The sequence below is a fragment of the Clytia hemisphaerica genome, unplaced genomic scaffold (genome assembly GCF_902728285.1).
Source record: "Clytia hemisphaerica strain Z4C2 unplaced genomic scaffold, Clytia hemisphaerica genome assembly, whole genome shotgun sequence".
NCBI classification, from domain to species: Eukaryota; Metazoa; Cnidaria; class Hydrozoa; order Leptothecata; family Clytiidae; genus Clytia; species Clytia hemisphaerica.
In genome coordinates, this window is record NW_027103850.1 from 349,693 (window position 1) to 421,781 (window position 72,089).

Sequence of the window (72,089 nt, forward strand, 5' to 3'; positions counted from 1 at the left end):
TATGATCTCGAAATAGTCATCCAATGCAACATGAAAACGGTAGACTATCTGGATGTAACGCTTGATTTAAACAGCGGCTGCTACCGACCGTACCACAAACCAAACAACGAGCTGAGTTACGTACATGTACACTCAAATCATCCACCAGTCATCCTCAAACAGATTCCACTGTCTATCCAGAACAGGCTATCAAATTTATCTTCAAACGAAGATATATTCAACGCAACCGTCCCGTATTACGAAGACGCCCTGAAACGATCCGGGCACAACCATAAATTCGAGTACACGCCTAAACAAAACAACAATCGTCGACGTAAAAACAGAAAAAGAAACATCATATGGTTCAATCCACCGTTCAATAACAACGTTGCAACAGATATCGGTCGACAATTCCTGAATCTTGTCAAAAAGCACTTCCCCAGAGGTCACAAATTCAACAGAATCTTTAACAAGAACAGTATAATAAAGGTCAGCTACAGTTGTATGCCAAATATGAAATCGATAATCAACATGCATAACAAAAAAGTTTTGTCTACCAACGAAAACACAAACGAAAACCAGACCTGTAACTGTACACAGAGACAGCTATGTCCCATGCAGCAGAACTGCCTGGTAAAAAGTATCGTTTACGAAGCAACAGTCACCAGCGATTTACTAAACTACGGAGAGAGGAAATACATTGGACTTTGTGAAAGTACGTTTAAAAAAAGATTCACCAACCACAAGTCAAACTTTAACCTACAGTGTGCTCCGCAAAAAAGTATACTCAAAAAGTAAAGCGTAGCTCTGAAAAAAACTATCTATATATTAAGCTTAATTTTTAAACCAGTTAAAAGCATAACCATCAAGCTTTTTGTGGTCAAAAATTCATTGCAAAAGAATTTTCGATTCAAGAGATATCAAGTCATAAGTAAGCAAAGGTGTAGATTTAAAACATCGGAGATCAAGTAAATTTTTTCATAATTACTTCAGTAAAAAATAACGTTAATTTCAAATTGGAAGAATGATAAAAAAAATCTAAATTTTTAATGCAAAGAAAAGAAATCATTCTTCTTTCCACTGCTGAAAGAATTCCTTCGGAAAAGACTTTTGTTAATGAGATAATTAATTTCCAAGCTGCATAGGTCAATCTTTCAAAATGCAGAGTTTCATCAAATTGACAAAAAAAACAGACCTGTCAATCAAAAATTAATTAACTCTGGTAGTAAAAATGATGCATCTCGACTTTTTTTAAACTCCAACAGGGTGCAGTAAAAAGCGTCATATCTCACTAAAGAAGAATTGTTCGAAATGAAATTTGTACAGTAGAAAGCTGAATAGCTGCGCTTTCAGTAGTTTTAAAAATCATTCAAAACAGATCATCATTTATTTCAAAAGTTGACTTTATTTATTTGAGTATACTTTTTTGCGGAACACACTGTAGAAAGATACCGCAACAACACAGCTTTATCCGCTGAAGTATGGCGTATCAAAGACCTAAACGGCGAACCAACCGTATCCTGGCGAACCATTCGCAAATCCAAAGCATTCACTCCAGATACCAAACGATGCAGTTTGTGTCTTGCCGAGAAATTCGAGATCGCGAACTATCCTGGCAAGAACTTACTGAATAAGAGATCAGAAATTATTGCCAAATGTAGACACAGACGAAAATTTCAGCTTGATATCTTTGAACCACCTGATGACGTTCAAATGTGACGTCATAAATATTTTTTGAAGACAACATATTATATTTTATTTTCTAACGTTATCTCATTTCACTGAAGATTGGTGCCTGTGCACCATGAAACTCTGAGTTTGAAACAAAGATATTGTGTCAACTCTTTATTATATGTGAGTTATTTATATACTTTCGTTTCTCAGAAAATAAAATGAAACTTTTGTCTAAAAGAAAGAAATTGATAAAAAGTAGTCTTTTACTGGAAATCAACTACTGGCAAGCTATGGCTGGATCGTAAGACATTTTTGCAAAAATATCAATTTAAAAAAAAAATTGTCGGTTAATTTCTTTTGTCAGATCACGGCAGATGTAAAGTAAAAACAAAACTTACAAGGAGAAGAGATGTATATTGGGACAAATCCAAGTGGCACAACCTTTCCATTAAGCATTTTTCTTTTTTCTTTCGTTGGGAGTTTTAAAAACTTTCTTGCCAGCTCGTTGTCCCATGGGTCGTCTAAAATTGTAGAGAATAACATTAAAGATTTGGTGTTTTTCTTTTCGTCGTTTTTTGGTAGAATTTGTTTGTAGTTTAGAGAAGAAAATTAAAATTGTGACGTAGCATCGTTTTGACGTCACACAAAGTTGTAATCACGGCATTGTTTGCGGAAAACCCACAGATAGTATGTATAAAACACTAAAGTAAAGCTAGCTATATGCTGAATGGACCTACCTGAAGGCTAATTTAACAAGAACAGGGCCAGCGAATCGGTTTTGAAAGTGAGGGGGCTAAATGATAGTGACTAAGGAGGCCCCATCATGGTTGGGGCCGACGGGCATGAACATATTTGAGGTTATGGTACTGTACTCTATATTAGATTAGAAATGGTCTATATTTAATTTTCATGAAGTTATTGTTATGAAAAAATCAACGAGGTTAGGCTGATAAATCACCGACGAATACAAAATGAAAATGAAAATTAAATAAAGCGGCCTTTTACATGTTCAAAACTCATAAGTAACAAGCTAGATGCTGAATGGATCTACCTGATGATGAAAGTTAGATAGCAATAGAGAGAAAAATGAAAACAGTCAGTCAGAAAATATAGCGTTTAGGCCGGAAAAAATTTTTCTCAGAAATCCGAATCAGCCACATTTTGAGCATTGCTACCACACATTTTTCTGCAATCAGAAAAAACAAAGGATGAAAATTCGAGAAAATGTCAAAAAACTGGTTTTTCGGGCATATTTCCGGCATTTTCAGCCGGAAAAAAATGTTTTTCGAAAATCGGGCTTCGTCACATTTTAGGTATTGTCATCTTGCATCAGTGAGCAAAATTTCATAAAAAAATATAAAGTACAGCACGAGAAATTCAAGAAATACTGTCTTTCCGGCGAAAATAGGTTGTTCCGGCGATTTTTTAACAGTTCCGGCTTCAAAAATCAATATTTTTGAAAATTGAAACATGCTTGATGGTGGGCATTGCTATTAGTAATGTTTCTGAATGAAAAAACAACCAATTATAAGGAAATAGTATAATGTAAATCCAGAAAAACGTCGATTTCCGGAATATTTCCGGCATTTTCGGCCGGAAAAAAAGTTTTCTTAAAATTCGGGCTAGACCATGTTTTGGACATTTTTAATACGCACCTTTGAGCAAAAAATCGGAAAAAACTAATGATAAAATCTCGAGAAAATGCCAAAAAAAAAAAAGTTTTTCCGTATATTTGCGGCGTTTTCGGCCGGAACCAAAAATCAAATGATTCCTATGATTCAATCCTGAGAAAAGTTGTTAACGAACGGACGAACGGACGGACAGAGGTTAATTTATAGGACCTCCATCCCTGGTCGAATCAAAATAATGTATCATAATCTCTAGTAGACCATAGGCCGGTGCTAGCAATTTGTTCAAGTAAGACCATGTTCTTGTCTCCTGGTTTCGCGGCATTTTAGTTGTTTGTTAGTTTTTGATCGAGCAAATTAGCAGCTAGCGAGCACCTCAATAAAAAACCGGGATTTTTCATCTCGTTTCTTAAGGCCGGTCTCCACTTGTACGCGCTGCGATTGCACCTTTTGGCTTTAATCCTTTTTGTTTGGAAAAAAGATTACGTCATAAAACCTTTTTAACCGTTACGTCAGATCGCGCCAATGAAGTTGCTTCATTTTTCATTTGACCAATAGCATAGAGGCTTTGCTCTAAAAAGTGCGATCGAAGAGCGCGAATGTGGAGACTGGCCTTCCACTTTGATAATTTTTGAAAAATTGAACCCTTTCAAGTGCTTTGACGCAAATTCAATATTTTCGCTACTGCAGGCAGGAGCTTCGAAAGTTTAAAGTGATGTAAAAAAATCGAATGTTTGGAGCCCGAAAACCTGGGCTCAAAATATTCGAAAAAGTGGAATAGACGTTGCTGCGTAAGAAAAAGTGGCGACGTCTAGTATAAGCTAATTAACAGCACCTTTTTAAAATGGAAGACTATAAAGTGAAAAAATGTTTCCTTTGCCTGCGTTTTTACTTGAAAAGATTGATACAAATATTGCATTACAAAAAAATGACGTCAAAGTCGGTCTATACCAATGAAGTATAAACCCGAAGGGCTAGAAGCGAATCTCCTTGGTAGGATTTAAAGCCAACAAATCCTACCAGAGTTGCACGGCCCACCTAATTTTTGCACAAATGCCAGATTGAAACTAAAATTTACCGATAAACTTCGTAAAAAAATATATATCACTCGAAAGCAAAGTAATCGCTAGATTCGATCCGTCGTCAAGAATATGGCGCATATTTAAAGGCTTCACTTTTTCTTGCCTGTGAACGGTTAAAGATTCTCTTTTAGCCCTTTGGGCTTATACACTTCATTAATCATGTCATAATTCCTATGACGTCACTTTGATCTGCACAATCATAAATCGATTGCGCCATTTTGTTTATATTGATATAGAGGCCCTCTAACTCGGATAATAATAGTAAGAACTTAATAATAAGGCAAAAATAAAAAGATGTAGTGTTTCAGGAATGCGGGTGAAGGAAAAAAGCTCTCATGTGGCCGGCCGGAGTGGTGGTAGTTTTTTGCTATTTTTTATAACTTTAGATCATTGAAATAGAACTTTAAAGATAACCTTTATGTACAAAAAGTATGAAGCAAGCCCTGAATACTAAGGTATCAACTTTTAACAAAGTCGGTCAGAAAATTACATTTTTTCAACCGGCCGGTTTTCCAGAAACACTACATTTTTTTATTTTCGCCTAAATGAGAAATTTTTCAGAATCACTTACAAGATGAACATCGAGCTTGGTTGTCTTCTAGATTAACTTGTGTGCTTTGACTTGTTTTATCTGAGAAAGAAATGGTTAAATTGTCAAAGTATTTGAAGCTTTTTCAGAAGAAATGAAAAGAGACAAACGGCATTATCAAAAAAAATCACCTCCTAGCGATGTTGCCGCGCATCCCTCTTACAGAGGTAAACATGTCCCAAGTGGCATATTTCAAGCAAGCCATACAAAACAGCCAAAATATTGATGCCAAAAGAACCTCAGCAACGAATGAATTGCCATCAAATTAAGTGAAATACCAGGTGCGATCAATTTTAGCGCGGTTGTTTTGGCAGAGATCCCGAAAATGTGTATTGGTTCTGTTAAAAGGTTTGGTTGATTCGTAAATAGCAATGATGCAGAGTCCAAAGGGTTGACGCAAGTTTTTTGTGGTCTAAGTCGAAACCTAAATTTATTTCAACAGTAACTGTTCGCAAAAGCACCCTATGCCACAAGGGATTAGTAAATATAAATTAGAAAAATATCTCACTGTTATGTGTCAAACACGATGAAGAAATACAAGTGCACCGATCGGCATTATTCCCTGTAACGAAAATTATGGCTATTGAAGGTAAACAATAGAAATAGACAGAGACATATAGAGTATAATAAAATCTTACAGTATTTTTAGTGGGATTATTTTGTTGTTTCGTTCCTTATGTAACCCTTAAAAAGAATTTTGAAACTACAAAAAAATCAAAAAGATTCTGGCTACAAGCTTGGACAAAGTATTTGACACGCACGCACGCACGCACGCACGCACAACATTTTTCAACTACCATTAAAACTTAGCACTTTTTATAAAGGAAGGTGATGCAACATATTATTAACGTCTTTATAAAGTTCATAACGTTATTTTTGCAATTAAATTCTTTTAAAATTACTCTTAAGGGATTTGATTAAAAAGCAATTTAAAAAGGCAAATCTTTGTTAAAAGTGTTAAAGAACCTAAAACATGCCCTTAAAACAGGAAACACTTGTTTTTTATGTCGATGCTATTACGTTATTTCTATTCTTTAAACTACCGTGTTACTTCGAATGATGCTATTACGTTATTTCTATTCTTTAAACTACAGTGTTACTTCAAATAAACGACCCTTCTTTTAAACGCCCCCTCGAATAAACGCCCTTCCTAAAATCGAAAAAATTGAAAAACGCCCCAGACCACTAACTCTGCCACAAAGCCAAAAAAAGACGCAGAGAATTTTCATAATGGTCTGGACAAGTAGCTTGACAAAGCTTCTTTGCATAGAGAAAAAGCAAGCAAGTGAACCGTTCAAACAGTTCAAGCGAAACAATAAATTTTTAGTCTGAAATAATTCTAGTAGCATTTTAGTATAAAGTTTAAATTAGTAGTCTAGTTCTAGACTACTCAAATCTCAACCAACCAAGCTGGTCTTTTAATTGACGAAATTGATCACTCAATCACTTTTCTCAACCGAAGCTGCACTTGTATTGCAACCTTCCTCAGTAATGAAGAACTCAAGCAGCGTAAATCACACATTGAGGAGCAATCCAAAGAGCTGAAGGAAATATCATCAAAACTTCGTGAACTACTCGGCCTTCGTCCAGATATGGAGAAATACAACAGTTTGAAGACAAAGTATGAAGCATTTATCAAATCGAGAGCAGCATACCACATCAAGATTAATGATGAAGTCAAGCTTAGAGAACTTGACAAGCTTGAATCCTTCAAGAAGAGCCGACTCAACATCATACTGCCACAACTCAACGGGCATGATTCCAAGATTGACATTTATACTTTCATTGATGAGTTCCATAAACTTCACTCTGATTCCGTACCCAGGTCGCTTCAGTCAGAGTTTCTTGAAGTAACAATTACCCCGATAAACAAGCCTTAGTTGTTGTTAAAAGTCTTGACAACATCAAATACATATGGGATCGCCTGAAAAAAATCTTCGGTGATAAGGAGGTATTTTTACAACACAAACTTTACGAACTCATGGATTTCTCCAAATACTGAAAGACTCAATAAAAATCATAAACTCCCTGATTTTTTTTATTCGAAAGTGGCTTGGTCTACCAAAAGTAATCAACAGTTCGGCTCTGTATCGGAAAGAGGGGTCGTTCTGAATGCCTTTGACTGCAATCACTGAAGTTTATAAAACTGGAAAAGTTAGAACAGCCTTTGTGCTCAGAGAATCCAGAGATCCAGAGATTAAAACCGATCCCCCAACTGTAAGAACAGTCAGGAAGTGGAAGGCAGATGACGAGGTGGATATATTCTCCTCGCTTAAGCATCGGAATATAGTCGGAGCAGTGCAATGTGGCCGAGCAGGGCTTGGAAACAACCCCTTTAAACCCTTTAGTACCAGGAATAAAAGGGAGCGCCGCGAAGCTGCAAGCAAGGTGGTTAAACAAAGGGAAGCAGAAAGCAGGGAAACCCACCTAGTCCATTGCGCACAACAGGGCCAAATGTTGAAATGGCAAGAACTTGTCGTAGAGAGAAATAGGATGTCAGGAAATATTGCAATTGAGTACATCCCGTCTTAGCTTCCTCCTCCGATCTACCTATGACGTGTTACCATCCCCGAGGAATCTTGTAAGAGATGGGAGAGTTGGAACCCTTAAACACATCCTCTCAAATTGCTCCCTTACACTCGAACGCTATACCTGGAGACATAATGAGGTCCTGAAGATCATATTTGAGGTCTTTTCCAGGCAGTTGGGCATATCAAGGAGAGAGACCACGGAAACCGGCAATCAAGTCGACTATCGCATTCATCAGGTCAAACCAGAAGGACTCCATAAAGAAACCACAGAAAATGATGGATGACGCAACTTGGAGAGGAAAATGGCAGATTGCTGCAGACTTACCAGGACGTGAACACTTCTTCCCTATTCCAACAGCATTAAGGGGGGCCGGTGTGCATGAAGGCTGAATCCAATATGTGGAGCAGATTTGCTGGTTACAACTACTAAAAGGTATGCTGTTCTTCTTCAAAACACAATATCGAAAATGAACTTTTTTATGTTAACACTTTCTCTCAAATTATCAGCAACCTGGGAGATGAGATGACTGCACCTTTCGTGCCAATTTCTAGAAACTGGGAAAAGGAAATGGAAACAAATGATTGATTTCCGTGTGATTATTTGCGTGCCTTGCGTTCCCGGGGGGGGGGGTACTAGGGTTGCGAGCTGACGGCCGCCCGACTTTCGAGCTTTGGACCCTTACCGGGACTAAAAAGGAGAAAACAAAGGAAAATTTTGGGAATTTTACGACCCTTAGCGGGACAAATTTGACCAAATTTGACCGAATTTGACCAAATTTCGATCTTTCAGGGGGTAAAAAGTTGAAGTTTTCCTATTTTTCCGACCCTTAGTGGGACTGAAATTTGATTTTCTGATTTTTCCGACCCTTAGCAGGACTTTGGAGGTCCAAAAAAGGTACCCTTAAGGGCGGCACATACCGTACACTCCATTTGCCTAAGTACCCCCCGGGCTTGCGTGCCCTCGTGGGTCTCGTGAGTTAAGTGGCTCGTGCCCTCGTGGGTTACGTGGGTCACGTGCCTACGTGGGTCTCGTGCCTTCGTGGGTCCAAAAGAAATTTACGTGAGTATCTCGTGGGTCCAAAAAATTACGTGGGTCCAAAAGAAATTTACGTGGGTATTTTGTGGGTCCAGAAAAATATTACGTTGGTCCAAAAAAAAAATTACGTGGGTATTTCGTGGGTGCAAAAAAAATTACGTGGGTATCTCGTGGGTCCAAAAAAAAAATACGTGGGTATCTCGTGGGTCCAAAAAATTGACGAGGGTAGCCGAAAAAACATAAAAATACTCTGACTGCTTTTAATAAACACCCTAAGCTTTCGATTTTTTTAGTTGATTATTTTTCTTTTGCGAGATAAGCCATTAAAAAATCGGCGGGATGGTCAGATGCTGGGTAGGACTCGTCTTCTTTAATGGGATAAAATTTTGGAGGGATTGAATTTCCCCCACAAAAAATTGCTGACAATCCTACTAAATTTGCATACTCTCGATAGCGTAATTGTATTATGGGAAACTTTCTTTCTTTTCAAGAGAGATTTCCCATTTATTTGTCTTGACTAATTTTCAAAATATTCAAAATATTGTGATTCGCGAAATTAAATTCAGACAAATTATTAGGAAGCCCCAAAATCGCAAGATCTAATCCTAGCAAACTTCTAAAATTTTGTGTTTACGTGGAGTACTGTAAAACCGAGGAAAACAATCTGCGGTACAATCCTACTAAATTAAATTATCGAAAGAAAAAAGCCTCTGGATCAAGATAATAAAAAAAACAAATTTAGATCAAGCGCTATCGGTTAAAATGTTCTTTAGGTTTTTGTAAGCTTAAAACAAGTTTAAGCTTCTTCTTCGTAAAAATTTAATGTCGAATTTTAAGGAGTCACGTAAATTTTTTGGACCATGAACATATAAACGACTGGACATCTATCTTTTATTGTCTCTTTGAAGCGAGCTTCGTTGCCGCCTGTATTTCAAAATTGGTATGAAAAGTCCGACAATATTCCGTCATGATTTTATTTCATTGAATTATTTAGGTAAAAGGATCGATACTTCAACATTACTCCTAATGCACAAAGAAATTATTTTCAAATTTTTTCACAAGTTTGCAATATATTTTATCAACATTTTTCAACTCTGAAATGTAGAATTTCAACTGCGTGTATACTTTTGAATCCCTTTTGTCACTCAAATAACTTTTTTTTATGACTTGAAAAAATAGCTTGCCAAAGTTGAGAGCCTGTGTAATAAGAATATCGAAATTAGAATGTGACACTCTCTAAAATTATTAGACACTTTTAAGTCAAAATTTTGAAATATTATGTATCCACTCAATGGGGAAGTTTTCAACGACATCAAGACAGCTTTCATTACAAATGGAGTTAATGCATCAGCACTTCCAACGGTTCCAGATAACAGTGGTCAGTGGTGATGTCGACTTCATCATTGGTATCAAATATCTACGTCATTTTCCAAAGCCCATTTTCCAGATGCTATCAGGTCTCACCATCTATGAGTCATCATTCGAAATCAACGATAGTTCCTTTGGTTTGATTGGAGAACCACATAACCAATTTCGTCACGAATCAACTCAAAAGCTACTCCTTTGGATACCACGTCAATCCTTATGTTCGTCTACTAGGATACAACGTCCAAGACGATCCAACAAATCCAATGCACTTCTTCAACGCTGTTGAGGAAGCCGGAAGCTCAATCACTTATCGATGACCAAATGCAGAGATTGTTCAACCTGCAATGAATCACCCAACGACATATGTAGCATCAAAGAGGACGCAAAGCAAGAGATCACCAACAACTCTGTCACAGTCAACATCAAGGAAAGAAGCTCAACAGCAACTCTTCCTCCCATCGCCAGCACAGATCGTCTTCAACCAAATCGTAGCATCGCTCTTCAAGTCTTCAATCAACAACTCAAAGGTCTGGAGAAAAACCCTGATGACAAAGCTGACATCATCAAGTCTGAAGAGAAATTCCAATTATAAGGGTATGTTGATTTTGTAAAAACCTTTCTCAAGCAGACCAAGATTTTCTTCATCAATCTAATATCGAGAACTTCATCCCATGGAGAGCAGTTTGGAAAGAAAACTCTGTCAACACCTTGTCGTGTTGTTTTTGATGCTTCGATGCAAACCAAGAAGTTTTTCCCTACATGACATTATCGCTAATGGGAAAAATAACTTGAACAAGCTTTTCAACGTCTTCCTTCGGTGGAGGAGGAACAGATTCAGATTCCACACAGACGTGCAAAACTCAGTCAAGCTCGACAAATCAAACTGGGTTCTGCAACGATATCTCTGGAACGAAACAATTGATTCTACCAAACCACCAGAACAAAAAGTTATCAAAACTTTAATCTACGGTGTCAAATCATCAGGCGAGCAGGTAGAACAATGCTTACGGGAAACAGCTAATCAATTCAAAAGCACTCTGACATCTAAAGAATCGTATCAGAGGACATTTATGTGGATGATTGCTCATCAGGTGATCAGACCCTTCCCAAGGTCATCAACACTGTAGATCGACTCGAAACTGTTGTAAGCAACGGTGGCTTTACACTCAAAGGTTTCACATTCTCTTGCCAAGATCTAATCGAAAAGCTTTCTAAGGAAAGTCATTCCGTATCAGTTGCTGGACTCAAGTGGTATCCAAAAGAAGACACCCTATCAATTGATGTTAAGGATCTGAATTTTGCAAATAGGTATCGTGGTCGAAAACCAACTTCAATCTCCGACATCCCAGCCAATCTAACACGTCGACAATGCCCATTCAAACTATACGACATCTCAGGCATGAATATGCAAATTTGACTGGGATGATACCTTACCTGACAACCTCCGCAACATGTGGGTATCAAACTTCGAAATGATGAAAGACCATCGAATATAAACGCGCTATTGTACCAGAAGAGGCGGTTAACATCGAACCTCAACATCGAACCCTTGACTTTGGCGATGTCAGTGAATATTTGGCAAATCTCATTTTAACCCCCCGCAACGACCAGATGAAACAATGCCAAACGAATTGCGCAATGATCATGATAATCTCCCTCGTTTTATTCAAGAACTTCGTCAAATATCAGCAAACACAGATATTGAAGACAGCCCACCCACTATTGAAGAAATCCAAAAACAAATCGCCAGCTTAAAAAACAATAAGGCTAATAATGACATAGATCCTGAACTTCTAAAACTATGCGATGATCCCGTCTTATCACAAATAATCCACCATATTACAACAAACCTATGGATGAATAATGATATCCCAGAAGCATGGAGCAACTCGCGCCTTAAAACTCTTTGGAAAAATAAAGGTTCCAAACAAGACCCTTCAAAATATAGAGGGATCAGCATAGGGTCAACAATATGCAAACTTGTGACTAACATTATCTTAAATCGCCTGCAACCGTGGTATGAAGCTCAACTTAGTGATGAGCAAAACGGTTTCAGGAAAGATAGAGGGACGACGGACGGCATTTTTGAACTGAAACGTGTACAGCAAATCACTAACCGAAAGAAGCAGCCCCTCTTCCTACTGTTTGTAGATTTATCTGCAGCATTTGATCACATTCCGAGACATTGGTTATTCGAATCAATCAAAATGCGATTTCCCGATAACAATCTACCACCACTGTTCACCATACTCGAACAACTCTACAAACAGACAACTCTCACTTTCCAGGAATCAAATACCTTTCAAACTACAACAGGAGTCCGCCAAGGAGGCCCAGAGAGCCCGTTCCTCTTTAATCTCTACATCGATTTTGTCATGCGTGTCTTTATGAGTGAAGCCAATGCAGAAAGTATCAACTTCTATAAACATTCATACCGTTTGAATCCAAGAAGTATCTCTAGAGCAAATAGAATATCTATGAGAGAGAACAATTTACGCAATTGGGGGACATCAACATTACCGTGGTGCGGATACGCGGACGATCTCATCCTTTTTCTCATCAGTCAACTAGATTTGCAAAGCTCTATCAACTTTCTAGATCAAACGTTTACTCGATTTGGACTATCAATAAACGCTTTGAAAACCGAATCTATGATACTTAACTGTACCGAACAGGATTACCCAAATCCATCATCAAATTGAGGAACATTGATATCAAAAACGTCAAAACGTTCAAATATCTCGGAGCTTTCATTCACTTTGAGGAACCGAATACCGGTGACATCGAGATTAATTACCGTATTCAACAGGCGACTAACAAATTCGCAGAAATGACCAACCTTCTTCAAAATTTCAATGTCCATTTGAAAACTCGTATCATCTTCTTAAATAGTTATGTACGTAGTCGCTTAATCTACTCATGCCAAAATTGGAATTTATATTCAAGCCAACTTGAGCGAGTAAACGTCACATATCGTCGATTCCTACGTCGAATGATTAGAGGTGGTTTTCGTTTCGTAAATGAGTCTAACAACGATTTCCGTTATCAGGTAACCAACAAAAGACTCCATGAAATATGTGGTACATCAGATTTGTCCAATTTCATTGGAAAACAGCAGCTGGAATATGCTAAACATGTTATTCGTATGACCCACGAGCGTTCCATTAAACTGTTGATGTTCAACGATGATAAGTATACGAAACGTGGAAGACCATTTAAAACTTTGCTAGATCAAGTAACTGATCAAAACTCCCTCACAACAGATGGTCTCTATGTTGAGAAAATGATTTTCTAATATATTTTTTGTAATTGTTCTTGCTGATATGATGATCGGTGAGAAGTATCTTGCAATCCAGATCAGCTGATCTGGATTTCTCGATGCTTCCCACCCCTATAGTACTAGTCATAGTGTTTTGGTAAAATTTATATATATACCGGTGAGCGGTCACGGTGTACGGGGCTTCGAACCGGGTTATAGTCCGATTTTTTTAAATTCTCATTCTTTCCCCACTCTTTCCATCTTATTCTTTGAACTGTAAAATGTGTGTGAGAGCCACAGGGTTGGATAGTGGCAATCCAATCCCAGTTCCTTCTCTTCTAGTATGCTTTCTTCAACGTTGTGGCAGAAACGTGTCAAAGGTGTGGCAACTTTGTCTAGTAGAAAGTATACTTCTTTTCTCATTGTAATTTTAGTTTCTTCGGATGGTTCCGTGGTTTTTACGTTTTAGTTTATTTTATATTATTGCGCGCGTTTTATACTTTCAATAAACACATCTTTTTACTATCTTTTATCTGTGGTGGTGTTTAATTAACACTGCTTGGCCTACCTACACAACCCTATTTCCATCATATAGGAGGATATTTTCGTAAAAGGCCGAAATCCTGTGTAGGTCGAAAACTGAGGAACAGATAATGTGTTTTCTTGAAATATATTTTTTGACTCATATTGAGTTACTTCATTCCATCTTAACTCATATTGAGTTACTTTCTTCCTTAAAGTCATTTTAGATCACTAGTTTTACATTGAAAGATTTCTATGTCATCATATTTTCCTTTTCTACTCCAACCTGATTGATTTTCTGTGAATGTTCATTCTAGATTTTTGTTGTATTTGTATTGTCTTTTTGTTTTGTGGGTTTTTGTCTTTATTGTTTCCATTTTGAGTAGTTGAAGGTTTTATACTTCTAGACTATATATATATATCAGCAATTTACGTCCGTTTCAAGCTCAAAGATAAAACATACTCATTATAACTCATCTTCGCAAGATCGCAGGTTTTAGAGAAAACAACCCAACCAAGAATCTGATGAAGCATAGCGCAACCTCCCTGACATTTCTTTTGAGGGGGTTACACCCAAAAAAGTGCAAATGGAAACTGGAGCTAAAATACAGCTAAATATTTGGGGGACCTGATATGTTTGGGGGGAGCTGGAATTTCAATAGTAAATCTGGGGGTTGACTATTTCTTCTATCATTTTTCTTTATATCACCACATTTTCATCCAAAAACTTTTCATTTTATACAGTCTATTGATTCTGTTTGTTTTCACGCAACTTATTGCTGAATCTTCATGATGCACTGAGACTTAGAACATTTTGTAAAACTTTTCAATACTTTACAAGATCCAACTCAGTGCTCAAGAACGTCAATTGGCTTATAAAGAATGCAAACCAGAAGCAAAATCATTCTCATCATCTTCAATCATCATATCAGATGAAGTCGCTAAACGATACAAGCTTTGATCTCGTTGATCCAAACTCCAGAAAATTTTCTTCTATTGTACGTATCTTGGTCATCAATAGAAAATTCATCAAAATTTACCTCAATATCTCATCACTTTGCCCGAAACGTCTTCAAACACAGATTCAACAAGAAAATGACTCATAGGAAGCAAGGGATTACCTCTTCAGAAAGGCAACATTGGAAGTCAACACCTCTGTACCTACGAACAAGGTAAAGAAAATCTCGGAAGTGAAAGATGGAATCTTGTACTATACAGGACGAATTCTTCTAACAGATAATGTCACGATTCTTGGTAAAGAAACAAATGTCATGAAGGACATAGGAACACTTCATTTTCATGTACCAAACATTGACCGACATTCACCGCTAGCATATGCCATTGTAAACGATATACATTGGAATCATCACCGGAGTCAACACCACCGGAGTCAACACCACTTGGAGATATATCCTTTAAGTAGCATACATCATTGAAGGAAGATATCTCGTGAAACAGATTCGATCTTTATGTGCGAAATGTTTATACTTGATGAAACAACAACTTGATGTGTCTATGGGGCCCACGCTGGCTGGACCATTTTCATCCTACTCAAATCATCACAAACGAACAACAGTCAAAATCTGGCTAATCGTTTTCTGTTACGCAACCAGAACTGTCGTGAAGATCAAGCTGATGGAAGATTACACAACAACATCCTTTGTGCAAGCATTCACACGTTTGGCATGAGAAGTTGGCTACCCAAAGAAATTACTTGTTGATAAAGGGAGTCAACTTCTCAAGGGATGTAAATCAATGCAACTCAACTTCCAAGACATCAAGGCCAAGATTCAGACAAAATCATCTATTGAGTTCAACCATTACCCAGTTGGTGGGCACAACTTCCATAGTTAAGTCAAAAGATTAGAAAATGATTATGTTTCATCTTTAAACTTGAAAATCGTTGGAGAATCTATCCACCTTGAAAGACTCTCCATGGTGCAATGGGAAACCCTCGCGGCATCTATCTCCAACTCAATAAACAATCTACCTTTGGCAATAAAAAACAATGGTGATTTTGAATTTGCAGACCTTGTCACTCCGAACAGACTCATTCTCGGGAGGAACAATGACCGCTGCCCAACCGAACCTTTGTTAATATCAGATGATTCCGATAAATCATCCAACCAATGCAAAGATCTTCAACGCTTAGTTTGAGTGTTGGTCAACCTTGCATGTACCATCATTGATGCACCAACCTAAATGGTTTAACACCGATCGTGATCTACAACCAGGTGACGTTGTTTTGTTCACCAAACAGGATTCCACTGTTAACACTCCTGTTGTTTCTATATTATCTTACGTTTATATTTTATAGATTAGTACATCAACACTTTGGGGTGGGTTTTACACTATCACTTGATTCATATCAATTCTTTCATCCACCATCGTTCAACTTATCAATATGGTCGTTTCAAATCGGTAAATCTTGGTCGTGATAATACCGTTCGTGATGTTGTGGTTGAATAGTGCTGAGAATACAAGATGAGAAGACTTTGATTCTGATATTGGGAGTTGATGAGATTTGTCAAAGGATTTAATCAAATTGAAATGATTTCCAAATTTCGCAATTAAAATGACTCTTCAAATCCTAAATGTGATTTGATGTTTTAAATAGTAAAATTCATTTTTGGAATGAACGTTTAAGGGGTGTACTCAACATTCAAAAAACTTTGAAAAGTGGATTTTATATGATTGTCTATTCTGTATTTATCTGATATCTCTTTTAATAATGCACATTTAATGACCAATTTTTACATATTTTTAGAACTAAATAATTACTAATGATGATATAAAATATCGAAACATGTTTTGAAATAAAAATTGATATGCTTTGGTCAAGTTCCCGACTATGCTATAATATTGACTTTGTTAAAATTCAAAAATGAAATAAAAATTATTAAAATAATGTATTTTCAAGAAAAATTTATTCAGGACATTTATTCCAATTAGTCTACTTTCAATCATAAAATTTCAAGTAGTATTTTCAATATTCATATGGTTTTTCTGTTTTCAGTGTTCACCATTTTGGATTCTACTTTGTTTATTAGGTTAATTTATTCAAAATATGTATTTTTCCAATTTTTTGTTTTGGTCAGTAATTTCTACATTTTTCTTATATATAAACTTTTACCTATGACCTAGAATTTATCATTCTGTAAATTATACATTTTCTAGAATTTGCTATTTAAGAAATTACTTTCATTTTCACATCAGAACAACAAAAGATTTCATGGAGTGAACATTCCAAATTTAAGACTTAGTCACAACTTTTAAATTACAAATTTTTAGGAAAATGAAAGAAATGTATCGAAAATATAGCTAAGCCCCAAAAATTTATCCAAGAAGCGCGGAATTAAGATAAAAAATGTAAGTAAACGATGAACTTATTGATTGGAGTTGATGGATAGCTATAGTCAAAGGGGTAAAGACTTATGAAATCTTACAAATTAGATTTAGCTTATCTTGGTTTGACTGGCTTTCCAGATTTGATTGGGTAGCATTGTTTTCTGAAATAAATAAAATTGATAATATGAATAATTTTACTCTCCCTTAGACAAAAATGTATATATGTTAGACACAAACCGCAGTGTCATAGATGAGTAAAATATATCGCATAAAGGTCAACCAGTATTTTGGAGACCCTAGGGTCGGCATTGATAAAACCAAAAATTCTCAAAATACGAGTAACAGCAAAAAATCTTGGAACTCCTTTCCTTCCATCTTGATTTAATAGTTTATGACAAAAAATCAACATCATATATAAAAATTTTCGCTGAATCACCAAAAACGACAAATTCAATTTTTTTTGTAAAATATACAGTAAGAGAACAAGCAACATGCTGAATGGACCCTGATGATGAAAGCTAGATAGCAATAAGGAGAAAAATGAAAACAATCAGTCAGACAATATAGCGTTTTGCGAAAATGCATAACACATTAAATTTTATCATTGATTGTTGAGTAGGGAAAATAGAAATAGAAAGTTCCGGTTGCAAAAATCAGTTTTATTGACAATTGAATCATGCTTAATGGTGGGCATTGTTATCAATAATGTGTGAAAAAAAAACAAAGAAATAAGGAAAAAGTCAAATGAAAATCTGCAAAAACGGCGATTACCGGCATATTTCCGGCATTTTCAGCCGAAAAAGAATTTTTCTCAAAAAAAGAAACTCGGTCATGTTTTGAGTATTGCGAATACGCATCTTTCTGCAAAAAATCAGTAAAAAAATTCGAGAACATATCAAAAAAACAGTTTTTCCGGCATATTTCCGGCATTTTCGGCTGGAAAAAAATGTTTTTCGAAAATTGGGCTCCGTCACATTTTAGGTATTATCATTTTGCATCAGTGTGCAAAATTTTATAAAAAAATATAAAGTACAGCTCGAGAAATTCAAGAAATACTGTCTTTCCAGCGAAAATAGGTTGTTCCGGCAATTTTTGAATAGTTCCAGCTTCAAAAATCAAATTTTTTTTTTAAATTGAAACATGCTTGATGATGGGCATTGCTATTAAAATGTTTTTGAATGAAAAACAACCAATTATAAGAAAAAAATCCAATGAAAAAAAGTTTTTCCGGCGTTTTTAAATTTTTTTTTCGAAAATCGGGCTCCGTCACATTTTGGGCATTGCCATTTTGCATCTTTGTGCCAAAAATCAGAAAAAACTAATGAGCCAATCTCGAGAAAAGCTGGTAACAGACGGACGGACGGACGGACGGACGGACGGACGGACGGACGGACGGACGAACGGACGGACGGACGAACGGACGGACGGACGAACGGACATGGGTTAATTTATAGAACCTCCGAGGTAGGTCCAAAAATAATCTTAAAGCTTAATATTTTCAATTTCAGTTAAGCTGTTCTTCTAAAATCTTCACAGCATATTTCATACATTTTCAAAAGTGATTGGCTTCAGAAACTTAATTAAGAAGTCGTTAAATCAAAATTGTCATTTTGTAATTTTTCATTGCTCATCTTCAATTTCAAAAACTTTTGGAACACTTTTTCTCAAAATTCATAGTGCTCTAAATTACCGTTTTCCTGTTTTAACGGTAAATAATGTTAGAATTGAAACACTGGTTGAAAAATGGCAAGCAAAATAAATAAAGTCAATAATTGATGAAATATGTCATACCTACTACTTTCACATCCCAGTCGTCAAACCATTCGTCCATGATTTGTTTATTTAGAATAAAGATGCAATTCCAAACACAAATCCAAATAAAATTCCTAAACACAGGAATGTATACCAAATTATGACAGAAATATTTTTGACTGTAAAAGAAAAATGGTAGCAAAAAATATAATTCATACAACTAGCAACTATCTAATGCAAGCTTCTCCAAGTGACTTTGGAAAGGCCATCTCTGGGCAATATTCTATTATATTATTCAATATTCAGCCATCCTATTGTGTTTGATGGCGTTTGAATATTGCTTGAATATTGTTTGATTAAAAGGTTCGATTGATTGCCAATTACCTTCATTAAATTGAACTTTGATAATCATTATGTGCAATAAGTTTGATTGCAATTAAATTGGCCTCCACCAATAATACATGCTATTCATTTTATTTTTAAACACAATCACGCAATTTTGTTGTCATTCTCAGTCCTTTGAATAGTTGTTTAGGAGAATGTGATGGTCTATTGAATAACAAATTACTCCACACTACTTTCCCTAAGCCAATACAAACAGGATCAATTATCTTGTCCGTAGGTAACTGCTATGTTGTAAAAGATGATGTTATCATTAAAAAAATTTCTACTGGACTAATTAGTTATTCAAAAGACAATCGTGTTCTCCCAAAGGACCTTGGAGTGTAGTCTTCTGAAATTGAGATTATATATTGTTCAGATTTTGTTTTCACGCACCTCTTTAGATCTGATCTACCGGGTGCACCAAAAAAAAGTATACAGGTTTGTCGAGGTATTGTGAGCTTCAGGACTTATTTTTTTTAGTTCATTCTTTTTTTATCGTATAGAGGATGCTCTAACCCTAATTTTGAGCTATCATACATTAGATTTGAGAAAGTAGTTCGAAAATTAATTTTTTTAATGTCGAAATTTCAAAAAATCATCAAAAACAGCAATCACGCTATAAATAAGACAAAATGACTGAAAGCTATCATCTGTAAATTGATTGAACATATTCTATACAGTAAAATGATGACTCAAATATCAGATCACAATGTTCTATCTGAGCTCCAACATGGATTTCGAGAAAAGAGATCTTGCGAAACGCAACTTCTCCTCACTACCAATGACTTTGCTAAGGAGCTAAACCAGGCTGGCCAAATGGACTCAATTCTCCTCGATTTCAGTAAAGCGTTCGACAAGGTAGACCACAATAAACTCTTTTTCATGGATTGAGTTATTCCTTAGCGCTCTATCCGAAAAAATCTTAGTCAACGGCAAATCATCTTCGTCAGCACCAGTGAAATCGAGCGTACCTCAAGGAACAGTTTTAGGTCCCTTATTATTTCTGGTGTACATAAATGATTTGCCCCTCTGTGTGGAATCCAAAGTTTGTCTCTTTGCAGATGATGCTTATCTTTACCGGCCAATAGCATCACGGTCTGACCCTTATATTGTCCAGAGTGACTTGGACAGACTCCAAACGTAGGAACAGTTATGGAGCATGGAATTCCACCCCAACAAATGCAAGCTCCTAGGGATAACAAACAAGAACAAACCTATAATATCAGATTATACCATCCATAACAAAAAGCTTGAATCAGTTGATAGTGCAAAATACCTTGGAGCCATTCTCAACAAAAAACTGAATAATAAAAATGTTTGTTGCAAGAGAGGTTCACAAATCCCCAACTTTCTACAAAGAATCCTAAGAGGCTGTTCCAGAGCTATCAAGGCAAAGGCGTACAAGACGTACGTAAACCGATTCTAAATTACACTTCCACCATATTAAACCCTGTTGGTGAGGGTAATCAAAACTCATTTTTACCTTTCACTGGTAATCTTTGGAATGATTTAAAATCAGAGCTTACAAATTTTGTCATCTTTCAAATTAAAAGTTGAAAATTCTGGCTAAATCAACGTAATTTTAATTTATATTCATTTTTGCATAAAATCAAACATTTTATTTATTTTCAAATCAATCACAAACACAATATTTATATTCATATACCATTTTATTCAAATACTTTAATCTATTTAATTATTCCCAGCATCATGTTCTTTGTGCCTTTTAAGCCTACAAAGATTTTGTATCAGATGGTTTGAAATGAAAAAAAGATAATAGTTTTTCTATGTTGAAAAATAACTATTCAACAATGTTCAACTCAAAATTATAGTCCTTGGCTGATACTTCATATATTATTCAGAAAATGAAGTCAAAATCGCTACCTTTTGCCCATGTCGGCATATGCCGACATCTGGCAAATAGGTCGAACCTTCTTTATTTCCCGTGGCAAATAGGTCGAACCTTAAAAAATACGAACGGCAGTTAAAGGGTTAAAACATCAGCCACATGTATTTAGACATCCAGCCAACAGCCATTTTGTTTCTAAATGAATCTATGTTTTCATTTTCATTTGTTGTCCTTTTTTTTGCAGAGTCAGCTTTTTCCACAAATTATGCGCGCGCATCGAAATTATCAAAATGCGCGCGAAAGTACTGCGAAAGTACTGCGAAAGCTGGCCAATCAGCTCGAATCTGCATTGCAGGGAAAAATGTCCCTGTAGGCGAGTTACCTGCGTCAAGCATTAAACAAGCAGCAAAAATCTTATAAACTAGCCTGTGAACAAAGTTTAACGCTTGGATTCCCAGGTTAGGATTAGGACTAAAACAAACCAATTGCATCTAAACCCTGATATACAAAAACATAGGGTGGTCAAGCTGAGTGATGGACATGTATTAAATGTACGTTGTCCTGCGTCTAATCGGATAGCCTCTCCTCAGAAGTCAACCCCCCCCTCCGCGCGGTGTCCACCTGGTTAACACGAATCGAGGGCTCTGGCGACAGGGCGAGTATTCGGCGTGATCAGGTGATCATGTATTTCACGTTGTCTCTCTGTGAGTTGGTATCTCTGTAAAAATACTCAGTTCCTGTAACTGTGAGCAGGTTGGTGACAGGAAGGGCATCCGGCCTTAAAAAAACTGCCTCAATTCTTTCTCAAAAATCCTTCCTATCTTTTGTAACTCAAGGTGTTTTCCGTGCCAATGAGTGAATGGCTATACAAAGTTAGTCGCGAACGGTTATGTATTCAGTGGCGAGCAGCCTTATCTAGTGTGCCGGGCAACTCTAGATGGACTTCATTGACCCGTGCATATTCCACATAGCCCTGGCAGCCAATTATGAAAACTAAATTATTTAAAAATATTCGTATTGGTTCCCTGAATGTTGGAACCATGAGAGGTAGAGCTGGTGAAATTGTCGAGACTGTGTCACGCCGTAGGGTTTCAGTCTGCGCTATTCAAGAATCAAGATGGAAAGGCCAATCAGCTAGAATGATAAGCGGTAAAAACTGCAAATATAAGTTCCTTTGGTGTGGTGATGAAACTGGTTTTGGTGGTGTGGGTCTTCTCGTGGAGGAGGACCTTGTTGAGAATGTGATATCTGTCGAACGCATAAACAGCAGAATCATGTACATTCGCATCATGATCGAAAAATCCATTATCCGTATCTTTAGTGTTTATGTGCCTCAAACTGGTCTACCTGAGTTACAAAAAGAAAAGTTTTACAACAATCTTCTTACTCAGACAGCCCTAACACCGGAAGAGGAATTTCTTCTAATTTGCGGTGATCTTAATGGTCATGTAGGTAAAGAAACAGCAGGTTTCGACAATGTTCACGGTGGAAATGGTTTTGGTGACAGAAATGCTGACGGTATCAGACTTCTTGACTTCTGTTTAGCTGCTAATCTTGCTATCACTAACACATTCTTTTCTAAATCAGACAATAAATTGGTCACCTACCAGTCTGGTGCCACAAAGTCACAAATCGACTTCATCTTAATTCCGAGAAATCACCTAAAAACAGTCCGCAATATAACTGTAATTAATGGTGAAGAATGCACTCCACAACATAAGTTGATTGTTGGTGACATTATTCTGAATGCAGGCAAGGTGACTCTCAAAGCCTTTCCCAGACGCAGACGCGTATGGAAACTAAAAGAGCCTGCTATATGTGAGGATTTCTGTGCAAGTGTTAATGCGAAATTGCAAAATGTTGTTGCTTCTAATGATATTGATGAATCCTGGAAGAATTTGAAAAACTCTATTCTTGAATCCTTTGATACTTCCTGCGGTTGGTCAAAACCACATCAAAGACGCAGGGAAACTTGGTGGTGGAATGAAAGGGTTGATACTGCTGTTAAGGAAAAAAGAAGACTTTGGAAGATCTAGTCAGAAAGAGCCATATCTGGCTGCTAAACGCAGGGCAAAATCTGAAGTTTACTAGGCTAAAAAAGATGCTTCAGTTGAAAGGTTTCGTAATTTGAATGAGAAAGATAAGCTTAACCATGTCTTCCAGCTTGCTAGAAAAATGAAGTAGAATCAAGACATTGTTGGTTAAAAGTGTATTCGTAACAAAGAAGGGGATATTGTATATGATGATGCTTCAAAGTTAGAGGCCTGGAAACAACATTATGATGGTCTCCTGAACTCTGAATTTGCCTGGGATGAATCTGCTCTTCCAAACGCAGATCCCATCATGGGTCCCTCAATTGAGATAACTGAGGCAATGGTACTCAAAGCCATTAATCGGATGAAATCTGGCAAATCCGCTGGGTCAAGTGGCATAGTTTCTGAGATGCTTAAGGTCTCGCGCGATAGTGTTGTCCCGAAACTCACAACCCTTATAAATTTGATTATTCGCGAAGGTAAGGTACCTGATGAATGGAACGACTCGTACATCATTAGTTTGTATAAGGGAAAAGGTGATTCCCTTGATTGTGGTAATTATCGCGGTCTCAAGTTGTTAGAAGTACTGCAGAAGGTACTGGAGCGCATCTTGGAAAGTCAGGTCATAAGGACATATTTTTTGCCTTTGTTGACCTTGAAAAAGCCTTCGACAGTATACCACGGAAAGTGCTGTGGTGGGCCATGCGAACTCTTGGTGTTTCTGAATGGATTGTAAAAACGGTTCGGGCTATGTACAATTCTCCAAGATCTCGTGTTCGCATTAATGGTAAATTCAGCGATGAGTTTGACGTAAACGTTGGTGTGCATCAAGGCTCAGTCCTGAGTCCTTTGCTATTTATAATTGTCATGGAAGCTCTCTCTCGGTCATTTCGTACCGGTTGTCCTTGGGAATTACTATACGCAGATGATTTGGTTATTATTGCAGAATCTAAAGAGGAGCTTTTGTTCAAGCTAACCCAGTGGAAACAGGCCATTGAGTCAAAGGGTTTACGTGTGAACACTCGGAAGACCAAAGTAATGCATGTAAACATGGTCTGAGGGAAAGGCAAAAGACAAGTAAATGGCCTTGTGGTGTCTGCTACAAAGGAGTAGGGAGCAACTCTATTTTATGCCGCCAATGTAAAAACTACATTCATAAACGATGCTCGGGCATAAAAGGGCGTTAAAGGGAAGATTTTACCTATGTTTGTCCTGCTTGTCTAAATCCTGTTGTTGTACCTCCCTCCCCTGTGTTTTCTATAGACGGTTCAGATCTTGAGGTAGTACCCACATTATGTTACCTAGGTGATATGATTGGGGACAATGGAGGCTGTTTTGATGCAATTACCTCAAGGGTCAAGTCTGCGTGGAATAAATTTAGACAGTTGTTACCAATTTTGACTAATAAGAGCATCCCATTGCAATGTCGTGGCCGTGTCTTTACTTCGGCCGTAAGGGGTGTTTTGCTTCATGGAAGCCCGACCTGGGCAGTCACGGTTGATGACTGTAGCAGGCTTGTTCGAAATGACAACGCGATGGTTCGTTGGATCTGTTCAACTCGTCTGACTGATAGGATTACGATGACCCAGCTTAGAGAAAGACTTGGTATTCCATGTATTGAAGACTTAGTTTTCCAAGGTAGACTTCGTTGGTTCGGTCATGTGCAGCGTATGCACGACGACTGTTGGCAAAAAAAGATGCTCACTCATGTAGTGCAAGGGAAATATGTTGGCAGACCAAAAAAGAGATGGTCGGACAATATCAATGCGGACATGAAGTGCCAGTAGCGGCCTGGCTTAATTTTCTTGGTGGTGCAAACTATGAAATTGGCGCCCCTGGTATTTATTGTCGTTATTTGCGCCCTATACCATTAAGTGAAACTATTAAACTGAAGAGCAGTGACTGGTTGAAAGTAACGCCCGGAATCTCTGAGTTAACAAACTTTTATTTATATGAAGGTGGTGTAAGTGGTAATGATAATTTGATATCTATTTCCTGGTCTTACTTTACTCTCCATTAAAGATCAATGGCTGAAAAGGGCCCCAAAAATTCGAAAGTTGGCAAGAATAAGGGTTCTTTGTAAATCTGGCGCCGCAGGCAAAAAAAATTGGTGTAAGAAAGGTCAAACAGCTTATAAGATATTCTAAAAAGGAGAAAGTTAGTCCGCATAAGACCACAAAAACCACAGCGAGCGTTTTCGATCAATCTCTCATTTTGGGGGTGAGCATCCTCTTTAACCCCTGGCGGATATACACAACACTTCTCTTGCTTTGACTTTTCGCAATTCAATGTTGATAGTAGTTTTGAAAAAATTCGTAAAATAAAACGAAGCGCCGCAGGGAAAAAAAATTTACATTACACTTCATAAAAGGCGCTAAAAACGTGTCATAGGGCGCAAAATCGCCCAACCAAACATCAAAAAGAATTTTAGCGCCCCTTGAAAAGCTTTTTTGGCGCCCCTTCCAGGTCTTTCTGGGTGGTGCACTGCACACCCTGCACCCCCTGCCAGGCCGCCACTGATTGAAGTCCCTCAATGTCAACATCGACCTGACAAACGATCGCATTGCATGGCGTACGGTCATCAAGAGAGGAAGGCGTCCAACCCCAGGAACAATGGACGATAAACCGTGCAGTAAGTAAGTAAGTAAGTATATCAGACACTATATAATTTGTATGTATGGATAATGGGTCTCTTATAACCTTTTAATACTTAAAATATAGATAGATTAATCAAATATGTCAATAAATTATTTATGTTATGTTTTTATAAGTCAAAACAGCTAAAAAATAGCAAAAACACCTTAAAAGATATCATATTTTCAAAATGTTTAATTTGGCGGATGGCGGAAAAAAGAAATCTTGGCGGGAACCTAATTTGGCGGATTTTCAGTCAAATCCGCCAAAATTTCTTCCTTTAAGCCAATATCCAGCCAATAAAGCTTGGTACTGATTGGTACTCACTTGTGCAAGAAATTGCGCCTAATTGCGTTTCCTTCAAACTTTAAAGAGCTTCATGCCAAAGCTAGATCAAAGTAAATAGACTTTGAATCTTTTTAAATTTTACATTCGAATGTTTATGTGTTTACCTTTTTTTGAGAAGGAAGAAGGGGGAAACCTTTCTGATCTGTTGCATCTTCTAAATGTTTATGCTGAGGGAAAACCCTTTGTTGTTATAATGTTTTTCTCTTTTGTTCGGATTCGATCAAGTAAATATCATGTCTGGGGAAATTTCTCTAATTGGAATGTTTCCCTAAGAAACTCTTCTAAAGAGGTTTTCACGGTTTTAGCCTCTACAAAGGAGAACAACAAACAACACCTATTATATATTCAAATCACTTCAACATTGAGGTTGTTAAACACTTATCCTTTAACAAGACGAAAACAGCTACTGATTCAGAAAAAAGATTTAATTTTGACAAATTTAACTTTTACAGTGAAAATATAGATTGGGGAAAAATCAAACTTTGGATGATATTGATTGGGACAATATTTTAAAAACTTTTGACTCTAACCCTGATGAGCAATATAATGTATTCATCAAGAAATGCATTGACGTTATCACCTCAAACAGCATTCCACTTTGAAAGCCATTAAAGAAAAGATTATTCCATGCGATCGTCGTATTCTTATGTGAAAAAGAAAGAAACTGAAGAAAAGAAAGCCCAACAAGGACACAAGGTCAAAACTGATCGATATTGAGCTAAAAATTGCAAACCAGTTATATACAAACAAAAGGCACAACCAAGAGCTAGAGATGCAATCTCAAAAATCAAAGTGAACCCCAAGTTCTTCTACTCTTATGCAAAAAGATTTTCTCAAACCAAACCTAAAGTTGGACCGTTATTGGATCCTGCTACAAATAAGCTAACCTGGGTATCCAGACTCAAAATTTAAGAAAAAAAAGTCTTACCTCATCATACAAAGTTTCTAAAATCTGGTGCAACTAAAAAAGTTGGGTACAGTTTGTTTGATACTGCCTGTGAGTGAACCCTTGTTGACAGACTATCAAAACTTTGTAAACCCAGGCAGACACACTATAAAACCTCTTTTACAAACTCAAAAAACTTTCAAAACTAATTCAAACCACATCAAAACATCAGCCACGTTATAAAGGCTCCTTTCCAGCGGCCATTTTGTTTAGAAATGAACCTGTGTTTTCATTTTCATTTGTTTATCTTTCATGTTATGTCAGCTTTTTCCATAAATTCCATAAAAATATCAAAAACCCCGCGACTGACCCGTACTGACCAATTAGAGACACTTGCATATGCAGGGACAGATATCTCTGCAGAGGAGTTAGTTGGACCAGACCGTAAACCAGAAACTTAATCTTAAAAAACTAGAGGCTACAAATAAGCTAACAGACAACAATCTTCAGATGGCCAATATACTTCAAGACCAATATACATCTGTATTCACACCACCAAAACCCCAATATAACAACCCCAATCTCAACCCTTCACAAGTGACCGAGAAACTTGATTATGTTGACTTCACAGAGGAAGATTTCATTAGAGAAATACAAACCCTCTCTTCTAACTCAGCTGCAGGTCCAGATGGCTTTCCAGCTATGTTTCTCCTTAAAAGCAAGTCACAGCTTGCAAAACCACTCAAGCTGATATGGCAGAATATTCTCGATAAAGGATTCACCCCAAAGATACTTAAAGCAAGTTATATATACATCACCGCCAATATCTAAAAAAAGGAAATCAAGGTATGGTGTATCAAGGTGAGTGAATGTGTGCGAAAGCGCATAGAGGTCCGGCGTCTCAAAAAGCCTCTCAACTCAGAAGTCAACCCTCTCCCTCCTCGTAGGTGTTCACTGGATAACGCAAATCAAGGGCTCTGACGACAGGGTGAGTGTTCAGCGCCCTGTATAATATAAACTGTTCACTTGTTGGCTGGCTGGTATCCGGATCCATGGTACTAAACTTGATATCATATCGGTGAGATGGTGTCTCTGGAAAAACACTCTGATTGAACCTTAAGAAAGTCAATTTGATTCTACTACTCGTAAACCACTTGATATAAAGTTGTTCAAAGAAGGCCCCCAGTCCCGGTTAACATCAGGGGGTGCGAAAATCTGCTGGATGAAAATAAACTTATAAATTTAGCTACTTGGAACGTAAGGACACTCTACAATAGTTACGACAATGATGATTTCAAACTGAAAGCTCTAGAAGAAATGAAGCGTCTTCAAATCGACATACTCGGATTATCTGAAACCCACTGGATTAACGAGATCGAAGAAGCATTTAAAATGAATGATTACGTTATCGTGCAGTCAGGCAGAAAGGACAATATCCACCGCCAAGGTGTTGCCATATTCATCACCAACGAGCTCTCACAGCACATGTGTGGGATATGCCCTTGTCAATGAGCGAATCATGTCCATACAATTGAATACCAAAACAGGACCCCTGATTCTTTTTTAAAGTTTACACTCCCGACTCATCTTACAACGATGATACCAAAGAGGATTTCTTCCAACTCTTGCAGCAGCAGATTAACGCATTACCACGTAACTCTAGATTTGTAGTGCTTGGCGATTTTAACGAAAAGGACAGGAGTCTGTGGTGTTTATGGAGTAGGCCAAATGAACGAAGGAGGAGCTCTCTACTACTGAACTTCTATGCAGCCAACAGATTGTCAATCATGAATACTAAGTATAAACAGAAACTTCAAAGATTGATAACGTGGGTCTCACCAGACGGGAGAACCAAAAATCATTCGCTATTAATGGCAAAATACAAACTACAGCTACCCCAAAGAAAGAGATTCAAAACTCCCCCAAAGAGATACGACATACCCAAACTAAAAACTGAGGAATACGCTAAAGAGTTCAAGATTAAGATCAGTGGCTATTTCGAAACGTTAATAAATCAAATAAACAACAGCTCAGTCGAGGCATCATACAACAAATTTGTCGAAACTGTAAATAAAGCTGTTACTGATGGAGTTTTGGCTTACCAAGTTTTGAATTCTGCGAATCTCTCAAACGAGCAAATGACTCTTTGCCGCCGTGCTACTATGAACGACTTGAAATACGATGGCATGGTCAAGCAACTAAAACGATTGTTTGCTGGCGCCATCACGTCCACTCCAGTGGGTATGCAAGCACAAGCAAAAGAAGAACATGTCTTTTTCAATGAAAATAATGGTGATACCAGTCCCATATATTACGGCGATTCCAGGAGACGAACTTGGTATCGAGGAAGAGGTCGAGGAAGAGGAAATCACTTTCAACAAAGGAAAGGTGGAAGTGATGACAAAGGTATAATGAATCCAGTTGACCAATTTCACTGGCATCAAGATTGTACCGTGAAGTCAAAAGGAGCAGATAAGATAACTCTATTTGAGGCTAAAGATATCAATAATGAAGAAACAAAGGTTCGTTGGGGAAACACTTAATTGTGCTGTTCTTGATTCGGGATGCTCCCAAACAGTATGCAGGAAAAACTGGTTGAAGTATTTTCAAAAAAGTCTTGATGATGAAATGTTTGTCACTGTAAAGCCATCGTTTGCTACTTTCAAGTTTGGAAATGGAGGTCCAGTTCAATCGTTAAAGAAAGTTCCACTGCCAGTAAGAATTGGGCATCAAGAGATGTTGCCGACGCTGATATTCCGCTACTTCTATCCAAAAGCGCAATGAAAAAGTCATCCACAGTAATCGATTTCAACAAAGACACGACAGTCATGTTTGGGGAAGAGCAAAAGCTAATCAAAATAACATCTGGTCATTACGCAATACCTCTCACAAAGAAAAGAAAAATCATTGAAGACAGCTCTGATGAAGAAATTGAAACTGTCTTTGCCTGTGTCAATACAACTGCTCCTTCTGAAAATGAAATCGTAAAACTTCACCGTCAATTTGGTCATTGTCATGAGAGTCGTCTGATGAGATTGATTGATTCTTCAAAAATTTGGAACGATTCTAAGCAGGTTTCAAGAATGGTAAAGGAAGTCTTAGAGAATTGTGACGTGTGCAAAAGATACAAGAAGAGGAAGTTGAAACCGATTGTTAGCATTCCCCTGACATCAGAATTCAACCAAACAGTTGCAATGGATTTGATCACATATGAACAAGGTGTTTGGGTTCTACACTTGATTGACCTGTTTTCAAGGTATTCTGCTGTCTGCGTAAGGAGATCTAAGAAGCAAGATGCTATGGTGGACGCAATTTTGAAAATTTCGATCAGAGTTACTTTGGTTTTGGACAAGTTTTTAGCAGATAATGGAGGCGAATTCTCCAATGAGGAATACAAAGAAATGTGCGAAATGTTCAATATCGAAGAAGCAAAGACAGCTGCCGAAAGTCCATGGGCAAATGGTGTTTGTGAGCGACACAATGCTGTGATAAAAGAGGCTGCTAGGAAGACGATGGATGAGTCGAAATGTAGTTTTGAAACAGCAGTCGTATGGGCAACAATTGCAAAAAATCTGTTAAGTGGTCACCAAGGATTTAGCCCCAACATGTTGGTTTTTGGAAAGAAATACAAACTACCCAAACGTCCTTACCAACGCTTTGCCAGCTTTGGAAACTAATATTCTCAGTAAAACAGTCGAGAATAACCTGAAAGCGTTAAATAATGCCCGCACAGCTTTCATTCAAGCGGAATCATTGGAGAAGATTAAACGCGCACTGAAACACAAGGTCAGATCTTGCAATGAGGCAGTATTTGAAAGCGGGGACAAAGTGTACAAAAGAAACAACAACCCTAAATGGAAAGGACCAGCCACTGTCATCGGTCAAGATTACAAGAACGTCATAATCAAATCCTGAAGATATCAACAAAGTAGAAGCTGAGGAAGGGGCATTCAAGATCCAGACAGTAGAAAGTGACGAGGAGTATCCTGATGCGAATGAACAAGACGAGAATCATGACTTAGTACAAGAAGAAAACGAAATAAGAGTAGAAATTGTTGAGCCAGATAATGTTCCAAAGCCAGGTCCAAGTACAAAGAAGTCATCGGAAGAACCAAAGATCCTCTTACCACCCATGAAAACCCGAATCGCATACAAGATGAAAGATTCAGAAGACTTGACAGAAGGTATTGTCCACAGCAGAGCAGGGAAGTCTACTGGAAAATACAGATAATATCATCTCAATGTTCAATCGCCTGAGGATAAAAAGATTAAGGTGTTGGATTTTTTGTTAGAAGTCCTCGAATGGCATCCAATTACTGAGGAAGCACGAAAACAATTCTATGTTGAACAGCCTGTTGAAGTCATTGAGTCAAGACAAGAGATATTCACACAAATGTATAGTTGGAGATTTTAATCTACCAACAATAAATTGGGAAAACTGGACAACCCCCCATATTGAGGACAGTAAAGAAGAAAAATTCTTGGATGCACTACGAGATTCATTTTTTTACCAATACGTCAAAGAGCCGACGAGATGTAGAGGAACAGACGATCCGTCTCTAGTAGACCTCATTCTAACCAGTGAATATAACCAAGTCAACAATCTCAAATATCTTAGTCCACTTGGAAAAGGTGACCACAGTGTACTTGTCTTTGACTTCAAGTGTTGTGCTGAGCAGAAGCCAAGTTGCCAAAAGTATTCCTACAATTCAGCTAACTTCCAGGAAATGCGACGCTTTCTTCGAGCGGCTAATTGGACGCAAGACTTTATCGCGATATCAAACGGAAAGACAGTATGTGAGCTCTGGGAACAGTTCAAAACTGATCTAAACGATCTAAAGAGCCGATTCGTCCCGCTAAAAGAAGTTGGAAATTCCTTCTGGAAGAAAAAAGGAAATATTCCGATAGGGGAAGATATTCGAAATGAAATCAGGATAAAAGATCGCCTACATAGGAAGTGGATTAATTCTTCGGATGCTGACAAGGAGTTCAATAGAGCAAAATATGTTTCGGCGCGAAACCGAGTCAACAGTATAATGAGACGCACGCGTAGAAACCATGAACGAGAAATTAGCAGATCGGCAAAGAACAACCCGAAGCGATTTTGGTCGCATGTAAGAAATCAATTGAAGTCGACAAGCCGAGTTGCATCTCTTCTGGAGTCGGAGGACAACAAAGAATCATTGAAGCATGAAGACATAGAAAAGGCAAATATCCTACAAAAGCAATTTTGTGGTGTATTTACGAATGAGCCAAACGGACAATTACCTTCATTTGATAAAAGAACAGATACGATGATCGATATCCCTGAAATTTCTCTAGAAACAATAATAAGACAGATCAAGCAGCTTGACCCCAGCAAATCATTTGGACCAGATGAGATTCATCCGTTGATGCTGAAGGAACTAGTTGACTTCGTTGCAGAACCGCTGAAGATAATCATGAACAAAACATTAGAAGATAGCGTATTACCTGAGGACTGGAAGATGGCGCATGTCACGCCAATCTACAAGAACAAGGGTGCTCACAACCTAGCCATAAACTACCGTCCAGTCAGTTTAACATCTATAGTATGCAAAATGATGGAGTCAGTGCTACGAAAAGCAATTATGGATCATCTTGTGGAAGAAAATCTTTTATCTGAAAAACAGTACGGTTTTATTGGCAAGCGATCAACAGTCACTCAACTTCTTTACTACATTGACCAATGTTGTGAAACGATGGCAGAAGGCAAAGTTGTCGATTGCATCTATTTTGATTTTGCAAAAGCGTTTGACACCGTCCCTCACAGGAGGTTAAAGAAAAAACTGGAATGTTACGGGGTAGGTGGAAGTCTACTAAACTGGATAACATCGTTTTTGTCAGATCGCAAGCAGCTGGTCAAAGTCAACTCAGCCAAATCAACAACTAACCCTGTCGTAAGTGGGATTCCTCAAGGAAGTGTACTTGGACCTCTGCTATTTGTCATTTACATCAATGATTTGCCAGACAAAGTAGTTTCGGATGCATTTCTCTTTGCTGATGACACGAAAATAGTGAAGACTATAGATTCGGTTGAAGACTCTATCGTTGTGCAAAGAGATATCGATGAAATGGAAAAATGGTCTCAGGATTGGTTACTCACGTTCCATCCTGATAAATGTCATGTCTTAACAATAGGTAAATTCGCCAACATCAAGCATGCACACAGATACCAGCTTGGAGGTGATGAACTTGAACATGTTTTTGAAGAAAAAGACCTCGGCATCTTGATCGATTCGGAACTAACTTTCGAGGAGCATATATCCAAGCAGGTTAACAAAGCAAATTCAATCCTTGGAGTTATCAAAAGAAGTTTTAACGACTTGAGTCCTTCGGCACTTTGTACTCTGTACACCACCTTTGTCAGACCTCACTTGGAATATGCACAATCAGTATGGCAGCCAAAATTACGTCGTAGTATAAACTTGATTGAAGGTGTTCAAAGACGAGCGACAAGACTGATTCCTCAATATCGTAATCTCCACTACGAAGAACGTTTAAAAAGACTCAAGCTTCCATCTCTTGAGTTCAGAAGGCTTTTCAGTGATATGGTGCAAATATATAAGCATATTCATTTTTACGACCCACAGACAACTCGGAACAAGTTTGTTAAAAAATCCCGTCCAACCAGATTCCATGATCATGAATTTGTTCCAAACTTTGCTGATGATGGTTTTCGTGGGGCTCAGACGAAATCTTTCTACTATAGATCGATCCCAACATGGAATGCACTACCGCGATTTGTCATCGAGTCGACCTCAATCAAATTGTTTAAAGAAAGCCTAAACAAAGCGTGGGAAAAACACCAACTAAGATACTTGACATATTAATATTGTAATTAGAAATCGGTTCGTAGAGGTCCACCTCGGGCCTGTGAGCTTGTATACATCATAATAATAAAAAAAGTATTAATTGCATCATCTGTTAACAAAGAAAACGTCCAAGCTGCCAAAGAGAAGGAATTAAAGAATTGGTCGGATAATAATGTATACTCCGAAGTTGAAGACAAAAACCAACACGCCATCAGCTGTCGGTGGGTGATTGAAACAAAGAAGGTAGATGAAGATGGTCTTGATGTCACTAAAGCAAGACTCTGTGCAAGAGGATTTGAAGACGAAGATGTTTCTAACCGAAGAACAGATTCACCTACTTGCTCAAAGGAGGCTCTGAGGATAACCTTTGCAATAATTGCATTCTCTAATAGCATACCGTAGCGAATCTAAAAATAGAGATTGATTTTTCTGTTTGACCAAATTCAATCTCGTCAACCTTTGCGTTAATTATGCTTGCACACGCAAATTACACTCAATTTCAAAGAAAAAATAATAAATTTCACGACTTTTGAATTAAAACAAAAAAGGATTGTGGGATTGAATTTCGGTCAAATGAGACAAGTAATAATCGTGACGTTTGCACGACGAAACTTTCGTCGATGGACATAAAACGTGCATTTCTACAGGGCAACACACTTAACAAAGAAATTTTCATCAAACCGCCCAAAGAGGCAAAAACGAGCAAGTTGTGGCGTGTGAAACGTTTAAATGTGTTTACAGTTTAAATGAAGCATCTCGTTTTTGTATAACCGTGTCCATGAGGAATTTCTGACAATTGGTCTTACAAGGTCAAGTTTTGATGACGCGATGTTTTATTTTCAACCATCCAATACAGAATTGTGTGAAGGAATTATCGTCATACATGTTGACGATTTTCTGTATGGGGGATCAAAGCGATTTGAGAAGAAAATAGAGGAGATTCGGCAGAAGTTTATTGTTGGCTCTGAATTTGATGCACCTTTCAAGTAAGTTGGATTAAATGTTGACAGAAGAAATGATGCAATCATCATCGACCAAAGTAGTTATTATTCAACACATTGAAGAAATCACAATTGCAAACCGGACTGAAAGATCTAGAGCTCTCAACTCAAATGAGCAACGCGAATACAGAGGTGTATGTGGAAAACTGAATTGGGTTGCCAGTCAGACACGCCCCGATCTCTCCTTTGAAGTTTGTCGCCTTAGTACTTTGCTAAATGGTGCAACTGTTGACGATATGATTCAAGCTAACAAGGCAGGAAGAAAGTGCAAACAAAGATCAGTATGAAAACCACTTCATCTGGTTGCATTCTGTGATGCTTCATACGCCAACTTAAAAAATGGATGTATTCTTAAAAGGAAAAAAATGGGAAGATATCACCACTCAGTTGGACGTCCCGAAAGATAAAGAGAGCTTGTAGAAGTACCCTCAGAGCAAAAACCATGGCACTCCTTGAAGTATCCGAGACTTGTTACTGGCTTTCACACATAATCAACGAGTTGCTAAATGACACACTTGAAACAACTGAGATCTTCACAGACAACAAATCACTGTTTGAAGCTGCACATTCGACTACGGCTGTTGAAGAAAAAAGACTAAGAGTTGATCTAGCTGCTATCAGACAAAGCATAACAAGAAAAGAGTTCACCCTTCAATGGATTGACACAAAACATCAACTGGCAGATGCATTGACCAAACAAAGAGCTGATACGAAAAAGCTTCTTGAGACCCTAAAAAAATCAAGCTGTTGATTCGATCAGATTTATGCACATATGCAAATACGACAAAACATTTTCGGTATCCACACAAACTTTGCAGCAGCCAAACCATACAACCAATGAAAGAAAGAGAGAGGAGATTGTTACTCTCATTATAGACACTAATGAAATACCAATTAAAGAGATAAAGTTAATAAATGGAATCGGCGTGGAAGACAGATCCTGTGATATTTATGTTATGTTGATGTGGATGCTGTGTCTGACAGATCCAATCACAATTGTTTTATATAGACTGTTCCTGTTGATATTTCTTACTGTTGTCATATCTTCTGATTGGCGTTATTGCAGTACGCATTCCAGTGGCTTGCATGATCTTCAATTTATCTCTTGGAGAAGAACGCTGATATCTGGTGAGTCAATTATTTATTATTTAACAAAAAGCAACAAAGGAGGTTGTAGGCTTGCGAAAAAGAAAACCTGTCGATGGCCTATCGAAGGATACCGTACAATTATGTGAAAAAAGGAGAAAACTACGAAAAGACATGCTATCGTCTCCTAACTGTGAAGATGTGAGGAAAAAGTGAAATCAACAAACTTGTAAAAATGGAAGTCCGCAAAGCTAAGAAAGAGATGGAAACAAGATAAAACAACTTGAAGATGATTTTCAGTAAAAGAGTTCTCACAGCCTTTTCAAATCCGTTCGCGGGCTTGAAGGCAAACCAAGAAAAAATGTCCCTGCCCTAAAAGGTGCAAACGGGAAAAAGACCACAGACCCAGCCAAAGTCCTTGAATTGGGAGGTCGTCAGTATTCCGACCTTTTCTAGTCCGACAGTAAAAATGCCCGAAGTTGGATTTTACGAATGTGTACCAGTACTCCGACAACGAGTGAAAAAAAACATAAAACAAAATATGAATCGCCGAAGAGGAGGCACATCTTTTATAAGCAACCACGTGCTTATAAAAATCCAAAGTTCCGACTTTGAGGTTGGGCCCCTAAATCCGACTTTTCTTAAATTTTGGGCTAGAATTAAAGTTTGTGATTTACAACCCTTATAGCATAATTTTGAACATGGGACCAAAAAGGGACCCTTAAAGGCAGTGCATTCTTTTTGCTATAAATTATCTTTACGCGAATTTGATTGGTCCTTTATTTCTAATTATGTTAAAATGCTGCCAAAATAAACTTTTATTAATATTATCTCAGTGAAAAACCTTTATTCAACATTCGACACTCTAAAATCTTTCGTTTTCGGACAAAAGTGACCTCGGAAAAAAAGAGATCTAAATTGTAAATTTATTTTATAGATTCGGACTATTTTACTGTCAGACTAGACAGTGTCGGACTAGTGACATGCACCCCTTGAAATTTGGGAAAAGCACTTCAAAAACCATTTGAACACGGAATTTCCCAGAAACGAACAGACGCTAGAAAAGATCGAAACTCACCATCCTGTTCTTACCGAGGAAGACAATTCCACAATATTGAAAGAGGATATTAAAAAAGCTATCGCCTCCCTTTAATGCTCCTGGATCTGACAGCATCACACCAGAAGTGCTGAAAGCAGGTGGAAACACGATCGTTGGTGCGCTCAAGATTATCGTCGATCTTGGATTCAGTAGATACTCCATCTCACTTTGCTAAGATGATTGTTACCCCGATCTTCAAGAAAGGTGACAAGGAAAATCCAGAAAACTACCGAGCTATTAACATATTCAAGCAAAAATGGAGGAAATTACAAGCGATAGGCAGTACGTTTTTAGACCTAACAGAGGGATAACAGATGCGATATTCGTTGTCCTGAAATTGATGCAAAAATCCAAAGAGAAAAACATTAATCTTCATTACCACTTCATCGACTTCAAAAGTGCATTTGACACCGTATGGAGAGAGGCTCTGTGGAAAAAAATGAAGCGAATCGTAGTAGGTGTGAGACAGGGATGCTTGCTATCACCAACGCTGTTCAACTTATTCCTGGAGTTCGTGATGGATGAGTTCCAAGAACTACAAGAGGCGACAATCTTTAACAATGGCTTGTGTATTGATGTTCGCTACGCAGATGATACCCACCTTGATAGCAGCTGTCTTTGAGAAACTCCACGAATCAACTACAGGACGACTGTTTGAAATACGGCATGAAAATCATAATGCTACAAAATGCAAAGCCATCACAGCCAGCCCTCAGCCAATTGTAATCGACAATAAAAATGTTGACACTGAACTGTTCAAGACTTCATTTTCCTTGGATCAAATGAAAAGTAACGAAGGAACGATGGGGAAAAAGCTGAAAATGGTGGCCCTGAGGTTGTAAATTTCTACGCCAGAGCCAATGGTTCCGGTGATTTTGAGAGAACATAACGACTCTGGTTAATCTATTCAAGAATTTTGGAAATCTGATGATTGTACAGCAGGATCTGATGGTTCTGGTGAATATGACTGTGGAGATAATAAATCCAATCGTTTTTATTGTAAATTGGTGTTTGTGAATAAACTGAAAGATTTGACGGCTTTGGTGAATCAATGGTGTTGGTCAATGCAATGATGGAATCGATTGGTGCTGGTCAATGCAATGATGAAATAAATGGTGCTGGTCTATGTAATGATGGAATTAGTGGTGATGGTCAATGCAGTGATGGAATCAATGGTGCTGGTCAATGCAATGATGGAATCAATGGTGCTGGTCAATACAATGATGGAATCAATAGTGCTGGTCAATGCAATGATGGAATCAACTGTGCTGGTCAATACAATGATGAAATCAATAGTGCTGGTCAATGCAATGATGGAATCGATGGTGCTGGTCAATGCAATGATGGAATCAATGGTGCTGGTCAATGCAATGATGGAATCAATGGTGCTGGTCAATGCAATGATGGAATCAATGGTGCTGGTCAATGCAATGATGGAATCAATGGTGCTGGTCAATGTAATGATGGAAACAATGGTGCTGGTCAATGCAATAATGGAATCAATGGTTCTGGTGAATTCAATGGTGGAGTCGATGGTGGTGTACTGGTGGATTAAATGCTGCACTCACCAATGGTACTGTTGTGCAGGTGAACGCAAGTTAGGGATTGTGCATTTTTTGTAAGCATCATCTTTATAAGAAATCCATCAATATTCAAGGGGCATTGACTCTCTGCAATTGGCTCATTCAAAGCAACTTGTGCAAAATGTGAGCATATTTATTTTTCTTATAAGCATCATTTTTATAAGAATACAATCCATAACTTTTGATTCAAGGGGTATTGACTTTCGGCGATTGGTTCATTCAAAGCAAGTTAGGGATTGTGCAAAATGTGAGCATATTTATTCTTCTTATAAGCATGACCTTTATAAGAATACAATCGATAGCTTTTAATTCAAGGGGTATTGACTTTCAGCGATTGGTTCATTTAAAGCAACTTAGGGATTGTGCAAAATGTGAGCATATTTATTTTTCTTATAAAGATGATGCATTCATTACATCCACCAGCACTATTAATTCTATCATTGTATTGATAAGCACCGTTGATTCCATCATTGCATTGACCAGCACAATTGATTCCATCATTGCATTGACTAGCAACATTGATTCCGTCATTGCATTGACCAGCACCATTGATTCCATCATTGCATTGACCAGAACCATTGATTCCTTCATTGTATTGACCAGCACCATTGATTCCATCACTGCATTGACCATTACCACTGATTCCATCATTACATTTGATTCACTAAAGCCCTCAAATCTTTCAGTTTATTCAGAAACACCAGTTTACAATAAAAACGATTGGATTTATTATCTCCACAGTCATATTCACCAGAACGATCAGATCCTGCTGTACAATCATCAGATTTCCAAAATTCTTGAATAGATTAACCAGAGTCGTTAGGTTCTCTCAAAACCACCGGAACCAATTTACAAATTTTGATAGTTCGACACCTCAGGGCCACCATTTTCAGCTTTTTCCCCATCGTTACTTCATTACTTTTTCGTTACCCCTCGTTACTTGCGTTACTTCATCGTTACCGACCGTTACTTCATCGTTACCTGTGGTTACCTACCGTTACCTACCGTTACCACTTTTAGTAACAACGCTCAAATACTCTCAAAATTCGACTGTACAGAGCTCTCATTCTCCCAATCGCAATATACGGCGCGGAAACCTGGTCTCTAACAAAGCTTGATGAAAACAAGCTCTCAGAGTATTTGAAAACAATCGTATTCGCTCCATACTAGGGATTAGACTCCAAGGATATCACTCAAACGGCTACGTAAGAGAGCAAAGCTCAAAATGCCGATTGTCTATATGATAAAAAAGAGACGCTTGTCTTGGTTTGGGCATGTAGCAAGACTGCCCGAGGAAAGTCTAGCCAAAATGTTTGAAAATGACGTTGCAAGATAAAATCAGGGAAGACACAGGTCTTCCATTAGCAACGGCAAAACGATACGTATGTGATAGAACCAGATGGCTAGAGAAAGTACACAAGTGGGCGAAGCCTCAACCAGAGGTGTGCTGATAAATCAAGAAAGTCAAAATCAAGGATTAGCAGAAAACTACCGCCCTGTTGCTCTACATCACATGTAACCAAAATTTTTGAAAAAGATCGTAAGAAAAAACATACAAGACCACCTGGAAAGAAACAATCTATATAATACTAACCAACACGGATTTAGGTCAGGAAGGTCCTGCCTTAGCCAATTACTTGCCCACACTGAACGATTGATTCATCATATCGAAAATGGCGACAAAGTAGATGTTATCTAACTTGATTTTTCTTGGAAAGTTGATCTTCAAATTAGTTTTCAAGGTTGTTTGGCTCAAATTTTCTCATCTATGGCTCAAACTTTCTCATCTATGGCTCAAATTTTAGGCAATTCTCATAGTTTTTGAAAATGTTAATTTTATTAAAAAGCGCCGGGTTATTTTTTCATAAATCCCTTTAGAAGTTTTGCGGCGTATTTTTTTGCTTGCGAGTTAAGTAAATGATATAGCCCTTTTGCAGCATTAATCTTCGATACACATTTTGGCGGGACGCTAGTGTAGTGTTACTAACTGATGGGAAAAATAAAGAGCTGAAACCAAATTCAGTTTATTATTCTGATACCCACAGAATAAATTGAAACCAAAAACCAAGTCAAAGACCTTGGAGTCACTTTGGATGTGGATATGAGCTACAGTCAACATATCTAAAATCAAATCAGCAACGTCAAAGCGATTAGCTCATGGATATTCCAAACCTTCAAGACACCGGACACTGATGTAATGCTAACCCTTTGAAAGTCACTTGCTATTCTGTACCTTGACTACTGCTCCCAGCTATGGTCTCCGTCAAAGCAATGCCTCACCCAACAATTGGAGCTGCTGCAAAAATCATTCTTGAACGGGATTTCCTCGTTGAACCACTTGAATTATTGGGAAAATTGAGTCAACTGAAAATTTACAGTCTTGAAAGAAGAAGAGAAAGGTACAGAATCTACACAGTGCATACTAGAAGATATCACCCCAAACTTCAACTACAGTAATGATGCAGGCGGCGTGCATTCCTACACAAACCAGAGAGGGTATAAAATGTAATCTAAAAGCTGTTAATGTCAAGCATAAAAATATCTGGAGGGATTGTCTCTCACAGGAAGGACTAAGACTTTTTAATGCTCTGCCAAAATCTCTTCGAAACCTCACAAAATGTACCAAAAAAACTTTTAAACAACATCTTCCAATTCCTCTATACACTGCCAGACGAACCATCACTGCTTCCTAATTATTTAAACTTCAGGAGAGCTAAATTTGAATTGAATTGAATATATTTTTGCTGCAACACAGCAGGATAACCGCACGCACGCACGCACGCACGCACGCACACACACACACACATAAAGATTATTCGTCTTCAGCTTTGTATTTGTCTAAATAGAATTTTGTAGCTAAAGATTTTATATAGTTCATCAGTATCAAGGTTGTGAAAATCAGTGTCAGGATGATTTATTAGTAACTCATTCCATTGTTTTGACGAAAGGCGATAGAAAGAGATAAGTCCAAAATTTGTGGTTTTGACCGTTGAAAGTTTTAGTAGTTTAATAGCTTTGCCCCTGGTGCCAGTTTTGTGATCAATTTCATCAAAATTAAGTGTTGATAGGACATCAGGTGGAAGATTACCCTGGAGGTATTTTTGAATAATAAGATATTCATTACTTTCACATGATCAAAGGTTTTCAGTAATTTAAGCTCAGCAAACAGGGGAGTGGCAGAAGTTCTTGTGACAGTATTGTCACAGTCCCCAGAGTTGACATAGCAAAGCTGATTCCAACAGTGTATTAATAATGGTCAATCATTGGATTCCCCGAATTGGGTGAGTACCATAAAGTACAAAATCAAAAACGAAGTAAAACAAAGTAAGAGAGTTTTAGAAATAATAAAACCGTTCTGTAAATTACTATTATGCATTATGTTTTATGCATTTTGTACCTGCCGAATTCAAATCTGATTTGAATTCAAAAAATTGATACTGTTGACTGCTCTAACTTGGGACTATCTGACAAAACATGGGACAGCAATTCGGCCACCATTTCACTGAGCTTCCAAAGGCATTTGATTTGAGCTAAGGAATGGCGTATTTAAAAATACACAATTTCTCTTTCAATTTTACAGTAAGTGAAAATACAGACCAGATGTACAACAGTCCCATGTTTTGACCAATCGTCCCAAGTTAGAGCAGTTGACGGTAACATTTTTAGCTGTTGGCTAGGTCTAGGACAATAAAACAATAGGATATAATGATGGTGAAGGGAAATAATAAATAAATCATTTATAATACAGTTATTCTTTTTTATCACAGAGATTTTCAAAGAAGGCCTCATTTTAGAAATTTTGTGCACATTTTAAGGAGCACTCTATTCCAGACCCAATCAATCGAACTTGTCGAACCAATCGAACAATCGAACAATTCGAACTCCATTGAACGATTTTAAAGTTTGATTTAAAAAATTAATCAACCTCTAAGATTTTTTTAAAAGATTGTTAACGTGTTCAATTAAGTTTGATCAATGGGTTTCGATCAGTTTGACAAACCAATTTAGTTTGACAAGTTTGTGCTGCTCCGCCACCGTAAATTAGCTTCTTTTCATTCAAAGCCAAATTCGGAATGTAAATCAGGAAATTACTTCTGATAATGGATTACACACTTTTCCTGCAGTTTGTTGGGGCGTAGTATTCCACCACTCGGCCGCACGCGAAATCACAAGATTAGATAGAGGGGCTACAGACTTTATTCCGGATAGACAAATATCCGGGTACAATAAACGTCAAGCTGTTAAGTCCGGGAACTGTCGAAATGGCAATCGCGTGCCAGGACAAAGTTTTTGCAAGCGAGGGAAGGTATGAGGATTTAATATCATTGAACTTTTTACTGACCGAACTAATCAAACTGCTATTGCTTCAAAAATCAAGCTGGATTTTTTACAAGCTCTTATTTGATTTGGTTGGTCGTTAAGATGTAATAAAAGAATCTTATTACTTTTTCTAAAGAACGCGTCATTCTATCACTTTAAATGACCAATTAGTGAAGTATCTTGTAAAAACTGCACAGCTCATCCCAAAATTGTGAATTTTCGATTAGGTTTGACTAATTTTTTTAATCGAACTTTAATCGTTCGATGGAGCTCGAATAGTTCGATTGTTCGATTGGTTCGACAAGTTGATATATTCCTTACTAATCTGTAATACTTATTCTATTTTCAGTCAGGGTCAATATAATATATACAAACACAAATAAACCACCAATGGTCATATTATTCTTGGCGACAAAGATAAACCACATCAGAAAGTACACAGGACACCACAACAGACACAAGATCAATTGCATACAAGGTCAAGAATTCCAAGTGGTAACCTGTTCTCGTTTCTTACATTTGATCTCTCACCCAATACAGTGCGGTAAGTCAAGCTTATTAATACATTCAGCTTTCACCAAACGGTGAACTACCAGCCCCACTGACTGGTCAGCTTGCTTCTAAAAGATTGACGGTATCCACACTCAAGGGTAAGTCAAACTACTCCTTCCTGTTTTATAGTACACTCAGCTTTCACCTAACGGTGAACTACCAGACCCGAGTGGCTGGTCTGTTAGTAATGAGTTCTAATAACGCATCGCAACTATTTTTTGACCCTGACTGCCATCCAGATGATACTCTTAAATCATTCCTGGAATTCACTCAAGACTACGAACTGCGCTATGCCGCAATGTACCCGGACCCTCCCAAAGTCTCATTGGACTCTGCGCTCCAGAGATGGAAACTGGGAAACAACAATAGAAACCCCACAATGACGGAGTACGACGACCTGATTGAACAATGGAAAGCAAAGGATATGATTGCCAAATTCTTAGGTATCTACTCATCAAGACGCCTTGTCAGTGACTGGACCATGGCTTTACCAAATGAGAAGGCTAGAAAAGATGCCACATGGACTCAATTCAAAGACACCTTACAGGCATACTACAAACCTACTGAGAACCTGACACTGAAACACTTCCAGTTTAGGTCTCTTTGCCAAGAAAGAGGTGAAGCATTCATTGCGTTCTGCAACAGAGTTGAAAAAGAGGCAAATCATTGTCAGTTTCAATGTATAAACCCGGATTGTACAGCCTTATCAACCGCGGTTCGAGACCAAGTAGTAATCGGGTTATCAAGCGAGGAAATCCGTGAAGAAGCCCTCAAAAACTCATGGGAACTCAGTTCACTTCGAAAAGAAGGAATGCGCCTTGAAAGTGCAGCTAAAAGTGCATCAGAAATTTCCGGCGAAGGGAAAGTTAATAAAGTATTAGGGAAATACTCCAGGAAAAACCAGAATCATAATAGAAGAAAGGAATCCCAACAATCAAACAAAGACAAACCCACAGCATGTTTCTTCTGTGGCTTAACAGGAAAAAGACAGGACATCATGACACATGCACGACAATGTCCTGCCAAGACATCCATTTGTAGTAACTGTAATAAAACGGGCCACTATGCAAAAGTATACAAAAGCGGGTCCAAAGAGAAAGCAATACATGAAATGCAAGAGGCATCATCCATTGATGAAGAGAATGAGGTCTACAATGTCAATCTATTCAGGATCAACAATTTCAGCGAAAGCAACCAAGACGAAGACTTCCAAACACAAGTACTCATCAACAACCACCTGGACACAGTGCTTGCAGACACTGGGGCAAGAATATCCGTATGCAGTCGCAACACAGCCAGCAAATGGAACATACTTGAGAGAATGAGCGATACTACCCTCAAGATCAAGCCATATAAAAGCAAACCCATACCAGCAATAGGGATGAGCACATGTAGTGTGTCATTCGGGGATAGAACAGTCCCAGTGCAATGGTATATCATTGAAGAACCGTGTGAGTCCATACTCTCCGGTCCAAAGGCAATGCAACTGGATATTGTCAAGTTTAACCACAGACCCGAGGTACTAGTCCCAATTAAAATGGTGGAGCTCAAAGACAACCCATTAAAAGAGAACTTACAAGAAATCATTGGATCAAAGTCGTCTGTTTTCAAAGGAATTGGTAAGTTAAAGAATTACGTTGTTAAGCTTCCTGCTGATCCATCGGTTAAGCCGATAGCGGAAGCCCCAAGACGAATTCCATACCACTTAAAAAGTCGTATTGAGGAGGCTATTGCAGACATGAAATCCCAGGATGTAATTGAGGAGCTCCCTCCTGGACAACAAACCCCATGGATATCTAACATTGTCATTGCACCCAAGGATGACGGGAACATACGGATCACACTTGATGCCAAAAATGTCAACAAAGCACTCCTATCATCAAACTTCCCAATCCCACGGCCGGAGGATATTAAAGCACAACTTTCAGGCAAAAAGATCTTTTCCAAAATAGATCTAAAATCAGCATTCTGGCAACTCGAAATAACGGAGGAAGCCAGAAACCTGACAGTGTTGATTGATCGGGTCTGGTCTATTCTCTCTTCACCTCCCCTACCTTTCCCCTTTGTTCTCTTCCCCCCGTATCTTCAGTCCTAAAATCTGTGGATCTAATTTTGAATTATTTTTGTCAACACCTATCCAAATCTAGAATTCAAAGTTTGTAATCATTCAGAGTCTCTCTACTCACTAACCCTTACTCTTAGGTTCCAAATAAACGGGCCCCCCCGCTTGTTAATTTTTCGAAAATTTTGCAGCCCCCCCGGACATTATTAGGACCCCCCCGTTTATTAATCTCTAAGAATATTTTCAGCTGTCAAAGAGAAGGCCCCTTATTTTGCTCTAAATAGCCTGATTTTAGCCTATTTTTACCTTATTTTTGGGTTTCAGAAATACAATTTCCAACCCCCCCGGCAATTAGGTCCCCCCCGTTTATTAAAATCTAGAAAATATTCCACCCCCCCCCCCCCCGTTTATTTGGAACCTAAGAGTATATCGCCGGCCTAGATCAACAAAGCCTTAAGTCCATTTTTGACAATTTTGAGTTATGACCATAGTGGTCATTTATGGGGTGATTTCTTTCAAAAAAATGGCTTAAGTCCACCAAAAACCAACCCAAAGTGCCCTTTTTTGCAGGTAAAAAAAAAATAAGGATTTTGTGTATGACTATTTTTTAATGAGCTAAAAAGCCTTAAGTCCTATGGAGTTAGATCAAAAAGGCCTTATGTCCATAGGAACAGAAAATATGGACTTAAGGCTTTTTATGAGATAAAAAAATTATACGTTATGTCCAAAATGATGAGCTATTATGGACTTAAGGTATTTATAATTCATAAATTCATAGGCTTTCTTAAGTACACTTTTCTAAAAAATAACAAGGTTAAGTATGAAAGGTCTTTGTAACTAAATTTGGTAATTTGGTCAAGAGATTATATACTATTTTTTATTCCTTAGTATGGAATTTTTCAAACTGTTTCAAAGATTTTGTCTGTTTTCTTGAAACCTGCTCAAGTCTATCTATGTTTTCTATTAGTCAAACTGAATGATTTTTCACATCAATTATTATAGGTTTAAAATTTATTATAAAGAAGGGGATGGATGGGTTTATAAAAGGGTAGTCATCCCCACCGAGAAGAATCCTTGTTAGATAATTGAAATCGAACCCTGTCTAAAAATTTTCGAACCCTGTCTAAAAATTTTCCAACCCCTACCGCACTAACCCGGTGAGAATCTTTCAGACAGTGGGGATAAAATATAACAGCTACGTGCCAGCAGAGATTTCATAATTTATATGGGTTGTGAATTCAAATTTTATTGTTTATAGCTTGAATACCCAAAGGGGATTTCCAAAAATTTGTCGATATTGTTAAAGCTAAAAGTATATGTGTCAACTTCATCAATGGTAGCAGAAAGGCTATGAAGATTAAGACACCAGAGTACAAAAGTGGTTACTATGAGAGATATCGGATTGAACTCGAAGCGTGGCGAGAAATTACCGACCTAGAAGCAGAGAAACAGGGCATAGCTATAGCCCTCACACTCCCAGAAGATGATGAAAGTGGAATTCGAGAGAAAGTTTTTGATGAGCTGTCTATAACTGACTTAAAAGGACAAGATGGTTTGGACAAATTACTGAGATTTATGGATAAAAAGTTAAAGAAGGACGATCTTGCTGACAGCTGGGAGAAATTCAGCACTTTTGAAGAATACGAGAAAAGGAACAGTCTATTACTGAATACATTTCCAAATTCGATCAGAACTATAACAAAATGTCGAAAAAAGGAATGACCTTCCCTTCAGAAATACTTGCATTCAAGCTGTTGAAACAAGCCAATTTGGGCAATGAAGAGAGACTTCTAGTGTTAACTGGAATGGATTACAAAAACAAGAAAGAACTTTATGAACAAGCGAAACTTTCTTTAAAAAAGTTTAAAGGGGACCAAGTCTCTGAAATTTCCAATGGTGTGAAAGCAGCAAATCTTGAAACTGTTTGCTTAACGGAAGATGAAGTCTTGTATACAAATCACCGACAACAAAACAACAACGGAAGACGTGGCCGTGGCAGTTATCGTGGAGGTGCTCATCGTGGAGGTGCTAATCGAGGTGCTTATCGAGGAGGTGCTCGTTCCAGACCACAATAAAATTGGCAGCAGCAAGAATCTGATTCTACACGTCCTTCCAGAAAGATTAATCCAAAGAACTCTGAAGGGAAACTATTGACATGTGCAAGCTGTGGTTCATATAGACACTTACTTCCTGAATGTCCAGACAGCTGGGACTGCTAAAGCTGCTAAAACTAACAAAAACAATTCACAAGAATTCTGTCTCTATACTGGAGCAGATACATCCAAACCAGATAATGCACTTCTTCGCTCAGAAGCTGCATTTTGTGCCGTGCTTGACTGTGCTTGTTCGAGCACACAGTTTGTGGAACATCCTGGTTTCAGAACTATACTCAAATGCTCAATGAAGAGGAGAAGAAGAAAATCAAGCAGTTCACTGGAGGCAGACTGTTCAAGTTTGGCGGTGGTGAAGTTCTTTCCTCAATTGCCTGTTATGAAATCCCTGCGTATCTTGCGTATCTTGCGTATCTGAGCAGATCTTCAACAATGGCGATCGAGTGTTCTACATGCGTGAAGGTTCAAAGAAATGGCTTGGCCCAGCCAAAGTGGTGTTTCAAGATGGCAAAGTGATATTTATTCGTCACGGAGGAATAATGGTTCGTGTTTCTCCAAATCGTCTCATAAAAGCACCAGAGGATCCAACACTTACACCAATGGAAAACAATGCCAAATCGCGTGGAGAAGAATTTGAGCTGCCAATACAGACACCAATATCAATCATAAACCCTTGGTTGAAGTTTTGTCAAAACATGATGGATCCAGATCAAAAACATTCACTGAGGGAGATGTTAGTATCAATAAAAGAACCGCCAGAGGTGATAACGATCCACCAAATCCAGACGAATCAATAAGACCAGCAACACCAACAACAAGACAAGGACCGTTATTATCTGCGTCTCCAACAGTTAATGATGCAATCTCAGTTCAATCAGCATTCCAGAAAAAAGCCACATCATCTCAACAATCGCCTATCATCTCTTCCAAAGCTTCACCTAAAGATTCTACATCCAAACGTTCATCGAGAAATTCATCAATAACAGCTCCATCACCAAAAGATTCAACACGTCAAACTGTGAAATTTCAAGACTCATCCTTAGAAACATCCACATCAAGAACAAAACAGACAGCAAAGAACCAGACGTTTCCAAAGAAGGGTGAACCATCTCAATCAAGCAATCATCAGAGTGGCAGTCTGCAAAGGTAATAAGTCGTGCTGGTAAAGCCAATGGGAAGTTCAAAAGCTGGTTCAACCTGGAAAGCTCAGAAGACCAATCTCCGATGGCTATTGATTTAGAAAAATGTGAGTGGAAGCAAATTCCTGATGCTCCTGAAGAAGTCAATATTGTTATCATACCAAAGAATCAACAACAAACACCTGACTGTGAACGAGCAAAGCTGGAGGAGATTGAGAAGCTCAAACAATTCAATACCTTTTCAGTACCTTATTGGAACTAATTTTCGCGGGTTTTAATTTTGGCGTTTTTCGTGGTTTTTCGTCAAAATCGCGAAAATTTGATCCCGCGAAAAATTTTGAGAGTTGAAAACCGCGAAAATTAATTCCCGCGAAATACAATTTTTTCCAATTTTATCGAAAAATTTGAAAAATCCCTAGGAAAATGAAGGAAATTTGTCCAAAAAAGGGCAAAACCGCGAAAATTAAAACCCGCGAAATGCAATTTTTCGGATATTTTTTTTCGACCGCGAAAATTAGTTCCCGCGAAAATTAGTTCCAATAAGGTAGTTAAAGACGAAGGTCAATTTCGTATATCAACAACATGGGTGTTATGGGAGAAGAATGGTGGTGTCTGAGCACGTCTTGTTGCAAGAGGCTGTGAGGAATCATTCAAAGAAAGGACAGACTCACCCACAGTTTCAAAGAATGTCCTGCGAACATTTCTGGCAATTGTGCCAAACACGAATTGGGATGTCAAGACAACTGATATCAAATCTGCATTTTTGCAAGGAAAAACAATCTCAAGGGAAATACATGTGTCTTCTCCAAAAGAAACTAAGTTGAAAGGAAAACTTTGGAAACTACAGAAGTGTCTCTATGGGTTAAACGACGCAGCCCGACAATTCTACGCAAGTGTTGCAGATGAGTTAACAAAGCAAGGATGTATACAATCAATTTTGGATCCAGTAGTCTTCTACTACAAGTTAAACGATTCTCTCCAAGGATTCATTGTGTGCCATGTTGATGATTTTCTCCATGCTGGAAACAATCGATTTGAGACGGACATTCAAACCACTTCACCAAAGATTTCATGCTGGAAGATGTGAAGAAGAAACATTCAACTATGTTGGTTTTCACCTGACTCAAACATCAGATGGCATCACTATCTCCCAAAATGATTATGTTCAAAGTTTACCAGATGTTCAAATATCACCAGAACGAATGTCTCAAAAATGTGAAAAGTTAACTCCTGAAGAAACAACAACATTCAGAGCTTTGGTTGGCAAACTTAATTGGGCTGTTCAAGGATCAAGACCAGACTTCGCCTTCCACGTTGTCTATTTCAGTACAAAATTTAATGATGCAACAGTCAACGATCTAATACAACTAAAGAAATGTATCAGAAAACTGAAAGAGAGTTCCTGTGAAGTGATGTTTCCAACCCTTGGTCACCCAGGATCCTGGGGTATCACAGTGTTTTCAGATGCTGCACATGCTAACCTCAATGGTGTGAACAGTACGTCTGGTCATATTGTCTTTCTCACTGGAGAAAACCGACGTTTTGTATCGCTCTCGTGGAGTTGCAACAAGATCAAACGTGTGGTACGTTCTTCCTTGGCAGCAGAAGCATTGAGCTTACAAGAAGGACTCGAGGATGGTTTCTATCACCAATCTATGATACAGGAGCTATTTGGCAAAAATTGTGCAACCAACAACAAGGCTTACACCGACAGTAAAAGCCTCACTGAAGCCATAAACTCCACAAAGCTAGTTGATGACAAGAGATTACGTATTGATATTGGTGCCATCAAGGAATCTATTCATGAAGCATGAAGCCGACGTTCGCTGGTGTCCAGGATCAAAACAGCTGGCAAACTGCTTGAAGAAAAAAGGTGCCCAATCGAATGACCTTCTCCGTGTTATCCAAACAGGTCGCCTGGATTGAATGATGAGACTTTATACACAAAATGTTGTTATTCTTATTGGTGATGATTTTTTAGTGACAGCGAATGTTCGAATTCTCGCTATTTTCTATTAACATTGTGACATTTTCTTTACAACGAATGTTGAAATTCTCGTTGTCCATTAACATTGTTGATCTTGTTGATCGTGATACAATAAAAGACCTTAACTCATGTTGATTAAACATGTCTCACGTAACAGTTGTTACATCACCATAGACATTGATCATTTTATTACATGGTCATGATTCATTTTGAACATTAAAAAAAAAAAAAGGAAGATCCTTCAATGGTTGGGATCATGCCTTTACTTTTATAGTTTTTGTTAGTTTTTATTTTTCACATTTTTATCCTACTGTTTACATTTCTTTTTATTTTCTAGTTTTTAGAGTTAGTATTTTCTATATCAAACATTCAAGAAACTAGTATGAATGTCGATATTGTTACTAACATATTTTATCTTTTGTTCTTATAGAGTAGATTAAGAGAGAGGGCTTGGTCCCCAAAATATATATTATACGAAAGCTAAAAGTATATGTGTCAACTTCATCAAAATTTTAACGTTTTTCCCAATGGGGATGAGAGTTTAGTATAATTTACCAATGGGGATGGTTTTCATACTATTTTTCTCACCAGGGACAAAGTTTTGGCTGATTATTGCAGTGGGTGGGGGTCCCACCGGGTCTGTGAGAAGGGGGTGTCTTACCTGAGTTTTTATTGTATGTTAGTATTAATAAAGTACTACTGTTCTTGACAGTAATCACTATGGGAGATCCAATATTGTATTCTGTAGTTAGTAAAGGAAACCTAGTCAAGTCCAAGCAAGCCTATAAATAAATCAGAAAGGTCAGGACAAAAAAGCCTTATGTCCGATATTGTCCATTATTTTGTTACAAAAATTCTTTATGTTATAGTGTAGTAGTCCTATTATTGACAGTAATCACTATGGGGGATCCAATATTGTATTCTGTTACTCTAGGAAACCTTGGTTAAGTCCAAGCAAGCCTACGAATAAATCACAAACTTCAGGACAAAAAAGCCTAATGTCCAATTATCCATTATAAGTGGTCTTGTGATCAATGTCTGTTTATGAAAATTTTACCTCAAAAGTATACTTATTAGAGCTACAACATACCAAAAAATCAGTTTCCAGCATCAAGTCAAAAGGAAATGAAACAGAAACCAATATTTCAAATGTGATTATCTCAAAATGACAAAAATGGACTTAAGCCTTTGTTGATCTAGGCCGGCGATATACCTTTTAAGGGGTTTTTATATTTATTTTTAGTAAATAAAATCTTGTTTTTATATGCAATTTTTAATTTTAAGTTTATTTTTAAGACAGATACATATATTTTTTATCACTATTTATTTGCCTTATATTTATATTCCTTTCTAGATAATATTTGTGAGAATAGGTTTTGTAATCCAAGCGTACATCGATAGATTCGATAATCTTGAGTAATCGATAAACAATCGATAAGTAATTGATGGATTAGATATCGATTAACCGATAGAATCGATAGGTAATCAAACCTTCAAAAAATCTTGAGTAACAATCAGCGATTGATTATTTCCAAGCTATCGATTACTTATCGATCACATATCGACTACATACAACTTATCGATTACTTATCAATCATGTATCGATTGTTAAAAATCATCGATTACTTATCGTTAATGCATTGATTACTTATCAATTATTTACTTATCTTCAATCACGTATCGTTATTGATTATATATCGATCGTGACCGACTTAGCCATTTGTACACCAGCCCTTATTCCACCAACGATTCCACCTAACAGCATATTCAAAGAACATAAAACTTACTGCTAGTTCCTGCAGAGATATCGAAAAATTCCTCTGGGGTCTCCGTCTGACTGAAACCAACACAAACTGGGGCTCATTCAGAGTTCTCACAAGCCGATACCGATTCTCCATAAACCCGCAATCTTGACTCCAAGTAAAGGGTTTTTCTTAGGAGAAGAGCGTGGATTCTAGACTCTTCGAACCAGGGCTGGCCTCCTCACTCCTACTGTAATTTTCCGGTGCATTTTTGTGTCGACAACTTGGTGTGACAAGAGCGCGAGAAAATTCAAAGGCCTTCTGAAGCCATTTGAAATTTCTGAAAGTTGAGTGAACATCAAAATTTACAATTTCTAATTATGGAGCAGAGAAAGAGTTTCGCGTGCTAATACTTTGGGAAGTTGCTTTTCATATGATTATGAAGTGAGTGTCTTGTTATGATTTTTAAGCGATCGAGCCGAGGGGTCCCTTTAAGAAAAAGCTAAAAAATAATTCCAAAAAAACACTTCCAAAGACATATAGAGTAGCAGCAAAAAGTAGAATGGAAGATAGGAAATAGAAAAAATAGTGGAGAGTTATTTACCATCCATCCAACACCTAACACCTAACAAAAGGTATATTGTGGGCATGCATGTACATGCATGGCACTTCCTTCATAAACCAGATGTCTGAGATTACTCTATCTACCATCTTGAAAATAAAAAAACCCGCGAAGTGGAATAAAAAAAGGCGGGAAAAGTTATCTGAGTACCTTAATATCGGCCTTTTTTACACCGGCCCTTATTGGTCTTATTTTTGGGCCAATATTGTGCAATTCTAACCTAAATTGGCTTTAATTATTTCTCAATTTAAAGGATTTTAGGTATGATTCGAAGACGAAAATTATCCATTGTTTTATGTACTACATATTCAAAACTTCAGTGAAATATTCATAATTTAAAAATATATTTAAAAGCCAGTGATTTTCGATGGAATTTTCAACGGTCATAATTTACTAGTTTGAAGCATACTCTCGGGTACCTAATAGCCGGGGGGGGGGCCCGCTAATTAATTTTTCGAAAATTTTCCACCCAGGACATTCTTATTCCAACCCCCCCGCTTATTGATATTTGGGAAATTTTTTTTTGAAAGTTCCCTCTTTTGCCCTAATTCTGCTGTATCAGCCTCCTTTTCGAACATTTTCCACCCAGGACATTTTTATTCCAACCCCCCTGCTTATTCCAAACCCCCCGGCTATTAGGTACCCGAGAGTAAGTAGCAGTCAGTTTAATGCAAAATCTCGTATTACCATATGTGGAAGAAACCATTGCCCCCGGGGGGGGGTACTACCCTTGTCGACCGACGGGGGTGCTCCGCCGAGGTTCGAAAAATGGACCCTACGTCGGACTCGAAATTTGCGAAAAAAGTGACCCTGAATGGGACTGAAATTCCAAAATTTTCTCAAATTTTCTACTTTTTCCCCGAATTTTCCAAAAATAGGCACCCTACGAGGGACTAATATTTCTATTTTGGTGTTTTTGCGACCCTACCAGGGACTCGTGGAGGTTAAAAAAGGTACCCTGACCAGCGGAGCATCCCCGTAACCCATTTTGCCCTAGTACCCCCCCCCCCCCGGGCCATTGCCTAATGTTATATAAATGTTCTACATCACATATATAATGCGCATACGTAAACTAAAACCACAAGTGATTACTATTACACGCGATGATATACAACGAAATGAAGACATAGGGGTGATCACTCTTAACGGTCGGGGATGTTAAGGTATCTTATAAGAAACATTTTTTATAGGAATATCGATGTTTTATAAGAAACACTTTATATAAATATCGATGTTTATGATGTAATTATATGGTTGTATGGTACATTTTAGCTTAGATTTGTAAGCGACGAGCGGGGCGATACACCCGTAATAACCCCGCTTTTTTGTAATCGCCCTGATGTAAACAAGAATTTCTATTGGTTGAAAAGTATCGTACGATATCTTCAGAGCATTTTGATTGGTTAACAAAATATTGCACAAAATTTTTAAGCAAATCTAGATAAGACTGTCAATCAAATGTTTGCTATAGTTTCGAATGTTTTTATAAGTTTCGAAAAAAAAAAACAATTGATTGTTCTTCAATTCTTTTTTCGACCATATAATTAACGCGGAATAACATGGTATTCTCGGGTGATTTTGGATTATGTAATAACCCCTCGTTTCATTGAAAACATTTCTAAATAGCCCTCCCTACGTCGAGGGGTAAATCACTAAAAATTAGGTGTACGAGATTTTGATTTCTTTTTGATTTTTGATTTCTTTTTTATTTCTTTTTGATTTTTGATTTTTTTTTGATTTCTTTTTGATTTTTGATTTCTTTTTGATTTCCTTTTGATTTCTGATTTCTTTTTGATTTCTTTTTGATTTCTGATTTCTTTTTGATTTTTATTTATTTTTTTTTTTTTTTTTGATTTTTGATTTCTTTTTGATTTCTTTTTGATTTTTCAAAAAGGTGTACGTGATTTTTTTCAGTGATTTACCCCTCGCCCTACGTTTGGGCTATCTTGAAATGTTTTCAATGAACCTCGGGGTTATTAATCCCAAATCACCCTCCAATCCATGTTTTTACTAGTACTAATCTTTACTATAGGAGATTTTTCATTGACCGTCCTAGTAGTCATTTTTACAAATTTTGGCGTTATCAACGGCCCGCCCTAATTGGCGTAAGCCCAAAATTAGACTGTGGCGTAATAAAGGCCGGCGTAAAAAGTGCCGAAAAGATATGCGGTCTTTAGCCTGTTTACCAGTTTACCAAACTCTTCTTTACCAGGCAGGAACTATTGCAAATTAGGCTATGTTCGCCGATTCTGGCCTAACTTGGATACGATGGCTTAATTAAGCCAGAAATTGTAGTAGCCTAATTTGGCTGTTTGGAACAAAGTTTTTTTGAAATTTAGCTCAAAATGTCAAATTCTTATTTATTCGAATAAGTTTTTTTTAGGTAAAATTTGAACGGGCGAAAATATTCAGTTTTTAGTACTGCGCATGCGTAATTTCACAGAAAAGCTAGATCTTATGCTAAATCTTATGCAAAATTATGTTTACAATACAAATACAATCGAAATTATTTCAAGTTACTTTATGCGTACAAACTTTCGCGCGATTTTCGCGAAAGTAAATGTCTTTAAAGATTCTAGGAAGGACCATCCGCGAGCGATAAAACATGTCTCTAAAGCAAAGTTCGGATTATGTTTATTTACATTGATCTATTTTAGGCGTACAAAGTTTCGCGAGCAGAAACTTTCGCAACGCAAGGACAAAAAATCGTGAAATTAACGACATTTACTTTCGCGAATCTAACGGAAAAGTATTTTTTGCGAGCATAAACTTTCGCGAATCAAGACGTAAAATTAAGAATTTTCACATGCCAAAATGGCTTAGAGGGACAATTACTTCTTGGATTGGCTTGAAACATTTGCAGGCTAAAAATAATGCCATTAAAGTTACATTTTTTATTCAAAGTTTAAAGTTTTACAGATTTTCTATTTTGTCAAGGATTTTTCGCGAATAGCCCTTCCTAGAATTTTTGAAGACATATACTTTCGCAAAAATGGCTAAAATTCGCGAAAATCGTGAAAGTTTGTACCTGAACATATTACACTAGCCGGTACCCGGCGTCGCACGCCGGTTAAGGTGTAGTTGAACGCACTAAAAGTTAAGCTAAGGATGTTAAGCTGGCTTAAAAAAGCGATCAAAAAAATGTCTACAACGTTTAACTCTAACCTTACCCGGGTGTCTTATCATTAACTATATTTGGATCGTGTACTGCCCCCCCCCCCCGTGACATAATTTTTTGTTTAAGTCAAAAGTTATCAGAAAGAGCATCGTTTACTGTACCAGCAATGTCGTTTGAAACGACTCTGCAGGTAGTTATATTTCTCGTTTCGCTCGCGTTAAATATGCCGTCCAGTTTAAATGACAATTTTTCAGGAAAAAGTGGGAAGGTCACAAAGAATAGTGCAACTCTTTGTTTTTTATCAGATCGAAAAAAAATAAGACAATTCGTTGCTTTTTTAAACCCTTGGCATAACTTTTCGAATTTAAACATAAAAAATGACGTACACACTTTTAAACATAACGACGACTTGAATATTTTTATAAGAAAAAAGAAGTGAACTAATTTTTTCTTATACTTTATATCGTCCTTTGAATGCTGTTGTTGTCCACAAACTTTTTGATTTTTATGTTTTGATTTACTTTTGAAATATTCTTTTCTATGAAATGAAATTGTTAAATATTTCCCTACTATAGGGGAATATTTGTTAAAACGGCCTTTTTCCGTTTCTTTCTCTTCTTCGTCCATTTTCGATGTTAATGTTTTCTTTATTCGTGCTGCACATTATGACTAGGCTCTTCAGTCACGTGACTAAAAATCGTCGCGAAGATTTAGCGGGGAAAAAATAGTATCCTTCTATCGGGACCAGTTTTTCATAAAACAAATGATTGTGTGTAAAGCTCAGAGGACTGCCTGAGTTTCTCTCGTGTGTGCTGAATTTACTTTTCCCATAAGGAGAAGAAGAAGGGTGGAGAAAGAAGCTGAAACACATGGAAATCCAATCCATTCCTATCTTGACTTGAGAAGAAGGTGAGCATAAATTTCTTTCTGATTTCCATCATGTATATATTGTCTAGATATTAATGGTCAAAACTTTGAAAAGCTTGCACTCTTCTCAGTGCCCCATTTTGAGTCTTGATGCCAGATGCTAAAAAGAAAACTAGATCATAATATATGCTTTTACTCCCTGTTTACCTTTTTGTATGCTCCCCTCCCTTGTATCTTTTGTGTGCGCTCTCTGGGATCCTTTGGTACGTTTTGTGTGGTCCTTTTTGTACACTACCCATGGTCCTTTTTGAATGCTTTCAGGGTACCTTTTGTACGCTCTCCGTTGGTCCTTTTTGTGTGTTCCTGGGTACCTTTTTGTACGCTCCCCGTGTACCTTATTGTACGTTGTTCCAGTGTATCTTATTGTGCCGTTCCCCGTATACATTATTGTACGTACCCCATGTACCTTATTGTACGTTCCCCAGTACCTTATTGTATGTTCCCCGTGTATATACCTTATTGTACGTTCCCTGTAGGCTCCCTGTGTACCTTATTGTACGTTCCCCTTGTACCTTATTGTACGTTCCCCGTGAACCTTATTTTATGTTCCCGTCTACCTTATTGTATGTTCCCAGCGTACCTTATTGTACGTTCCCAGTGTACCTTATTGTACGTTCCCAGTATACCTTATTGTATGTTCCCCGTGAACCTTATTGTATGTTCCCCGTGAACCTTATTGTACGTTACCAGTGTACCTTATTGTACATTCCTCGTGTACCTTATTGTACGTTCCCCTTGTACCTTATTGTACGTTCCCCTTGTACCTTATTGTACGTTCCCCTTGTACCTTATTGTACGTTCCCTGTGAACCTTATTGTATGTTCCCCGTGAACCTTATTGTATGTTCCCCGTGAACCTTATTGTATGTTCCCATAAACTTCTTTAATGGCTCAGTTTATATGCATGGCAAACATAGCTCAAACCATCAAGCAGAGTCTCACCCTGTTAAAGTCTTTTTTTTGGGGGGAGATTTCAGCGAATGACCACACATTTGGCATTGATTACTGTAAAGAGAATATTTCCCATTATGAAATTTTGAATTTTTCTTTCCTTTCACATTCAGGTGCCAGGATTACAAATTCAACAAAGTTTGACGACCTCTAAAGCTGACAATACAATGTAACTTGCTGACAATGATGTAATGATAATGTTGCACATAATGAGAATATGAACAAAGATAAACATTCTTGCAATAATTGAACCAAGGAACTATATTGTTCCAAGATGTGATTTAATGATCAATGATACAAATGTCATGGAGTTTAGTTTATCAAGACACAAATTTCACAAAAAAGTTTGCTGGAAAGTGTTGCAAATATTCAGCAATACTGTAACTAAATATGGGACAATTTCAAGGTTGACAATTTCTCAGGCATTTTAAGGCCTGTCCAAATTTTCCGTAATTTTTAAACACCAATAGCACTCGCCAAGAGGTGTTCATTCATACCTTTTTGGAAGCGTATTAGGGTGTAGAATATGAAAAGTGCTGTTCAATAATTGTTGTGCTTGCCTAAATAAAGATATATGAATAAATATTGCAAAAAATGTAAAAATGCTGACGTCAGCAAAACTTATTTTTTGAATAACTTTTGATTGGCTTAACTTTAGATGCTGAAATTTTAACCAAAGTAGGACATTATGAATAGGCACATTTTAAATAAAAAAATATTTTGAAATTTTGCTGACGTCAGCATATTTTTGCAAAAATGCGTTTTTTACTTATTTCTGCTGACGTCATCAAATTTCTAAAAAAAAATTTAATCCAAAATGTGCTTCTCAATATTCTCTTGCATTCTGCAAAATTTCAGCATCTAAAATTAAGCCAATCAAAAGTTATTTAAAAAATAAGTTTTGCTGACGTCAGCATTTTTACATTTTTTGCATTATTTATCCACATATCTTTATTTAGGCAAACAAAACAATTATCGAACAGCACTTTTCATATTCTACACCCTAATACGCTTCCAAAAAGGTATGAATGAACACCTCTTGGCGAGTGCTATTGGTGTTTAAAAATTACAGAAAATTTGGACATGCCTTAAAATGCCTGAGTTGGTATATTATCACATGAATACTAATGTAACAGATGTTATGCACTGGAAATCTAAATCTGTAAAGAAGGAGATCCATTTTTAAGTAACTTTTTATTTGTGGATGATATAATATGGTGGTTTAAAATATTGATGACAATGAAGTTTTTCATATGAAACTAATGTGTACAACATATTTCGATATCTCCCAAATTCATATTGCCATATTTCCATATTAGTCCCTTAGTAGACAGTCTCAAGATATTTTGGCACTTTCTTACTCAGATGAGTCTTAGAATAATATCAACTTGTAAATCTAAGATTTTATTTCCTTAATGAAGGTAAAAACCAATATTAGTTGAATAAAATACATTTATTTTTGTGTTAAAATGGTTATCATTTGCATACAATTTTTTAACAAGCTTTTAGACTATCATCTGTGAACATGTCTATGAAATAAGGAAAATTTTTATCAGGAATATGGTTAAATTTTGTTTTGCATCAGATATTGCTTAATATAAAGGCTTTAATAAATCTAAGTTACTAAGTTGGGGCTTTAGGATAATCTGTGGGGTTCGACTGCGACTACAATCTATGCTCTGAGCTATTGGAGGAAATATTTAACCACATCTTTGTGGCTCTTGTTTTGTTTTGAAAAGAATTCGAATGTCATTTAATAAATACGATCGTTAAATACATTCGAAACATTTAAAACAAAAGAAGAGAGAAAAAGGCAACTCTGGGCAGAAATTGAAATTACTAAAATGTAGATGGACCTTAAATTTCAAAACAAAGGCTGAATAAAGTCTAAACCAAGCTCTATCCGATATCTTTTGCAAATGGCGCGAATCCAATAGAACAAACTTGTGGAGCAAGAGACTAAAAGTCATAATTTTAAAACACAAACAAAGCGAAAACGAAAGTGGTGATACACAGACACACAAAGCACCGCTATCAATATATAGATATGACTATGGCCTGAAGTATCCCTATTTTCCAGGGGAGGGGGGTCGGTACTAAAATCTCAGACATCATGACATTTAGTGACGTGGTGGTACTGCAAAAAAGCTCAAAAATAATTTTTAGTACCATGTGTACTAAAATACCAAAAAGGGTGGTCCCTTAAAGAAATTTTTGAAAAATCTCAGTATTTTGTTCTAAAATCAGCCAAAATGGAGCATTTTTTAAACAATTTTGGAAAAAAATTGATTTTTTTGTCAGGAATTTTCGAAAAAATCTTCCGAAATCTTTCAGAATTTTTCCAATTTTTTAAATATTTTTAAAAAATATTTTTATGTACAGTTCAGCACAGTTTAGTAATAAAATTATATTATTTTGCAGATTGATGCACTAAATTCGACTAGGTTTGTAACAATGACCCCACTTTGGTAGAGGCTCGGAAAACACGAGTTAAAAAACACGAGTTAAAAAACACGAGTTACGTTAAATGTGACGTCATCAATGGGGAATTATGACGTCACAAGTAGATAATTTAACTCGTCAATTTATGGTGCACCTTAAACTGACGAGTTAATTAACTCGTCAATTTATGGTGCACCTTAAGCTTACGAGTTAATTAACTCGTCAATTTATGGTGCACCTTAAACTGACGAGTTATAATTAACTCGTCAATTTATGGTGCACCTTAAATTGACAAGTTAAATTTTCATGAAACCAAGTTGGTCAAAAATTCTAAAATGGTGGTTAAATTATTTTTTGTGCCTATTTTTAGTTTAAAACTATTGGAATGGTAATTTTCTCTCATAATATTAACCGAGACAGAAGTTGTAGTGTGGTCGTGATACAAAAATACAGGCTGTTTGTAGGAAAAAAATAAGATTTAGCTGAAATTTTCTCCAGACCTTCTCTATAGGATGCTTATACCTCAGGAAAAATTCCCCTAAAAATCCCACTGGTGGAACATCCCTTTTTTGGGACATTTCTATTTTTCCCAGGCAAAATCCCAAGGGCAAAATTTTTTGAAAATTTCAGACTTATTTCCAGACAATATCATGTATACCATTCGAAAGCTCTCGAAAAACTATATAGAAGACTTTTAAACGGTTATAGCTGATTTCCTTACCTAACTCGAGATATTTCATGCGCAAGTTCCACTTTGCGCCACACTTTGGTCAAAATTGACCATAAATAGCATCAGAAAAACTTCGAAAAAGAAATCCCTTTTTCGTACAAATGGCCGACAGTTGTCTAGGGCTATAGCTACTCCTACTTATTCTTTTTTTGCCATTTTTCATCTTCAATCAAATAAAAACTTACTGGTCATCCTTGGGAGTTTTAGATATCGAAAATTGAATCACCATTTGATAAGAATAAAGTTTAGATAAATAAAGGCTGCCTTCGAAAACTGAATTTCGAGGGTAGGAAAGTCTACAGCGAAAACTGAAGCAAACAAAGCATTCCATTTCTCTACATACATACCTCTTTCCAATCGAATCTCAACTTAATTAATTTTACAACTTTTCTTCATTCCCAAGTTTTATTTTTAAGAATGAGAGTAAAAATTATAGGTTTTATTTTTTAAAAAGCTCAATGTGTTCTTTTCAAAAGCCGAACTGCCAAAGTCTGCCAAAGTCACAAATAACTTTATGTTTTGATTTTGATTGCAACATTTTCGAATCTTTCGAATGCGTGACGCAATTTGATTGGCACAAAATAGAACGCTGCGAAAAAACAATGCAATGACTTCTTCTCTGAGATATAATTCTCAATTGAATGTATGCCTATTTTAATCGGCATACTGGAGAAGTGGGACGTGGGACGGTGGGACGCTCAGGTGGGACGCTCGAGTGGGACGCTAAGGTGGGACGGTAGTGGGACGCTAAGGTGGGACGGTAGCGGGACGCTAAGGTGGGACGGTAGTGGGACGCTAAGGTGGGACGGTAGTGGGACGCTCAGGTGGGACTGTAGTGGGACGCTAAGGTGGGACGGTAGTGGGACGCTCTCTCGTAAGGCTTTTGTATTTTTGCTTCTCTGATAATTATGCACGAGTAAAAAAGAACTCAATACGAGTAAATGAATACTTTCACAAAACACATATACATGATCTGTTCTTCAGTTTTCGATGATAAACGAATAATAATAATATTCAAATTGGATGCTTGATCGAAAAGCTACCAAGCAATATGCGTGCGAGTCAGAAATAAACACCGGAAAATGTGTAATCAATTTCTGGCTCCTTATCTTCAGGCTCATATTGTCTAATTTATAGAACAATTTTATTATTTTCCAACACTTTCAATCCTTTGCAACTTTGTCTAGGCTAAATCTGGGAAAACCTAATGGCCAGTAAAACTTTTTTACCCCCTTTAATCATATATAACAGGTTTCAATAGGTTTTAGATTCTTCACACTAAGGTTTTTACAAAAGTGGTCCAGCAGCAGCCTGACTATATTTCGAAGAGTTTATATTTATTGAGAATAACAAAGTAATCATTCGAATCAGAGGGGTTTCCCCAGAAACACGATTTTGAATTCGAATGAAAAGAAAACATTCTAATTTTTCTGGCTCCTTTTCTTTAAAAATCTTTAACCTAATCTTTAGCCTAGTCAACTTCATAAAATTTGATGAAAGAAGTTTTTGGGCGCCACGTGTATGTTTCACCTCACGGGTTTTCCCTTTCACGTGAACAATGTGGATACTTTTATTATTCATGCTGATGGTGTAACCCTTTGTTGTCGATTCGAATGTTTTCCTTTCATTCGAATTTTGAATTCGAAAAGTAAACATCTTGTCTCTGGGGAAGTCCCTGTGATTGGAATGTTCATTTTTTATATGATACTCTTTAAAATAAGTTCTCGCAGATTTAGACATTTAGCCTCTAGGCTAAAAAGAGCGTTAGAATTGTTGAAATTGCTCTGTAAATTACACAATTGAATTACACAAAAAGAGCCAAGAGGAGGAGCCAGAAATTGATTTATCTGACTGACTAGCTTTTTGTGTCTTTGTAGCTTCGATCAAATTGATTATGTTATTATTTTATAATCCATTCACTATGAAAAAAGTCAAAAACATTTCGATCGATCTGTGTATTGTTTATAAGTACTTGACCTGTCCCTCTTCACTGTATTATAAAAAGAAAAAGACAAAATACATATAAAAGAGCGTCCCACTTGAGCGTCCCACTACCGTCCCACTTGAGCGTCCCACTACCGTCCCACCTTAGCGTCCCACTACCGTCCCACCTTAGCGTCCCACTACCGTCCCACCTTAGCGTCCCACTACCGTCCCACCTTAGCGTCCCACTACCGTCCCACTTGAGCGTCCCACCTGAGCGTCCCACTCGAGCGTCCCACCTGAGCGTCCCACCGTCCCACGTCCCACTTCTCCAGTATGCCATTTTAATCTGAATTTAGAATTTTTGACCAACTTGGTTTCATGAAAATTTAACTCGTCAGTTTAAGGTGCACCATAAATTGACGAGTTAAATTATCTACTTGTGACGTCATAATTTCCCATTGATGACGTCACAGTTAACGTAACTCGTGTTTTTTAACTCGTGCTTTTTAACTCGTGTTTTCCGAGCCTCACTTTGGTAAATTTAAAGCCGTAAAAGGGCAAAAAATGGGTGGTATCTATGTTAAATTGCTCAAAATAATTTTAGTACATGTGTACTAAAATAACATTTTCGAAAAATAGGTGGGGGTATCTCAAAAATTAGCGAAAATGCTTTTAGTACTCATGTATGTCTTACATTTTAGTACTGACCCCCCCCTGTATTTTCAGCTATTTTTTGTTTTCAAAAATGAACAGCAAAAGTTTATAGAGAGAATTTTATTGGAAACACTAATAACTCACTCATGGGATTTTGAATTTAGCTCGAGTTGTTGCGATAAACAGACTGTACCTTTATATTCACAAGGGTTGGCGAGTTCAGTCAAAACACAGATTCGATCTGCAGCGTCACGCTTCACCCCTCTTGTCTCAATAGATGAGTCAAATTGAAAAAAACTATCGTCAAACAAACTTTCTACAGTATATGGCCCCCAAAACGGAGACGGCCCCCAAAACGATGGTTTTCATTAAAATGAAGATTCTGACTTGTAGATTTATCAGAATTAAATGATTTTTGTTTATTTTGAAAGAATGATGGTTATACTTAAAAATAAGCATGTTTTTGCTGGTTTGAGACAAATTCAAAATAACATATTTGCGTCTAAAGGAAATATTTTAACACCAAAATTGGATAAAAATTGCATCACTCTAGCTCCTTGGATATTGAAAATAAGTTATAAAAACGGGGTATAGGAAACTTTCTACACACCTAATGCCGTTCAGAAAATGCAAATACAAATGCAAATGCAAATGCATATACATCTGTGACTTTAGAGGCTGGGTAAAAGATATAGCATCTTGAAGGTCAACCAGTATTTTGGAGCCCTAGAATCAGCATTGACAAAACCGAAAATTCTAAATATGAGAAAAAGCAAAAAATCTTGGAATTCTATTCCTATCACCTTGAGTTAATAATTTATAACAAAAAATTAACATTATGTATAAAAATTTGTCATTTTTTTCTGCAAAATATAGGAGAAAAATATCTTTAAAGCTTAATATTTTCAGTTTCAGTTAAGCTTTTTTTCTAAAATTTTCACAGCTTATTCCATACATGAATGGAACTATTTTCAAAAGAGATTTGTTTTTAAAAACTTGATTAAGACGTTGTTAAATCAAAATTGTCATTTTGAAAATTTCTGAATTTTCAGTTTGGACTTTGCAATATTGAAAATCTTGAAATATTTCATAAAAATCATAAATTTTACATCCATCGGGTCGTAAATTTAAGGGAAAATACAAATATGTTCATAGTTTTTCCCCCTTTTACCACCGGGCTTAATAATTTGATTTTAGCTACACCTTCGTTTTGGGGGCCCCAAACCTGCATTTTGACAACCAGGGGTATACTGTAAAAATTTTATCAAATAAATTTATGCCCAAAACCCTCTAAATCATATTTCAAAACTATGGTCAAAATTTTGTATTCATATCTTAAAGATATCTCGAGAAATCGCTAAAATTTCAAACCTCCGTTTTGGGGGCATTAGAAAAAAGCTACCTATCTTTAAGCGATTGAAAAATATTGTTGAAATTGAAAATTTTGAAAAAAAACTTCCGGGAAATAAAGTAGAGATGTGAAAGGTTATCATGCAGCAAAATTTTTTGTAAAATCTCTTTTCCTTTAGATTTGAGAGAAGTTTCAAATTTGATCGCCGTTTTGGGGGCCACATACTGTAGTAGTTTTTATTACCTTCAGAAAACGTAAGTACCATATTATTGCACTCAAATTGAGTGTTTTCTTCCCTAAAGTATGGGGCCCATAGAAATTCTTCAAACGGAGAAAAGTCTAATTCCATTTGGGATAAAAAAGCTTGGTGATTTTATTCATCCATGCAAGCTGTTATCTAAAATATACCTTTTTTTAAGAAACACACTTTTATAGTGAGGTCTGTTAGCGCAAAAATACTTCAGATGGGGATAAAAGCATGACATTTGATCCTTAGAGGGCCTAAAACCTAATTTTTAACAGTAACACCAAATTTTCGAGTGTGATTATTTGCATGCCTTGCGTGCCCTCGTGGGTCTCGTGCCTTTGTGGGTATTTCGTGAATCCAAAAAAAATTTCCGTAGGTATTTCCTGGGTCCAGAAAAATATTAGGTGGGTCCAAAAAAAATTACGCGGGTATCTCGTGGGTCCAAAATATTGCGCCAAGACTGTATAGACTCGGTATAGACTCGCTCCGAACAAAAACCTTATGAGTTCTTTAAGTACTTTAGAGTTTGTAAGACTTTTCAAGAGAGACTGTTTTCCTACAAAATTGTGTACAATCGTAACGTATATCTTTTATTACAAGAGATGTAAATTTCATTAGTAAGAAAATATTATTGATTGTATAATTAACTTTATGTAAAAATAGACTCAAACGATCAAGATAAAAAAAATTAGATCAAGCGCTATCGGTTATGTTCTTTAGGTTTTTGTAAGCTTAAACCATAGAGGTATAAAACAGGAGTTGAATGTGTCGGTAATTGGCCGTTAAAGTCTTTTGATTTCTTATATAAAATGTATCAAAAGAAATTCTAAGCTCGCCCGATGAAATAAGACTTTTTAGTAGAACTCAAGTTTGCTCTGAACATTCTAATTATCTGTGTGAAATCAAGTGCGTATTACTTATAGGTAATGAATTAACGGATCCTGCACTAATGTACTTCCCAGTTTTCTCAAAGGTAACGAATGTAGTGGGGATTCTAATTATCAGTATTGAAGATTCTAGCCTTTTAATATACGGAAATTTAGATAAAACTTTGTCCACGAAACAAGTTTATGTTGCATTTCGTTATCCGTTCAATTTAGTTCCTAAAAGATATTTTCTCAAGCCAGAAAATGAAAATTTCTTTTCTTTATAAGCACACAAGATTTCAGACTCAATTTGTAGACACGTAATTTTTTGGACCCACGAGATACCCACGTAATTTTTTTCTGGACCCACGAGGGCACGAGGCCCACGTAACCCACGAGGACACGCAAACAATCACACTCAAAATTTTCCTACCTAGCCACCTGCCAGATGACGTCATCAAATGGCTGGGCAAAATTTTTTTTGAAAATATTCAAAAACTGATGGTTTCAGTGGAAAGAGCATGAAATTCTGATGAAAATTGAGGTATAAAACATGCCTTGAAAATCTTCCTATCAAAAGTTATGGAGATTGAAAGTTTAGTGATGACGTCATCATATGCTTTCCAGACAAAACCTAAAAATCCCGTAATAACGAAACTAGATGACCAAATTTGGTGTTTTATACATGAATCCATGTCAAATATAGAAGTTCCTTCTGATGCTTGGGTCCAAACGACATAGGAAAGCTTAAAACATCCAAAAAAATTAGTTGGTTATACGCTGCCTTGATTTGCCTTGTAAACCTCAAAATCCAAGTTTTAGCAGGGGGGGGTCGGTAGTAAAATCTCAGACATAATGACCTTTACTACGGTGGTGGTGTGACGAAAAATCGAAAAAATTTTTTACAACCCAGGGTAGTTAAATACTAAAATGGGTGGTATCTATGTGTTAAATGTTGAAAAAATTTTACTACCTGGGTAGTTAAAACTGGTAATAATTAGCAAATTTTAGCTATTTTTGTAATTATTTTTATTTTTTGGATGACTTTCTGAAAAAATCTGAAAATATTCATAACTTGAAAAAACTTTCTGTTGGAAAGTTGTTTTCTGCAAACAAAAATTCTCGAGATTTTTTGTCAATATAAAAAATACTTTAATTCTAAGGGCAAAACATTAATTTTTGCACAGAGTGAAAAATGTGTCACAGAAATAATCATTTTTTAGCTTTTGTCGTAAAGTCAGTCCGAAAAGCAACAAAAAATGGTTGGTCTTTATGACAAATTGTCCCAAAAACTTTTACTACCAGGGTAGTAAAATGCCTCTTCCAAGAGTCTGGGTGGTGGTATGTAAAAATTCGTAAAAATCCTTTTACTAATCCTTTTACTACTATATGTCTGAGATTTTACTACTGACCCCCCCCTGGTTTTAGTATTCCGTATAATTTAGAGCTTTTAATTCAATTTGACCATCAGAACAGAGGAATTTAAAGAGATGGAAAAACAGCTTTATGAACACAATGAAAACAGGCAACATGCTGAATGGACCTACCTGATGATGAAACTTGGATAGCAATAAGGAGAAAAACAATCATTAAGAAAATATAGCGCTTAGCGAAAATGCATTAAATGTAATCATTGATTGTTGATGGGGGGGAGGGGTTTAGGGAAAAAAGAAATAGAAAGTTCCGGTTGCAAAATTGCAAAAGTTTTATTGACAATTGAAGCATGCTTGATGGTGGCATTGTTATCAATAATTTTTTTAAGTGAAAAGACAAAGAAATGTATAGTCTAGCAAGCTAGACGACTAATTCATAGTAGAAATAAAGCAAAAAGTAATGAATAACAATTTTAGTCGCCTAGAAACCTTTGTGCACAAACTCCAAACAAAAGAAAAGTGTCAATATTGCAATTATAATTTTTTCCTGCTCAAAATATTTCATTGAGAAAAAATAGTGTGGTCGTGTTACAAAAATACAGGCTGTTTGTAGGAAAAAAATAAGATCTAGCTGAAACTTTCTCCAGACCTTCTCTATAGGATGCTTATACCTCAGGAAAAATTCCCCTAAAATCCCACTGGTGGAACATCCCTTTTTTGGGACATTTCTATTTTTCCCAGGCAAAATCCCAAGGGCAAAATTTTTTGAAAATTTCAAACTTATTTCCAGACAATATCATGTATACCATTCGAAAGCTCTCGAAAAACTATATAGAAGACTTTTAAACGGTTATAGCTGATTTCCTTACCTAACTCGAGATATTTCATGCGCAAGTTCCACTTTTCGCCACACTTTGGTCAAAATTGACCATAAATAGCATCTTCTGCGTGAATTATCTTGAGTTAGGTAATGAAATCGGCTATACCCGTTTAAAAGTCTTCTATATAGTTTTTCGAGAGCTTTCGAATGGTATACTTGATAATGTCTGAAAATGAGTTTGAAATTTTCAAAAAATTTCGCCCTTAGGGTTTTGCCTGGGGAAAAAAGAAATGTCCCAAAAAAGGGATGTTCCACCTTTGGGATTTTAGGGGAATTTTTCCTGAGGCATAACCATCCTATAGAGAAGGTCTGGAGAAAGTTTCAGCTAGATCATATTGTTTTCCCGTAAATTATGCTAAACGACCACACTAAAAAATATGTGTGGATTTGTGTATTGAAAGTTTTTCATTTGGAGTTGATTTCGTTTTGAGAGTTTGTTGTCGCTTGATAAATTGTTTTCTCGCTACGCAAGTTTCTGCGTAGCTAGCCCCTGTATCTATAAAGCTGGAACACCGGATTCTTCCAGTCGTTTATACAAACTAAATCCCATATTATTATTATTAGTAGTAGTATTGGTATTATTAGTATTACACCCATTATAAACGACTCCAGTCTAAGAAATGTATGGAAAAAGCCCAATTCAAATCTGCAAAAACGGCGATTTCAGGCATTTTCGGCCGGAAAAATCTTTTTCTCAAAAATCGGACTCGGCAATGATTTGCATCTTTGAGAAAAATCAGAAGAAACTAATTATAAAATCTCGAGAAAATGCCAAAAAACCTGTATTTCCGGCATATTCGACCGGAAAAATTTTTTTCCAAAATCGGGCTCTGTCACATTTTAGGTATTATCATTTTGCATCAGTGTGCAAAATTTCATAGAAATTTCAAGAAATACCGTTTTTCCGGCGAAATTGGGCTGCACCGGCGATTTTTAAAAAGTTCCGGCTTCAAAACTCAGTTCTATTGACGATTGAATCATGCTTCATGGTGGCCATTGCTATTAATAATGTTTTTGTGTGAAAAAACAACGAAATATAAGGAAAAAGTCCCATGAAAATCTGCAAAAATGACGATTTCCGGCATATTTCCGGCATTTTCGACCGGAAAAAATTTTTTCTCAACAATCGGACTCGGCCAAGTTTTGGGCATTGCTAATTCGCATCTTTGTGCAAAAAATCAGAAAAAACTAATGAGCCAATCCTGAGAAAAGCTGGCAACAGACGAACGAACGAACGAACGCACATGGGTTAATTTAAAGGACCTCCACCGGGGTACCCGGAGGTAGGTCCAAAAAGCTTGTCATATACCAGGTCTCTTGCCCTTAAGGGAGTTAATGTTGAGTAAATAGGTTTCTTTTGTTGTCGCTGTAAAAAATCTGCATAATTAGCGTGTTGTGACAAAATTCTTTTGTTTCAAGCCTGATTATGCGCAAACTTTTAGGGCTTAAATATTTTGGGTACACCTCTTCCTATACGAAAAGGTACCTATATCTTCTATATATCTAGCAATTCTACTGATATAACCGCATCATGACCGCACCATGGCTTGACAGCAGGTTTTAGGTGCCCCCTAAGAATTCAGGTGACCCCTAAGATTTAGGTAACCCCTGGTTGCCAAATATTTAAGGTGACCGCTAAGCCAATGACACGTCAAATTTTTTCGAAAATCCTTTTCAAACAATCAAACAAATACAGCAGTTAGTTTAGCTTATTGCTAAATAGAATAAATGCCCTAAGAAATAAGAGATAAGCTAAGTAAGGTACTGAAGGTTCATGCCAGATTATCAAGGTTTTGTAAGTCAGGGTGCAAATCCCTAGGCAGACAGATTTTTTATCTAAGTAAATGCAACAGGTTTAAAGAATTTTTACAGATCAGTGCCGTAGGAAGCATTTTTATATTAGGAGCGGAAGTTAAGAGAATTTTGAAAATTTGAGCTCTAGATTACTCGAAAATGCACTCCAAACATATGACAATTATGACAAATTAAAAAAGAAAAACTTTGAATTTTGCAAAATAACCATTTTTGAAAAAATAATTAGGGGCATAGCCCCCCCTCGAGTTGCGACGGCACTGCAGATAATTATTATTAGATACCAAATTGTCAGTTTTTGAGCATTGCTTAGATTAAAATATAAGATGAGAAAGTGCTAACCTTTAACATGGTTGGTCCCCCCCCTAGCCACAGGCTAAAATCAGGTACCAATTGCTGCTCGACCTTTTAGCCCCCATTGAGTTTCAGGCCCGAAGGGCTAGAGGTCAATCTCTTTGGTAGGATTTGAAGCCAACAAATCCTATCAAAGTTGCGGCCTTGAGGGACCCGCCTGGTTTTTACACAAATGACAGATTGAAACTAAAATTTACCGCTTAATTTCGAGCCAACAAATCCTACCAAAGTTGCGGCCTTGAGTGACCCGCCTGGTTTTTACACAAATGACAGATTGAAACTAAAATTTACCGCTTCATTTCGACGTTCCGTCATCAAAAATACGGCGCATATTTTAAGGCTTCAATTTTTCTTGCCTGAGAAAGGTTAGAGATTGACCTCTAGCCCTTCGGGCTTGAAACTCAATGTTAGCCCCCCCCCTCAGGCCAGGGGGAGGGGAGTTCCAGCCATGAGTACCATAATATGGAAAGCTCGAGCTCGAGAAAATTCATCTTGATTTTACTCGACTTCTGACAGTTTTACAAGAAGCAATTTAATATCATTGCGTTAAGAATTTCTTTTGCTATACATTGGTAAAAATATTGCTCCTTATTCTTAAAAACTGAAAAACTTGACACCTAGAGGGATCGAACTCGGAATCCCATACTTATGAGACAGACGCTTTAACCACTTGAGCTAGCCACACTTGGGAGAGTCTGAGGGAAAGCTTGAAGTTATGAGAAAGAAAAAGGAAAGAAAGAAATAAGAAGAAAATTAGTTCCCGCTTTGATGTTATTATCGAAACAAAAGGATCAGTCACGCCGACATTCCTTTCCACACGTCAGCAATCTAGTTTTTATAAATATAAAAACTAGATTGTAAGGTTGATTCGAAAAAAGAATAGCCGTTTCTTTAGACCACTACGTTTCGAGTAATTTGGCTAAGAACTTTGATGTATCCTTACAACGACCTAATAAAATAGATAGACCAGTATCCTATTGAAATGATCCGCGTAAGAATGATAAAAAATTTAATGATTTTTTGCATCATTAAAATGTCATTCCGCGTGCAAAAACATTTTCTTAAGATTAGCTATTGGTTGATATTGATCACATGACCTAAATTTTGTGAATATGTTCTTCATTTCAAGTCAAACTTTTAGGCTTAAAAATTAGTAAACATTGTTAAAATTATAACATTTGTATTTGGATAGTGTTAGTGATTTCTATCTTAAGAACGCACCATTAACGCACGTTAATTTTCTTAGTTAGAGTCTTTCAAAATTTTTTATGTTTTTAAAGAAAATGCGCTGAAAAGCACAACAGTGTTGTTGAAAAATATTAAAAAATATCTTGTGAGAAAGATGATTAAAAATGCGATCTGACGTAAGCAAAAAAAATCGAAAATTATGTTTATGGTCAGTAGAAATTCGATATAATTG

At 37.0% G+C, this 72,089-nt stretch overlaps 2 protein-coding genes across 2 annotated transcripts; one reads left to right on the top strand and one right to left on the bottom strand.

The window, feature by feature from the left end:
- Window positions 1–2,013: 2,013 nt before the first annotated feature.
- LOC136807627 (uncharacterized) lies at window positions 2,014–18,943 on the bottom strand. Its single transcript, XM_067064221.1, has 5 exons — window positions 18,808–18,943; window positions 17,115–17,177; window positions 5,461–5,514; window positions 4,935–4,994; window positions 2,014–2,174 (listed from the first exon to the last, which is right to left on the bottom strand). The coding sequence occupies exons 1-5, from the start codon at window positions 18,845–18,847 to the stop codon at window positions 2,014–2,016; spliced, it is 378 nt and encodes a 125-aa protein (XP_066920322.1). The 5' UTR covers window positions 18,848–18,943.
- Window positions 18,944–22,041: 3,098 nt separating this feature from the next.
- LOC136807628 (craniofacial development protein 2-like) lies at window positions 22,042–23,037 on the top strand. Its single transcript, XM_067064222.1, has one exon. The coding sequence runs from the start codon at window positions 22,042–22,044 to the stop codon at window positions 23,035–23,037; it is 996 nt and encodes a 331-aa protein (XP_066920323.1).
- The last annotated feature ends 49,052 nt before the right edge of the window (window positions 23,038–72,089 follow it).

What these genes read in the sequence shown, in the direction of transcription:
- LOC136807627 (XM_067064221.1), bottom strand. Translation starts at nt 18,847, where the DNA reads ATGGACGAATGGTTTGACGACTGGGATGTGAAAGTAGTAG. An exon ending in CTGGGATGTGAAAGTAGTAG is followed by an intron (nt 17,178 to 18,807) that starts GTATGACATATT and finishes TATTTATTTCAG; the next exon opens with AAAACAATGCTACCCAATCA. An exon ending in AGATAAGCTAAATCTAATTT is followed by an intron (nt 5,515 to 17,114) that starts GTAAGATTTCAT and finishes TTTTCGTTACAG; the next exon opens with GGAATAATGCCGATCGGTGC.
- LOC136807628 (XM_067064222.1), top strand. Translation starts at nt 22,042, where the DNA reads ATGAGAGGTAGAGCTGGTGAAATTGTCGAGACTGTGTCACGCCGTAGG.